General features: G+C 51.2%; 4 protein-coding genes and 1 pseudogene across 4 annotated transcripts; 2 read left to right on the top strand and 3 right to left on the bottom strand.

Annotated features, from left to right (window-relative positions):
- Positions 1-6,546: 6,546 nt before the first annotated feature.
- On the top strand, positions 6,547-7,161 carry LOC121062735 (olfactory receptor 14C36-like). The gene has a single exon (XM_040542904.1). It carries the CDS (start codon positions 6,547-6,549, stop codon positions 7,159-7,161), a length of 615 nt encoding a protein of 204 aa, XP_040398838.1.
- Positions 7,162-10,409: 3,248 nt separating this feature from the next.
- LOC121062736 (olfactory receptor 14C36-like) lies at positions 10,410-11,369 on the bottom strand. The gene has a single exon (XM_040542905.1). The coding sequence runs from the start codon at positions 11,367-11,369 to the stop codon at positions 10,410-10,412; it is 960 nt and encodes a 319-aa protein (XP_040398839.1).
- A 4,343-nt stretch (positions 11,370-15,712) lies between these two features.
- Positions 15,713-32,431, bottom strand: LOC121062737 (annotated as a pseudogene).
- Positions 32,432-42,229: 9,798 nt separating this feature from the next.
- LOC121062738 (olfactory receptor 1G1-like) lies at positions 42,230-51,925 on the bottom strand. The gene is made up of 3 exons (XM_040542906.1): positions 51,542-51,925; positions 51,032-51,271; positions 42,230-42,337 (listed from the first exon to the last, which is right to left on the bottom strand). The coding sequence occupies exons 1-3, from the start codon at positions 51,923-51,925 to the stop codon at positions 42,230-42,232; spliced, it is 732 nt and encodes a 243-aa protein (XP_040398840.1).
- A 16,566-nt stretch (positions 51,926-68,491) lies between these two features.
- On the top strand, positions 68,492-69,512 carry LOC121062740 (olfactory receptor 14C36-like). Its single transcript, XM_040542907.1, has one exon. It carries the CDS (start codon positions 68,568-68,570, stop codon positions 69,510-69,512), a length of 945 nt encoding a protein of 314 aa, XP_040398841.1. The 5' UTR covers positions 68,492-68,567.
- Positions 69,513-69,962: the final 450 nt, after the last annotated feature.

The raw sequence follows: 69,962 nt of genomic DNA on the forward strand, positions 1-69,962 counted from the left end.
GACATATCCTTCTCCTCATGTCCACTCTTCACCGTCCAAGCATCACTTTGTGGCAGTTTTGACTCTCTCCTGTTGTTTCCCAGCCAGAGGGGAATCTGGAGAAGAATGGAGACTGCACATGTCCAGACAGTCTGCCGGAAAGGTGACTTCCAATTTGGTCTGTTTAATCAGGGCAGGTGGAAATACCTGAAAGACTGGGGAGATGAAGTGAAGTGCATAAGAGACAGAATTCTGGTAATGCAGGTACAGGGGAAGATGAGGAAGATTCTTCTCCTGTGATACACATCCTGAAAAAATAATATTCTGATGTCATGGGAAAACAGAAACATTGTATTAGAAGTGTTCCATCATTTCACCTGATTGTAGTGTGCTGATGAAGAAAAGATGGAGTCTATAGCTGCTGAAAGGTCCATCAATTTCCTCAGCACATCCTGGAAAACATCCATGACATCCTTTTCCTAATGGCACCTTGAGCTCCTGTTTCCTCCTGCTGATGATGAGGCGGTTCAATACTTTAATCACTTTGACAGTCACAGGAAAGGGACACTGCCGGGTGCAAACATTCCCAGTGGTTTCTGTGAGAGATACTCCTGCCTTCAGCTTGCCACAGGTCTCCTGAAATGAGAGACCTGTTAATGTTCTGAGAGAGAGCCCAGATTTGTACAGAAGAGGAGTTCAGGCACAATGAGGGCCTGCTGCATCACAGGTGCCTTCGCTCCCATCTTTTGAAAAAAGCCCAGCCCCAGGACAAGACTCAAACCCTACCTTCCTGGAAGGCCTCCCAAGAGCAGAGGAATGTTGGTGCAGGAGGACGGCAGTGACTTCTCCAGCACTTCACTTCATATATAGCATGGCCTTTGTCACCATGTGGAGATGTTCCTGGTGGATTTGCCAGGAACTGCTGGAAAAGAAGTGGGCAGAAGGGAGGTGACTGTTTCTCAGGACAAGAAGGGAAATCTCTCGTCTCTCTCCTGAGCTGTGCCATCTCCATGCTGCTGACCTCACAGGCCTTCAAATGACACGGGTTGATGTCACAGGGGGATGCACTGCATCACCAGGATATCTTCACTGGAGCAGCAGCAGTGCCGGCACTTCCCTGCAAGGTCTAGGCACTGCTGGACACTGCTTGTGTGCTCATCCCTGGGATGTTCAAACCAGCCAGTTCCTATTGTTATGTCTCCTGAATGTGTTTCAGGTTTTGCTTAAGGTTAGTGTTTGGTTACCCATTTAAGAATGCCACCCAGAGGTCTTCCACGAGGCAGGATAGCTATGAGTGGCAGGGAGTGTGGGAGGATATGGGCAGGTACCTACAACAGTGAGCACCTCCAGTGCTTTGGCATTTAACCCCTGAATGAGTGCAGAATCCTAGAAAACTGGTGGAATTCTTGGAAAATATTTTCATCACCCTGGTAATTCCAAAGAGACAGAAATCACTGCAGTGAGTTGGGGCTTGGCCTATGATTACTGAGATGCAATCAACACAACTCCAGCCCCTGTGATGGTACCCACAGCTGGGCCAGAGAACCAACCCACGCCAGTATCAGTCACCCCTGTACACAAGATGGAATAGGAGATTTTAAAGTCAGCTCATTTGGTAATGAAAGAAACTCCTACTCTGACAAGGAATGAGGAAGAAGAAGATGAAGCAGGGTACTCTGAAGTAGGACCATCATGGGAACAGGAGGACAAAGAAGCAGGTATCATAAAAGCAGCAGTAACCACCTGATCCCTGTCCCTGGGGGAGCTGTGAGATAAGCAGAAAGATTTCAGCCATCATTTAGGCCAGTACATTGGGCTGCATATAGTGGGTACACACCATGTGCCACCCTGTGGTTTTACCTGCATGACCATGGAGAGGACATGAGAAAATGGGATGGGAAATCCACCTCCATGTTAGAGGCAAGAAAAGATAAAATGCGAAGAAAAACAGTGGGAAAAGGGGTTCTCCCAGGAAAATTGCTGCTCCAGTTTCCACTGGGCAGTTCCCCAGACAGAGTAATGAATGCTATGACCAGGACTAGAGGGGCCCTGCCTCCAGCCAGGGGGAGGAAAGGGACAATTGGCTTTATTGGCCTCTGTGGATTTGATGGCCTGGTACATTAGACCACAGGAGGACAAGGCTGTAGTGGACACCAGTGCCCAGTGTACCATGATGCCATCAAGCTAGAAAGGGGCAGAACCCATTAGAAATTCTGGAGTGACAGGGGGATCCCAACAGCTAACTGAGTTGGAGGCCAAAGTCAGCTTAACTGGGAATGACTGGCAGAAGCACCCCTTTGGGACTGGCCTGGAGGATCTGGGCATACTTGACGCAGAGTACCTTAGGAGCAGATATTTGAGGAACTAAAAAGGTACCAGTGAGCTTTTGGCATAGATGTCTTGGAGATGGAGGACTCAAAACAGTTCTCCACCTTGCCCGATCTCGCACAGGACCCATCTGTTTTGGGGATGCTGAGGTTGAAGAACAAGTGCCAATCACTACTAAAGCAGGGCACCACTGGCAATATCGCACTAACCTAGACTCTGATTCCCATCCATAAGCTGATTGATTGACTGGAGAGCCAAGGAGGGATCAGCAAACCTTGCTCACACTTTAATAGTTCCATATCGCCAGTGCAAAACTCCAATGAAGAGTGTAGACTAACAGCGGAGAATTTCGTCTTGAGTGAAGTCCCACCAACTTCAGTAGATGATCTATACTCTCCTCTCTCTCCTTACAGTCTTAGCTCTAAGAACATTTAAATGATCCCTTAGAGTGTCTGAGTGACCTTTTTCTGGGCATTATAAGGAAACAGCATCTTCTGGCTAAAACACACTCTCTGCACTCTTGGATGCAGGCCCTAAGGTCCTATGAACTGTTAAGGGTGGAGTTTGCAAAATAACCACAGATTTTATCCCCACGCACCACCTGTTGTATCCCTGCAGAGTCCAGCTTCAAGGCACAAAGGGCAGGGAGACCTTGCTGGTGAGAGCTGAGGCCATTAGAGCCAAGGGTCATGTAGAGAAGAAAGGAATACATTTAGCGCTCCCTATGACGCATGACTCCTTTTGCTCTGCTGACTACCTCTACAGGCTGCCCTGAACATCCTGAGTAGGGACAGGTTCATTTCTCCTACACGTGGCATCTGCTGACATTTCAGTTGGCCTGAGGAATGCCCCACCAGACTCCCAGAGGATCAATCTCAAATTTCACCAGGTATTTCCATCTGAACAGCTGCTGCCTGTCCTCCATCTCCACTAAGGAGCTATCATGGCTCAGTAATTGGCATTAAGGTGCCTATTTTTGTAGACCCCTGAACTCAGACCAGAGGAATCCCAGCACCTATGGTGCTCTGGCAGGCATGGAATGGAAGTGAGCTTCCTTCCAGCCCCAGGACTAAACCCCAGCATGAGATGCCTTGACTGACTCTGCTGAATCCTGAACTTAAGCAAGGGGTAAAGGAGATCACACCCTGTCCCTGTCTGGGTGTCCTGGCTGAAAACGGGACAAGTAAAGGTGATTCCTACGCTGAAAAATTTATTTTTCTGCTCAGAGAAATGACCCTGGTGTGAAGAAGTGTGTGCCTAGGGGAGGGAGGGAACCCCAGGGATTCCTTCAGGCTGTTTCCCAGCAGGTTCCCCTGCAGCCCCAAGTCCATGGGCAGGGAGCCTGGTGGGGGACAGAGCAAGGGAGGCCTTGGGCTGGGCCTCTGCTGCTGAGCTGGGCCGGGCTCCTGGGCCCAAGGGGAGCTCCTGGCAAGCAGGCAGCACTGCAGAGAGCCAGCTCTGCCCAGGAGCAGCTCCTCTGCCCAGCGCAGCAGGGCTGGGGGCACTGCCTGCACAGACAGAGTGGGTAAAGGCAGGCAGAAGTGGCAGGATGCACAGAGCTCACTGGGGGAGAACACTTGCCAGCCCTGAGCCCGGTAAGTGTCTGGCTGGAGGGCAATGCAGCCGCAGCTCCTGGAGGAAGGAGAAGCCGGGGGTGCAGGCAGGGGTGCCCAGGGCTGTGGTGCAGAGCAGGGTCCCTGCTGTGCCCCAGGGGCTGTGTGCCGGGGCAGGGCCTCTGCCGCCTGCCAGGCTCAGCACTCAGCCTGCCCGGGGAGCTGCCCAGGGCGCTGCGGGGAGAAGCTGCAGGTGGAAGGAGCCCCCCCAGCAGGGCAGGGTCCTGCTGCTGGCGGGAGGCTGCTGCCTGGGGCAGCCTGCTCACAGCTCCACAGCACAACCAGGATGTATTCAAGGGGATATTGCAAGAGAAGGGATCGGAGAAGGGTTTTCGGCTTCCCTCTCAGATTTCCTGAGCCTTCTGAGCGTTCAGTTTTCTCTTCTTGGTCCCAGTGGGAATAGCAATAGATCCGATATTTCCAAGGAGATTCTGACAGTCCTAAGCCAAGAAGAGACTGACATTCCTAAGCCATCACGAGGAGGGTTACATGGACCCTCAGCAAGTCCCTTTCCCGTGGGAGGCTGCTGCCTGCGGCAGGCTGCTCACAGGTCCACAGCACCACCAGGATGTTTCTGAGGGGACTTTGAAAGAGGAGGGTCAGGGCAGGGGTTCACTGCTTCAGGCTCAGCTTTCCTGAGTTTCTGCTTTCATTTTTTTGTTGTTTGGCTCAGTGGGAATAGAAATAGACTCTGCTATTTCCAAGAGAAATCTGACTCTCCTAAGCCTTCACAAGTAGCATTACAAGGACTGCACAAGTCCCCTTCCTATCCCTCTGCCCCTAGAAAGCTCCACCACCACACATGCAGTGTCAGCAGGGTCTATGTGACCTGGTCTCTAGGACGTGCCCTCAGCGAGCTGCCCCTGGGCAGAGCCCTGCTGCCAGGAGGTGTCTGCAGGGCAGAGCTGAGCACCCGGCGGGTGGGATGGGGGCTGTGACCTGCAGGCAGGAGGCGTGGGGACAGAGACCCAGCTGCAGGCAGGGACAGCTGCAGGCAGCAGAGCCATGGGCAGGGCGTGAGTGGGAACTGCTCCCTGAAACTCCATGGCAGGTGGGATTTGGGCACTTCCCTGCCATCCCTGTACTGCGGATGCCTCCCCTGGAGCCAGTCCCTACTCTCCTTTTTCTCACACCATAGACTTCCAGCCCTAATGTCACTGGGGCTTTTGCTGGGCTGCAGGCTGCCTTGCACAAGGGCACAGCTCTTCCCTAGCAGCCCTGTGTTATCTAGCAGCCCCATGGAGAAGAAACTTCATCCTAAGGCCATAGAAATGCTGCTGGATGGCTGTATATTGGCAGCTGTTATGATCCCTCTCTGTCCCTGGAGAAGAGCAGAGAGCTGAGATCCTCCTCAGGTGCAATGAGATGTGTGAGGGGCTTGGGGATCTGCACTTTGAACCTCGATTCAGGTGCCGTCAGCAGCATCCAGGTTCTTTTCAGGGGAACACCTGAGTGTGACCATCCTCCAGAGGTGCCTGCACAGGGCAGCTGAGACCAGGACTGACGGACACACCAGCTGTCCTCACTCTGCCCTGAGGGACAGTCCCTTTGCCTCCCAGGAGCCCAAGGTTTCACTTGGTGGGCAATAAAAGTGCCAAGGATTTGTGCCTTAAATACACTCCTCAGTTGTAGGGGGACAAGTATAAAGTAACAGACCAAAGCATTATGCACAAAGCCCTGCTCTGCAGTTGGGTGAATTTTGAGAAAGTGTACTCCAAAACTCCTTGTTACATCAAACACAGTTCATCTGAGACCACCCCAGGTTCCATTTACTTATTGCTATAGGTCAGCATTGTCTCCTGCAGAGTCTCTTGCCCCTACTAGCACCCTCAGGCAGCACCATTTTGACATCAAGCAGAGGACCAGTCTTCCCAAAAGGACTGCACAGGAAATCTCAGGGAGTTCAACCATCCAGTACGTCTCCTAAGGATTATAGGGGCAAATGGAATAAAACACAGCAAACAAACCCCCTGAAGCTTTGCCTCTGCATTCACATGAACTTTTTGTAACAGCACTGCAAATCTCATGGAACTTGAGTTTTCCCTGTGTTCCTCTTTCCCTCCCGATTCACAGCAGGAAGTACTCCACAACAGTCCCTACTCCCAGTGCCACTCAGCTAGCATCATCTTGAGCTCAAGAGAGCTGCATAAAGGTTCTCCTGCAAAGAGAGGCTCAGGCTGGGGGTGATCTAAGACTTCCAATAGGTATTCCTCAGAGAAGACTGTTCTGACTTTGTTCTGCCTTCTCCTCTTTAACAGGCAACAATGTCCATTGTCAGCAAATGTACAACAGCAGCTCCATCACCGAGTTCCTCCTCCTGGCATTTGCAGACACGCGGGAGCTGCAGCTCCTGCACTTCGCGCTCTTCCTGGGCATCTACCTGGCTGCCCTCCTGGGCAACGGCCTCATCCTCACCGCTGTAGCCTGCGACCACCGCCTCCACACCCCCATGTACTTCTTCCTCCTCAACCTCGCCCTGATTGAGCTGGGCTGCATCTCCACCACTCTCCCCAAAGCCATGGCCAATTCCCTCTGGGACACCAGGGCCATTTCCTACTCAGGATGTGCTGCCCAGGTCTTTTTCTTTCTCTTCTTCATGTCATCAGAAATTTCTGTCCTTACTATCATGTCCTATGACTGCTACATTGCCATCTGCAAGCCCCTGCACTATGGGATCCTCCTGGGCAGCAGAGCTTGTGCCCAGATGGCAGCAGCTGCCTGGGGCAGTGGGGTTCTCTATGCTCTGCTGCACACTGCCAATATGTTTTCCCTGCCGCTCTGTGGAGGAAATACCCTGGACCAGTTCTTCTGTGAAATTCCCCAGATCCTCAAGCTCTCCTGCTCAGACTCCTACCTCAGGGAACTTTTGGTACTTGTAGTTTGTGTCTCTTTAGCATCTGTCTGTTTTCTTTTCATCATGCTGTCCTATATGCAGATCTTCAGGGTCGTGCTGAGGATGTCCTATGAGCAGGGACAGCACAAAGCCTTTTCCACGTGCCTGCCTCATCTGGTGATGGTCTCCCTGTTTCTCATTACTGGCTTTTTTGCATACCTGAAGCCCCCCTCCCTCTCCTCCCGATCCCTGGACTTCGTGTTGTCATTTCTCTACTCGGTGGTGCCCCCAACATCGAACCCCCTCATCTATAACATGAGAAACAAGGAGCTCAAGTGTGCTATTAGGAGAGTGATTACATGTTGTTTTCTTAAGATTGATACATTTTTCCTCTTTCTCCACAAATGACTTCCTGTGTATTCCATTGCAAACCTAGTACTGCTTGTTTCATTATCATGATCTTTGATTGATTTTCAGTGTTATTTCCATTTATTACTTTCTTAGGAAAAAAGGGATTTTATTCATCCCATGTCTCCTGAGGTATTAAACTGCTCAGTATACTCTAGACATTTTTTGACTACCTGTACTTCAGCACTCTGTCTTAGCATCTGCGTAATAAAAACGATCTTCCCAATGCACTGCCTGAAATCTTGCCTCTTCTTTCAAAGCTGGTGTCAGCAATAGGTCTGAGCATTGTGGTGGTTTCACACTGATGGGCTGCTCAACTCCACCACTCTTTCACCCCTGCCCCTGAAAGAAACAGACAGAGAAAATAGAGTGGAAAAGGGCTCCAGAGTTGTTTTAAGGGACAGGCAGAGCTCTCACCAATTGCAGTCACGGGCAAAGCAGACTCAGTGTAGGGAGATTAAGATAATTTATTGAGCATTACTAACAGACTGAAGCAGTGAGAACCTAAAAGCAAACTAAAAACCCATTCCCCTCCATCCACCCTCTTCCACCTCTTCCCCCCAGCAGCACAAGTGAACAGGGGAATGGGGGCTGCGGTCTATGACGCTTCATCTCCGCTGCTCCTTCATGGTCACTCTCTGCCCCTGCTCCAGCATAGAGACCCACCCAAAGGATGCAGTCCTTCCCAAACTCATCCTGCCTGGACTTCCCACAGGCAGCAGCTCTTCAAGAACTGCTCCAATATGGGTCTGTATCACAGCATCCATCTGTCAGGAGCAAACTGCTCCAACACGGGTTCCCCACAGGCAGCAGCTCCCCCCAGATCCCCTGCTCCTGTGTGGGCTCCTCTCCACAAGCTGCAGCTCCAGCCCAGGTCCTGCTCCTTCGGGGGCTCTCCCTGGGCTGCAGCCTCCTTCAGGCCACATCCACCTGCTCCACCAGGGGCTCCTGCATGGGCTGCAGCGTGGAGAACTGCTCTGCCATTGGACCCATGGGCTGCAGGGGGACAGCCTGCTCCATCATGGGCTGGTCCAGAGTCTGCAGGGGAATTTCTTGTGCCTGGAGCACTTTCTGCACTGACCTTGGTGTCTGCACAGCTGTTTCTCACTCCTCTCTCTCCCAGCTGCTGTTGCCCAACAGGTCTGTCCCTTTTTAAATTTGCTCTCACAGAGGCAAAACCAGCATCGCTCATTGGCCTGGCTCCGACCAGCAGCTGCTCTGGCCTGAAGCGGGCTGGGCATTGGTCAGCAGGTGGAGAGCAGTTACATTGTGCTTCACTTGCTTTGTGCATTCTACTATCATCATCATCATCATAATCATCATCATCATCATCATCATCTTTACTATTATTATTTCCCTTCACTTTCTGTCCTGTTAAACTGTCTTTGTCTCAATCTACAAGATTTTAGAATCATAATATCACAGAACAGCTTGGGTTGGAAGGGACCTCAAAGATCATCTAGTTCCAACCCCCCTGCCATAGACAAGGTCACCACCCACTAGATCAGGTTGCTCAGGGCCTCATCTAACCTGGTCTTGAACACCTCCAGGGATGGGGCATCTACAACCTCTCTAGGCAACCTGTTCCGCTGCCTCACCACCCACTGAGTGAAGAATTTCCTCCTAACCTGTAATCTAAATCTCCCCTCTCTTCTTTAAAACCATTCCCCCTTGTCCTGTCATTATCCAACTGAGCAAAGAGTTGCTCTCCATCTTTGTTATGTCTACTTCAAGTACTGAAAGGTTGTAATGAGGTCACTCTGGAGCCTTCTCTTCTGTAGACCAAACATCCTCAGCTCTCTCAGCCTTTCTTCACAGGAGACGTGCTCCATCCCCTTGATCATCTTTGTGGCCCTCCTCTGGACCCACTTTAACTGATCAACATCCTTGTACTGGGGGCTCCAGACCTGGATGCAGTACTCCAAGTGGGGCCTCACCAGGGTGGAGTAGAGGGGGACAATCACCTCCCTCAACCTGCTGGCCCCTCCTCTGTTGATGCAGCCCAGGATGCAGTTGGCCTTCTGGGCTTCAAACGTGCACTGCCAGTTCATGTCAAGCTTTTTATCCATCAGAACCTTCAAGTCCTTCTCCGCAGGGCTGCTCTCAATGAGTTCTTCACCCAGTCTCTCCTCTTGTCTGGGATTGCCCTGACTGAGGTGCAGCACCTTGCACTTAGACTTGTTGAACCTCATGCAGTTCACATGGGCCCACTTGTCTAGCTTGCCCAGGTCCCTTTGGATGGCATCCCTTCCTTCTGGTGTATCGCTGCACCACTCAGCTTAGTGTCATCTGCAAACTTGCTGAGGTTGCACTCAATCTCACTGTCTGAGCTCCACTCGACCCCTGAGGTACACCACTTCTCACTAGCCTCCACTTGGACATAGAGCCATTGACCACCACTCTCTGGGTTTACGTGGCAAGGTTTTCATACCGGGGGACCATAGGGGTGGCTTTTGCGAGAAGACTCCAGAAGCTGCCCCATGTTAGATAAGGGCCGCACCACTGGCCAGAGCCGAGCCAATAAGTGATGTTGTTTGCTCCTCTGTGAGAGCATATTTAAAACAGGGAAAATTAGTGCTGGGAACAGCAGCTGGGAGAGATAAAGAAGTGAGAAACAGCCCTGCAGACACCAAGGTCAGAGCAGAAGGAGGGAGAGGAGGTGCTCCAGGCACCAGAGCTGAAGTTCCCCTGCGGGCTGTGGTGAGGACCATGGTGAAGCAGGGTGTCCCCCTGCAGCCCATGGTGTACCACAGCGGAGCAGGCTTCCACACTGCAGCCCGTGGAGGACACCACAGTGGAGCAGGTGGACCTGCAGTGACGGAGGCTGTGGTCTGTCGAGAACCACCACTGAAGCAGATTCCCCTTTCACTGCTGCTAAAGCCCCTTGCCGGGTCAATGGCTGCAGCACATACCTGGAATGACTAGGGAATGTTTCAGCCCAGAAAGACAACCGTATCCTAGGCTGCATGGGTGAGGGAGCTGGCAGTGTGGCTAGCAGGGTGAGGGAGCTGATTCTCCTCCTCTACTTTCCTTTTGTGAGACCCCACCTGGGGTAGAGACATATTAGAATGAGTCCAGAGGAGGGCCACAAAGATCAGCAAAGGCCTGGAGGAACTTTAAAGACAGCCTGAATGTAGGACAACAATGAATATAAGCTATATTTTTAATAACATGATACATGCAATTGATACTGAAGGTAACAACGGCAATTAATGATAATGAAACACAGTACAGGCCTGCAAGTGAAGTCATTTGTGGAGAATGAAGGCAAATGTATCACTATTGAGAAACATCCATGCAATCATTTTCCTAACAGTACCCTTGAGCTCCTGGTTCCTCATGCTGTAGATAAGGGGGTTCACTGCTGGGGGCACCACTGAATACAGAACTGTCACCACGAGGTCCAGGGAAGGGAAAGTGATGGAGGGGGGCTTCAGGTAGGCAAACATGCCAGTGCTAACAACCAGAGAGACCACGGCAAGGTGAGGGAGGCACGTGGAAAAGGCTTTGTGCCGTCCCTGCTCAGAGGGCATCCTCAGCACAGCCCTGAAGATCTGCACATACGACAGCATGATGAAAAGAAAACATCCCAAAAAAACAAAAATACTAAATGTGAGAAGCCCAATTTCCCTAAGGTAGGAGTCAGAGCAAGAGAGCTTGAGGATCTGGGGAATTTCACAGAAGAACTGCTCCACAGCATTGCCTCCACAGAGTGGCAGTGAAAATGCATTGGCAGTGTGCAGCAGAGCATTGAGGACCCCACTGCCCCAGGCAGCTGCTGCCATCTGGGCACAAGCTCTGCTGCCCAGGAGGCTCCCGTAGTGCAGGGGCTTGCAGATGGCAACATAGCGGTCATAGGACATGATAGTGAGAAGATAAAACTCTGCTGATATCAAGAAAACAAACAGAAAGACCTGTGCAGCACATCCTGAGTAGGAAATGGCCCTGGTGTCCCAGAGGGAATTGTCCATGGCTTTGGGGAGAGTGGTGGAGATGCAGCCCAGATCAATCAGGGCGAGGTTGAGGAGGAAGAAGTACATGGGGGTGTGGAGGCGGTGGTCGCAGGCTACGGCAGTGAGGACGAGGCCGTTGCCCAGGAGAGCAGCCAGGTAGATGCCCAGGAAGAGCCCGAAGTGCAGGAGCTGCAGCTCCCGCGTGTCTGCGAATGCCAGCAGGAGGAACTCGGTGATGGAGCTGCTGTTGGACATCTGATCCTCCTGCAGTCCAAGGAAAACAAACAAACAAACAAACAAACAATCAAAAAACAGTGATAAAACAAAAAAGTGATAATTAGGAGAGACATCTCTGAGAAAAACCTGTTCCAATTCTCATTTAAAACCCCCACAGTGATTTTCCCCTTTCTGAGATCTTTCTTCTGCTCCCTTGCTTGAGGTCTGGTTGGTGCTGCTGGTGGAGGGTGACACCGGGAGCACAGGACTCTGCTGTGGTCTTTGCAAAAGGCAGGCATCCCCCACAGGTCTAGGTGAATAAGAACCAGGAGTGATCTCTACTCAAATCTATCTCTGATATATGTGCACTTCCCAACATTACCACTGTCAACACTTGACTGCCAGAATTTGTGGTTTACTTTCTTGGAGCTACCTGTGTCACACTCAGGAGCATTTTTTAGGGAAGAAAACCCTGGCATTTTTAAGGTATTCCAGCTGAGATCTTCTGAGTCCCTGGAGGCAAAGGGACTGTCCTTAGTTCAGTGAGGACAGCCAGTCTGTCCATCTACCCTCGTCTCAGCAATAGTCTTCAAGGGTGCAGTACACTGGCCCACGTACAGGTGTCCAATTATTTTGGCCTCAGAAACTCCCTGGAAGAAGATTCAGATTTTCCTGCCCCACAGACTACAGTGCCCTGAGCCCCACAGGTTAGAAGGGGAACTTTGGACACATCTGCATGGTGGGACCCAGTGCTTGAGCTGTAGCTGAAAGCCCCATCTGCAGAGAGCCAAAAAACAAGAACAGAAGCAGCAGGTGCTGGAAGAAAGAGAAACAGCGCAGGTCTTCTGCCAGGGTTGTCTCCCCTGGCCAGGGAGGGACTGACAAGAACTCAGGAGAGTCTGCTCTGCCGGAGGTCCTGCTGATGAGGTTAAGAGTCAAATCCTGAATCCTGAGGGCTTGAGGGTGGAAAAGGAGGTACCAGACTCTATTAGCACTGTCCTGCCATTCCCTGCCCATGGCTGTGCTGCCTGCAGCTGTCCCTGCCTGCAGCTGGGTCTCTGTCCCCACGCCTCCCACTTGCAGGTCACAGCCCCCATCCCACCCGCCAGGTGCTCAGCTCTGCCCTGCAGACACCTCCTGGCAGCAGGGCTCTGCCCAGGGGCAGCTCGCTGGGGGCACGTCCTAGAGACCAGGTCACACAGACCCTGCTGACACTGCATGTGTGGTGGTGGGGCTTTCTATGGGCTGTGGGGCAGGAAACGGACTTGGTGTGGTCCTTGTAGTGCTGCTTGTGCAGGCTTAGGAGTCTCAGGCTCTTCTTGGAAATAAAAGCTTCTATGTCTATTCCCACTAAGCCAAAGAAGAAAAAATGAAAGCAGAGGCTAAGGAAATCTGTGACTGAAGCAGCTAACCCCTGCCCTGTCTATGCCCTTGCAAAGTCCCATTGGAAACACCCCAAGGGTGCTGTGGAGCTATGAGCAGGCTGCCCCAGGCAGCAGCCTCCCGCCAGCAGCAGGATCCTGCCCTGCCAGGGGACTCCTTCCACCCGCAGCTTCTCCCCGCAGCGCCCTGGGCAGCTCCCCGGGCAGGCTGAGTGCTGAGCCTGGCAGGCGGCAGAGGCCCTGCCGCGGCACACAGCCCCTGGGGCACAGCAGGGACCCTGCTCTGCACCACAGCCCTGGGCACCCCTGCCTGCACCCCCGGCTTCTCCTTCCTCCAGGAGCTGCGGCTGCATTGCCCTCCAGCCAGACACTTACCGGGCTCAGGGCTGGCAAGTGTTCTCCCCCAGTGAGCTCTGTGCATCCTGCCACTTCTGCCTGCCTTTAAGCACTCTGTCTGTGCAGGCAGTGCCCCCAGCCCTGCTGCGCTGGGCAGAGGAGCTGCTCCTGGGCAGAGCTGGCTCTCTGCAGCGCTGCCCGCTTGCCAGGAGCTCCCCTTGGGCCCAGGAGCCCAGCCCAACTCAGCAGCAGAGGCCCAGCCCAAGGCCTCCCTTGCTCTGCCCCCACCAGGCTCCCTGCCCATGGCCCTGGGGCTGCAGGGGAACCTGCTGGGAAACAGCCTGAAGGAATCCCTGGGGTTCCATCCCTCAGCTGGCACACATACTTCTTCACACCAGGGTCATTTCTCCCAGCAGAAAGTGAATTAGTTGTAACAATAACTTCTTTATGTCCCAGTATCAGTTTGGACACGAAGTCATGGTGGGGGACATTTCTTCCTCCTTGTGGCCAGTTCCAAATTTCCAAGATGAATTTTTTTTTTTCATCCTCTTTCCTACTACCAAAGACCAAAGAAAGCTCCAGCAAGGTTGAAACCACTCTTCAAGTAGGCATCCAAATCTAGCAGCATATTTGCTGCCTGTCAGCCAACCAGACAGAAGTCACCTCACCAGCATCTTCCAAGATGGGGCGGTTGCTGGCCTTACACTTCTTGGCTAAACACAACCAAGACACAGCCTCCTGCTGTCCAGTCATGGACTCAAGCAGAAGGGACAGGACAACCCATATTCGGGCCTTCTTTCTGTCTGGGTCCTCCTGGGTATGTAGGCAGAGGGGATCCCACAGTCAGCATGCCAACCAGGTGCCTTCTGCTGGCCTACCAGGGCCACTGTCAGAGGTCAGCCGAACAGTGCAGATCCCAGGGAGAAGTCAAGGGTGACCTGTCAGCTACTTCAGACAGAAGTGACCTCACAGTCCCTTTCTCTGACACGTTCCTGCTGCTGCCCTATCAACTGCAGAGACAGAAGTGACCTCACAGTCACTGCCCCAGTCACATTCCTCCTGCTGGGGCAGGAGATCCTGAGGCAGAGCTGAGCTCATCAGAGCATTCCCACCCATCTCCTCCTTGTGTTTGACGAGCTGATCAGATCCATGGCCCCTCACATTCATCTTTGAATGCCATGTGACTGCACAGCAACCTCACGGTTCCTGCCCTGCCCCAAGGGGCCAAGTGCCTAAAGTTAAGGTTTAGGAAAGGGTTTGAAAGTGAGGAGGTTAATGCACAGGAATGGGGGCTTTGGGTGTTAGGTGTTTATATATGGCATTAGGGACTAGTGCTCACCTTTCTGGGTTAGAGACTAAGCAAAATCTAATGGAAGCGTTTGGTGTTCTTCTTGTGGTGTCAGGTCTGTGTTTTTTTAGGTATGGGCAGCCCCAGCCCCAGCTCCAACCCCAGCCCCAGCTGGCGGTGCTGCTCTGCAGAGCGAGGGGGCTGTGTTGCATAGGGCACGGGGTCACTCTGCAGGGCTGTGCTGGGCAGGCTGCGAGGCAGACCCAGCTCATGGGGTAACTGCTGTTGCCCCAGTGCTGCCAGGAATCACTCACCAGACTCCTTTGTTGGGCCCGCAGTGTGCCCTGGGGCTGCAGAGCTCTACTCAGCCTGTTTGCACCAGATGGAGCGCTTGGGCTCTGGTCAGTCCACCTCGGACAGGCTCATGCTCTGCAGGCTCCATTCGCTGCTGTCTCCCAGGCACACACTGCCCCTGCCGATCTCCTGGGCTCTCCTGGCAGCTCCTGATTCCCTCCACAAAAACATTCACCTGCCATCAGCCTCATCTTGTGCTGTAGTGCAGCAGGCATTGGGGCTCTTGGAGTTGGGGACCATTCACTGTCTCCGTGGGTAACGGCCACCAGCGAGGAACCTCTGAACCAGCCACAGATCACTAAAAGTCCATGCCGGGACTCTGTTCTCATCACACCAAGCCCATGTGGAAAACAGTAAAGCACGGAGCCTCTTTGGAGTTTCTTCCTTGGGCTTGTTCTTGACAGCAACTTTGCAGGAAGGCCTCAGCCTTCAGGCAGTGCCCAGAGGGGATCCCCTCTTTGGAGGGAAGTGCTGCAGTGGAGGCCAGCTGTGCCACTGCCGTGCCCACTGCCTGTCCCTGCCTGCAGTCCCAGCACAGCCCCACAGCAGCACTGGCACCAAGCTACAGGAGCAGCCGGGCCTGACCCCACCAGCAGGGCTCAGCAGGAGAGGGTGGCAGTGGCAAGAGAGCAGCTCTGCATGCACCAAGCGCTGGTGCTCCCTGGCCGTGCTGCTGGGATGGGACTCTTTTCCTCTGCACCCCTGCACATGGCACTGCCCCTGCAGAGCCAGACCAGGTCTCAGAGGAAGGATATCAGACAAAGAAGGCAGTGCAGGCTCCTTTATTTTGTTCAAATTCACAGAGAGAAAGGCTCCCTGTGCGCAGTCTCTAAACATATTTACTGAAGTGGAATCGGGATGGATAATATAGTTTTCATGGGCAACATTAACAGAAGTAAAACTAAGGAAAACCTGTAATATAATTGCACATAAATACACACACACACACACAAAGAAAACGAATATAGGCTGTCCCTGTAATAGTTGACATTATGAGTCATCTGCAAAAGAATACTGGCAATTTATTCTTCTGAAACACATCTAGTCACCAATTTCCACAGGGCGTCCTTGAGCTCCTGGTTTCTCATGCTGTAGATGAAGGGGTTCACTGTTGGAGGCACCACCGAGTACAGAAATGACACCACCAAGTCCAGGGTTTGGGAGGAGATGGAGGGGGGCTTCAAATAGGCAAACATGATAGTGCTGACAAAGAGGGAGACCATGGCCAGGTGAGGGAGGCAAGTGGAAAAGACTTTGTGCCAGCCTTGCTCAGAGGGGATCCTTAGCACTGCCCTGAAGATCTGCACATAGGAGAAAACAATGAAAACAAAGAAAGACTAAAGAAGCACTAACTACAATAAGCCCAACCTCCCTGAGGAATGACTTCATTCAAAAGAAATACATGGGGGTGTGGAGGTGGTGGCCGCAGGCTACAGCGGTGATGATGAGGCTGTTGCCCAGGAGGGCAGCCAGGTAGATGCCCAGGAAGAGCCCGAAGTGCAGGAGCTGCAGCTCCCGCGTGTCTGCAAATGGCAGGAGGTGGAACTCGCTCACAGAGCTGCTGTTGGACATTTGCTGCCCTTCATCAAGGAGACTGCCAAAGAATAAAAAATAAATTGACTGATAGGGGAAATTTCTGTGAGCAATACTCATTTCATTCCTCATTGAAGCCTTCACATTGCCTTTCTTTCCAGGAGGACCTTTGTGTGTCTCCCTGGCTGGAGCCCTGCTTTGTGCAGGCTGAGTGTCCTGTACATCCCCAACGGGCCACCTGTGTTACGCTGCAGTGGTACCTGTTGTTGTGGGTGCAAACCTCAGCCAGAGGTCACATCCAGGAGGGCTGCTCTGTCCATCCCCTTTTGCCCAGCTGCTGGGTGCTTGCAGCACTCAGTTGGGGGATAGCTGTGCTCAGTGGTTGTGCTGAAATATCACCTGGGCTGTGCTGGGAGAAGAGGGCACCAGCTCCAACTGCAGATGGAAATGTCTCCCTTTTAGCACAAATGTGCAGAATTCAGTGACAAAGGTGCTGATTCCAAAGGGCAGATCAAGGGAACTTGGATGTTGCAAAGACCTTCAGTTATGCTTTGCAGGAGCTCTGGCTGCATAGGAGGCAATATGGACTTGAGGACAAAGGACAGGGAGCCTCACAGATTCTCCTTGCCATGACAGAAGCTGTGCTGAGGAGGAGAGGAGAGCAGGCCCTACTGCAAGGAAGGCGCCTCCACTGCAGGGGTTGGCAGGGAGGGAGCAGCTCCCTCTCACTGCCTGCCCAAGTCCCTGCTGCCTGCAGCTGTCCCTGCCAGCAGCTGTTTCTCTGTCCTCATGTCTCCTCCTGTCCATGCTCACAGACCCCATCCCGCCTGCTGTGTGCCCAGCTCTGCTCTGCAGACACCTCCCATCGATAGGGACAGCTCTGGGGACCTCTCCCTCTCTGTAGGTCCTAAGAAACAGCTCAGAAAAACCCTGGTGCAGTCTGTAAGCAGAGAGAAGGGAAGGGATATTCTGAGGTTCCTCACTAACCTGTTTATGCCTCTGTCCAATGCAATAGGAAGCTCCATCATTTGTGCAAACCCAACCACTCTGTTAACATAGAGCCTACCCAAGAATTAGAGCAGGAAAATGCAGGCAGAGACTGCAGAACATGTCTTCTCTTTGCAGGCAGCCCCTGCCCTGCCCTTCCTTGGACCAAGCCCCCTGGGCAATGTCCTGGGGGTGCTGTGGATCTGCGAGCAGGCTGCCCCAGGCAGCAGCCTCCCGCCAGCAGCAGGATCCTGCCCTGCCGGGGGGGCTCCTTCCACCCGCAGCTTCTCCCCGCAGCGCCCTGGGCAGCTCCCCGGGCAGGCTGAGTGCTGAGCCTGGCAGGCGGCAGAGGCCCTGCCGTGGCACACAGCCCCTGGGGTACAGCAGGGACCCTGCTCTGCACCACAGCCCTGGGCACCCCTGCAGGTGCCCTGCAGCACCTTCTCCTCCACACTGCACAATCCATGAGAGACATGCTGGCAGCTCCTGGCCAGGCAGAGACATCCCAGATCAAGAAGCCCCTTCCAGGAAGCTCCCATGCAGTGTCCTGCAGCCAGAGACTTACCGTGTGCAGAGCTATGAAGATTTCTCCAGCACTGAGCTCTCCTCTGCCCGCACCCTCCAGGCTGCCTGGAATCACTTTCTGACTGGGTTCCTGCGGTCAGAGCTTCCAGCCCTGCTGCGCTGTGCAGAGGAGCTGCTCCTGGGCAGAGCTGTCTCTCTGCACCAGGGCCCTCTTGCCAGGAGCTCTCTCTGTCCCAGGAGCCTGGCCCAGCTCAGCAGCAGAGGCCCAGCCCAAGGCATTGTGATCACCCCTATGGTGGCTTTGGTGATGAGCCCATGAACCTCAGGCACTGAGAGCAAATTGAAGAAATCTCTCAAGAAGTCCAAGTCAGATGCAAGTTTCCTAGAGTGTCCCCCTGAGGGCCAGGACTGACACAGCCTCCCTTGGAGCTTGTTAGAGCAGAACATTGGCGGCAGTGAGGACAAGGAGACAAAGGCAATGTGAAGGTGACACTGATGTATAGACAAAGTGGATGTGTTTCACCAAGCACAAGGGCCGAGCCTTGACCCCCAACCCCTGGGAAGGGAGATTCTTTCCCTTCACACCTTGCTCAGGGCTCTTCCTGGGGCAGTAGGAGATGGGGATGTGCATTGCCAAGAGCAGGAGAATGGTATGGTCCCTGCCTGGTTCATGGGTGGGGGCGAGGAGGCCATGAGGCCCTGGTGCTTTAACGATAAGCTGTCTCCTCATAGGCCTCAGTGGCAGAGACAACAGCCATAGCCATGGACACACAGACCTTAGTCCTGTTGGGACTTTCAGCCTTGCCACAGACCTTGCTCCTCTCCACACCAGACTTTCCTAGGAACTCCCACACCTGCACATCTTTCCCTGCTGGCTCCAGACATCCACTCTTCTTTCCCACCTTGCTCTCACAAAAGGATCCTCCTGTCTCTGTTGATAAGGACTCCATTCTCCCTGAGGTTTCCTTGAAATGCAATGCCAGGGGCTAATCCAGACTCCCTCAGGGGGACCTGTTACACCACACCATTGTTCTTGGAGTGATATTTCATTCTCTTCATGCCCAGTCTCTACCTCCAGGTCTCCACTTTGTGGTATTATTTCTGTCTCATGCTGTCTCCCACTGCAGAGGGAAGCTACAGTATATCAAAACCAAACTTTGGGCAGTCTCAGGCTACTCCTGTACTTGGAGCCTCCATGCCACTAGGCCAGAGAACCCCATGGTCCTCATCCTCTCTACACAGGCCAGGTGCTTTAGGCCCTGAACCCCACCTTGGCAGAACTTCTCTGGGCACTGTCCTGCACCCCTCCAAAATGAGGAGCTATGCACTGGGACATCCCTGTGTGGGTGGTGTCATACTGGATCTGAGCTGAGTATGATAACTCAGATTTTCTTGGTGGCCATGTTCCTCATAAGGCAGCTCTGTAGGAAGCTGGCCTGGTTCCTGGTGAGCAGGCACTGCCGCTCGTATGGCATCCCTCCTGGTGCCCAGGCCCTCCTCCTCCTGGGCACTGCTTACTCAGCAGGGTCCCAGTCTGCCCTGATGCATGGGGTTACTCTTCCTCTGGTGCATGACTAGGCTCTTCTCCTTGTAAATGTCAAGAGCTTTCTGTAGGTGAAATTCTGCTGTTTCTCAAGGTTCCCCTGGACAGATGCTCTATTGTGTCAGCTGTTAATGTCTGTAGGCAGATGGCTCACCCTGATTGTGCTGTCTCTCAAAAGATAGCAGTATAAGGAGTTGCTGGACAGTTTGGACAATGCAGCAGTTACTAGTTGAATGGAATTACAGGACAGAGTAAAAGAAGAGTAGGGAAAGGAAGGCTGCCAGATTCTATGCCAGAAGCCTTTTCTGTGCTTCTTTGCATGCATGCTGTCATTTTGTGCAGAATTGGCCCAAAGCCATGCACAGGTCTTTTTGTTTGTTTCTTTGTCCAGAGCAGAGTATTTCCTTCTCACTGTCATGTTGTACGACCGCTACGTTGCCATCTGTGAGACCCTGCACTACGGGAGCCTCCTGGGCAGCACAACTTGTGCCAAGAAGGACCTAGACAGGTTGGAGATTTGGTCAGGGAGAAATTTAATGAAATATAATGAGGGCAAGTGTAGAGTCCTGCATCTGGGCAAGAACAACTCCAGACACCAATAGAATTTGGGGACTGCCCTGCTGGAGAGCAGCAAAGGGGAGAGGGACCTGGGGGTCCTGGTGGACAGCAGGATGACCATGAGCTAGCACTGTGCCCTTGTGGCCAAGAAGGCCAATGGCCTCCTGGGGTGTATCAGAATGGCTGTAGTTAGTAGGTCAAGAGAGGTTCTCCTCCCCCTCTACTCTGCCCTAGTGAGACCACATCTAGAATATTGCATCCAGTTCGGGGCCCCTCAGTTCAAGAAGGACAGGGAACTGCTTGAGAGTCCAGCACAGAGCCACGAGGATGATTAAGGGAGTGGAGCATCTCCCTTACGGGGAAAGGCTCAGGGAGCTGGGTCTCTTTAGCTTGGAGAAGAGGAGACTGAGGGGTGACCTTATTAATGTTGATAAATATGTAAAGGGTGAGTGTCAGGAGGATGGAGCCAGGCTCTTCTCAGTGACATCTAATGATAGGACAAGGGGCAATGGGTGTAAAGCTGGAACATAGGGTGTTCCGCTTAAACATGAGAAGAAACTTTTTCAAGGTGAGGGTGGCAGAGCACTGGAACAGGCTGCCCAGGGGCTTGTGGAGTCTCCTTCTCTGGAGACATTCAAAACCCACCTGGACACATGCCTGTGTGACCTGATCTAGGCGTTCCTGCTCCATCAGAGGGACTGGGGTAGATGATCTTTCAAGGTCCCTTCCTAACATTCTGTGATTCTGTGTGTGATTCTGTGAGGATGGCAGCAGCTGCCTGGGGCAGTGGCTTTCCCAGTGCTGTCATGCACACGGCCAGTACATTTTCCCTGCCCCTCTGCTAAGGCAATGCTGTGGACCAGTTCTTCTGTGAAATCCCCCACATCCTCAAGCTTTCCTGCTCAGACCCAGACTACCACAGGGAACATGCGGTTATTGGTTTTAGCCTTTGTGTATTCTTCTGTTGTTTTGTTTTCATTGTGGTGTCCTATGTGCAGATCTTCAGGGCTGTGCTGAGGATGCCCTATGAGCGGGGCCAGCTCAAAGCCTTTTCCACGTGCCTCCCTCACCTGGCCGTGGTCTCCCTGATGGTCAGCACCATCATGTTTACCTACCTGAAGCCCCCCTCCATCTCTTCCCCATCCCTGGACCACGTGGTGGCAGTTCTGTACTCAGTGGTTCCTCCAGCATTGAACCCCTTCATCTACAGCATGAGGAATAAGGGACTGAAGCATGCCCTGTGGAAACTGATATCTTGAGGTGTTTCAGAAGAAATTATTTCTCAGTCATCTTCTGCAAATGACTCATAATGTCACTTATTACAGGAAGAGCCAATATTCTCTACAATAATCTCTTTATTTTTTTCTTTTTGTTTGTTTGTTTGTCTTTGAGTATGTATTGTTAGTACCAGTATTTTTTAGTTTTAATTCAGCTGTTGCCCAATAAAATATCATTATTTGTCCCATTTCCAGTTCAGTATGTACATGTTGAGTGTATGTACTGAGATTCTGTACCTGAGGAGCCATGCTCTCTGTGAATTTAAACAAAACAAAGGAGCCTGCACTGCCTTCTTTGTCTGACGTCCTTCCTCTGAGACCTGGTCTGGCTCTGCAGGGACAGTGCCCGTGTGCAGGGGTGCAGAGGAAAAGAGTCCCATCCCAGCAGCACAGCCAAGGAGCACCAGCACTTAGATCTGCAGGGGAAGTGTGAGCCCAGGAAACAGCAGTGAATGGAGCCCGCAGAGCGTGAGCCTATCCCAGGTGGCCTGACCAGAGCTCAAGTGCTCGATCTGGTGTGAACAGGCAGAGGAGAGCTCTGTAGCCCCAGGGCACACTGCGGGCCCAACAAAGGAGTCTGGTGAGTGATTCCTTGCAGCACTGGGGCAACAGCAGTTACCCCATGAGCTGGGTCTGCCTCGCAGCCTGCCCAACACGGCCCTGCAGAGTGCCCCTGTGCCCCGGGTACCACAGCCCCCTCGCTCTGCAGAGCAGCACCGCCAGCTGCGGCTGGGGCTGCAGCTGGGGCTGGGAGGGCGCCTCCCCTGAGTGTCTTCTAGGCCAGCTTCTGGCACATGGCTTCTGGACATCAGCGTGACCTTCACTGTGTGGAAGGAGCTGAGAGACCGCCAACAGGCACGGGGCTTGAACACAGCCTGCAAGGTCCCTCCTGCCCTAGCACCTCCCAGGACTGGCACAGAACTGGCTCCCATGCATCAGAGAGGCTGGGAGTCCAGCAGCAGTGCCATGGGCTTGAAGGATCACAGCCAGCTCACTTCTACCTGGGCAGGTCCTTGCCCAAGAAGGGGATGTTTTGTAGGTATGGTATTACGAGGGCAGTGGTGCCTCAGAAGCTCTAAGTCCAGTAGGACACGAACGGCTGTTAAATGGCCTGTGAGTTGACTTCTTTCTGAAGTAGCCAACAGGTCATCCCTTGACTTCCGGCTGGGATCTGTGCCTTTAGGCTCACATCTGCTGGTGTCCATGATAGGCCAGCAGATGCACCTGCTTTGCACGTAGGTTGTAAGATCTTCTCTTCCTAAGTACCTGGCAGGCCCCATAGAGGAAGAGGTCTTGGATAGCTGTTGTCATGTCAGAGGTTTCAGCTTTGCCTAATTCATCCTTCAGGGCTGCTTTCAGTTTTCTGCACAGAGGGGGCCACTGCCTCCCAGATGCCCGGGGGAACATAAAGCCTGCATGAGAGCCTGGAAGAAGTTACCCTGGGTCCATAGGAACCATTCTGGAACCAAAACTTGTAGGCAGGAAGCACACTTTTGTGGTGTTGCAGAGCTGCTGGGCACATTGTGCAGGGTGCTCCTACAGACCTTGGTGTCTTTCTCCATGCTGGCTTAGGAGCTGTTTCTTTCTCAGGAATGGAGGAGCCAGCAGAGGTGAGACAAGCCATCAGAAAAAAAAAAAGTTCATGAAAGCCATCAGAAAGCTGCCCCTAAGAAGATGACTGGTATGGGGAAGTCAGGAAAGCCTGGCCAGCAGAGATGAGAGATTTGGGGGAGGGAAGAGGAGCTTGGATAGCAGAGGATAACGATTTTGAAGAGGTAAGAATGTTCAGGTAATGTTGATCCCACCATAAAGCTGACTTAAAGCAGTCATGTTGTTGGTAATAGAAGATGAAATATACATTTATCCAATGAATATTGCTTAATATGTTACATTTGTGATGTACTGTGCCTGGGCTGCACTTGGAAGATACAAAATATATATGCAAAGATAGCATGGGAGAATGCACAGATTCATAATGAGGAGTAAGGAGGAGGCTACACTTGGAAGATACAAAATGTATGCACAAAGATAGCATGAGAAAATGTACAGATGTATGATGAGGAGTAAAGAGGAGGACTAAACGAATGCCAAACTTGCAAGACATCTAGATAACAGGGGCCCCTCAGACCCCCGGAACTGGATCAAACCAACCTTACGGTTTGGACTGAGACCAAGGGCTCAGAGAGCATGCATAAGAAGAAAAGGTAAAAAGTTCAACTCTGATGAAGACATCTTACTTCATCCCGACGACCACCAGGACGACCACCAGAGAGTGATACGCAAGCGCAGGAGGACTGATAAGATAATTAGCATACGAAGCGGGGCTAGGTGGAGTTCGGAAATGAATATGCATAGATGTGTTGTAAAACTTAATGCATATGTAATATTTTAGGAGATAAAAGAACTGAGTGAACAAATCAGACAAAGTTAGATTTGGGCAGGCATGCCCCTAACTTCCAGCGCCTAATAAAGCACCTTCATATAATCACTTAGTGGATTATGTGTCTTCATGAATGCTAACAATGTGAGGCCCTTAACCTATTTTATTCTGTAACATTAATCCCGAAACCTAAATGCTACTCCACACCCTGACAGGAATCCACTACTATAATGTTTGACCACAGTATCCCTCGAAGCCAAACTTAGTCCATAGCCTTTTTTCATTACCCTTACACTCTTGCTCGCCCTGATCCCTGCCCTTAACACTAGCTTTAAAATGCTCTATTTAACCCTAGTCTTCTTGCAGACCTAAACAAAACCCTAAACCACAGAGCTTGACCATACCCTAACAACAGACCTGACACCACAAGCAAAACACCAAACCATCCCACTAAACCTTTGCTTACTCTCGAACCCAGAAAAGTGACCTCTAGTCGTTAATGCCATAAATGAACAGCTAACACCCAAAGCCCCCATTCCTGTGCATTAACCTCCTCACCTTCAATCCCTCTCCTAACCCTTAACTTTAGGTGCTTGGCCCCTTGGGGCAGGGCAGGAACCGTGAGGTTGCTGTGCAGTCACATGGCATTCAAAGATGAATGTGAGGGGCCATGGATCTGATCAGCTCGTCAAACACAAGGAGGAGATGGGTGGGAATGCTCTGATGAGCTCAGCTCTGCCTCAGGATCTCCTGCCCCAGCAGGAGGAATGTGACTGGGGCAGTGACTGTGAGGTCACTTCTGTCTCTGCAGTTGATAGGGCAGCAGCAGGAACGTGTCACGGAAAGGGACTGTGAGGTCGCTTCTGTCTGAAGTAGCTGACAGGTCACCCTTGACTTCTCCCTGGGATCTGCACTTTTGGGCTGACATCTGCCAGTGGCCCTGGTAGGCCAGCAGAAAGCACCTGATTGGCATGCTGACTGTGGGATCCCCTCTGCCTACATACCCAGGAGTGCTCTGTACTCGGTGGTGCCTCCAACAGTGAACCCCTTCATCTACAGCATGAGAAACCAGGAGCTCAAGGACGCCCTGTGGAAATTGGTGACTAGATGTGTTTCAGAAGAATAAATTGCCAGTATTCTTTTGCAGATGACTCATAATGTCAATTATTACAGGGACAGCCTATATTCGTTTTCTTTGTGTGTGTGTGTGTGTATTTATGTGCAATTATATTACAGGTTTTCCTTAGTTTTACTTCTGTTAATGTTGCCCATGAAAACTATATTATCCATCCCGATTCCACTTCAGTAAATATGTTTAGAGACTGCGCACAGGGAGCCTTTCTCTCTGTGAATTTGAACAAAATAAAGGAGCCTGCACTGCCTTCTTTGTCTGATATCCTTCCTCTGAGACCTGGTCTGGCTCTGCAGGGGCAGTGCCATGTGCAGGGGTGCAGAGGAAAAGAGTCCCATCCCAGCAGCACGGCCAGGGAGCACCAGCGCTTGGTGCATGCAGAGCTGCTCTCTTGCCACTGCCACCCTCTCCTGCTGAGCCCTGCTGGTGGGGTCAGGCCCGGCTGCTCCTGTAGCTTGGTGCCAGTGCTGCTGTGGGGCTGTGCTGGGACTGCAGGCAGGGACAGGCAGTGGGCACGGCAGTGGCACAGCTGGCCTCCACTGCAGCACTTCCCTCCAAAGAGGGGATCCCCTCTGGGCACTGCCTGAAGGCTGAGGCCTTCCTGCAAAGTTGCTGTCAAGAACAAGCCCAAGGAAGAAACTCCAAAGAGGCTCCGTGCTTTACTGTTTTCCACAGGGTCTTGGTGTGATGAGAACAGAGTCCTGGCATTGACTTTTAGTGATCTGTGGCTGGTTCAGAGGTTCCTCGCTGGTGGCCGTTACCCACGGAGACAGTGAATGGTCCCCAACTCCAAGAGCCCCAATGCCTGCTGCACTACAGCACAAGATGAGGCTGATGGCAGGTGAATGTTTTTGTGGAGGGAATCAGGAGCTGCCAGGAGAGCCCAGGAGATCGGCAGGGGCAGTGTGTGCCTGGGAGACAGCAGCGAATGGAGCCTGCAGAGCATGAGCCTGTCCGAGGTGGACTGACCAGAGCCCAAGCGCTCCATCTGGTGCAAACAGGCTGAGTAGAGCTCTGCAGCCCCAGGGCACACTGCGGGCCCAACAAAGGAGTCTGGTGAGTGATTCCTGGCAGCACTGGGGCAACAGCAGTTACCCCATGAGCTGGGTCTGCCTCGCAGCCTGCCCAGCACAGCCCTGCAGAGTGACCCCGTGCCCTATGCAACACAGCCCCCTCGCTCTGCAGAGCAGCACCGCCAGCTGGGGCTGGGGTTGGAGCTGGGGCTGGGGCTGCCCATACCTAAAAAAACACAGACCTGACACCACAAGAAGAACACCAAACGCTTCCATTAGATTTTGCTTAGTCTCTAACCCAGAAAGGTGAGCACTAGTCCCTAATGCCATATATAAACACCTAACACCCAAAGCCCCCATTCCTGTGCATTAACCTCCTCACTTTCAAACCCTTTCCTAAACCTTAACTTTAGGCACTTGGCCCCTTGGGGCAGGGCAGGAACCGTGAGGTTGCTGTGCAGTCACATGGCATTCAAAGATGAATGTGAGGGGCCATGGATCTGATCAGCTCGTCAAACACAAGGAGGAGATGGGTGGGAATGCTCTGATGAGCTCAGCTCTGCCTCAGGATCTCCTGCCCCAGCAGGAGGAATGTGACTGGGGCAGTGACTGTGAGGTCACTTCTGTCTCTGCAGTTGATAGGGCAGCAGCAGGAACGTGTCAGAGAAAGGGACTGTGAGGTCACTTCTGTCTGAAGTAGCTGACAGGTCACCCTTGACTTCTCCCTGGGATCTGCACTGTTCGGCTGACCTCTGACAGTGGCCCTGGTAGGCCAGCAGAAGGCACCTGGTTGGCATGCTGACTGTGGGATCCCCTCTGCCTACATACCCAGGAGGACCCAGACAGAAAGAAGGCCCGAATATGGGTTGTCCTGTCCCTTCTGCTTGAGTCCATGACTGGACCGCAGGAGGGCGCAAGGCTTGGGTGTGTCTACACAAGATGCTGCAAGGCCAGCAGTAGGCCCATGGATTGGAAGATGCTGGTGAGGTGACTTCTGTCTGGTTGGCTGACAGGCAGCAAGAAGGCTGGTGGGTTGGAATGTGTTCTTTAGGAGAGGTTTCCACCCTGATGGAGCTTTCTTTGGTAATAGAAAAGTGCAGGAGAGAAAAAACTGCCAGAAACTGCTCCTTGGAATGTTGGCACTGGTCATGAGGAGGAAGAAATGTCCCTTAAAGGGTAGTGCTGTGATGGCAAGGGTCATCCAAAGAGTGTCTGTGATCAGACCATGGCTCTTTGTTTCAAGGAACAGCTGGTGAGGGTTGATGACACATTGGTGAAATGATGGAAATGCTGGGATGAGAGCAAGGTGGTGAACGGAGATGGGTGTCTGCAGTCTTTAAGGAAATAGGTCAAAGTACTGAAACCCCGGTAACCCTGAGGTTTTAGTCCCCTTGGCTAGAGTTTATGAGGAGACGTTATACTCATTACAATGGAGCCTCATTGCTTCTTTGCAACCCTGTGCAGAGGCTGGGAGGTGTCCTACCACTGTTCTTCTCATGGCATCACACTGCCCACCACATCCCACACACCCCAGGAAGAGCCCTGAGCCAGATGTGGGGGTGCAGGATCTCCCCTCCCACTGGCTGGGGTCAGGCCTTGGCCCTTCTGCTTCACTAAAACAAACCAAGACTTTTCTCAGCACACTGCCTTTGCCTATCTGTAATCATGGCCTCCAATTATCTGCCCTAACAAGGCCCTGGGGAGGCTTTTTTAGTAACAGCCCTCAGTGGGGCCCATTAATACTCCAAGTCACTTCAACTGTTCCTTCTGACTTTACTTTCTTAAGCAATTGCATCATTCTCCTCTCAGTACCTGTGCTTCATAGACTCATCACCAAAATACACCATGGAACTCATTAAAATGCAGAAACTTCTAAGGAGCCATATCTCCCATAGTTTTCTTCAAGACTTGTAGAGCTAATTGGAGAGCTTTCACTGTGTGGTTAAGGATGAATATTTCAAAGTGCATATAATAGGAATGTTTTATCATTTTAAAGGATTTTAAAGGAATTTTGCTGTTTCAGTTTGGATCTTCATTCTCCTATTGATACTGATTCTGGGTGACTTCATTGGAGACATGCACAGGGAGGAAATGCAGAGAGGTCTGACTGCATGGTCAGCCTTGCTCCTCACCACCCCAGCCCTGCCATTTCTCTCATTGGCACCTACACTTGCATTGTGTTTTCCTTACACCAGACTTCTTCACCAAATCTGCAGCTGGATTTTACAGCTCCTTTGCACCAGCTCTCACCTGCTTTTCTTAGAAACCTGGCTGCACTCAGGCACAGAAGGGTTTTTCCTGTTTCCAAACAAACAACAGGAAAACATGCTGCCATTTTCCAAAAGAAAACAAAGCAAGTTCCTCACCTTCTACGCCTCCAGTGAGGTTTACCTTCCCATGAGGATTACTGTATAATAAGTGTTTTATACTGAGAGATAGGAAATTATAAGTATTAAGATAAGTATTAATCCACATGATATTAATTCAATGATAAATCATGAGGAGTTCCCTAAGGACACAATTAAACAGACTGCTGATAGATGAGCAAGGTTGAACTCCCTGAAGCTCAAAGCAGCAACTGGGTTGGTGAGAGCGGTCTGAGTGATCAAAGAGTAAGGGAAGGGCAAACCAGGAGAACAATGGGAAGTGCATAGGACCAGACAGGCAGCTGGAAAGGGGACATTCAACATGGACTGTTTAATCAAGACAGGTGGATGTACCTGGAAGATGAGGGAGCACACCATGATAGACAAAGCAATGACAATGCAAGTACAGGTGAACACCAGTATTTCTTTTTCTGTGATGAATATAGATCCTGAAAATGCATATTTCTTCATGATAGAAACTACACTGTGTGACATTTTAGGGAAGGGATTGAATCATTTGTGTTAATGAGTACTTGCTTTATGGCTTAAGTACTGAAGAAAATACTGGGTATTGAGGCAGAGCTTTGCTGTCTGACCATAAGCAACCAGTGCCAAGGTCTTCAGAGTAGTTTACTCACATTTGAAATATTTCTTTGAAATCACATTTCATGGTTATGCTTTCAGTGAAATCATTAGGCCTCCAGAGGCTCTGGTGCCTTTATAGTAATTCCCTGGATTTGCAGCTGTCAGAAAGGACCTGCAGGAGACCAGAGCCCATTGGTGGATAAGGTGGAGACAGATGTTGTTCCCAGGGCACATCGGTGGACAGCAGTGGTCTTTCTCCTTGAAACTGCAGCCCAGCCCAGCACATGAAACCCCTTCAAGGCAAATTCCTTCTTCAGTGGTTTCTTGGGATAGACCTTAATTTGAAATGGCCATTGGGATCCCAAGACACTCTCCCTTCTTCCTAGTAGACACCTAAACATCCATTTACCATCCTAGGTCATCTGTGGAAAACTCAGGCTGAAAGACTCAGGAGCAGGACACTTCAAATGGCTGAGAAAGAACCCATCAGCTTGCCCCACTTTGGGAAACCATCCCTTTCCGGCTAGGGATATGATAGTGAAAAATGTGAAATGACCCGTCGGGTCAATGCACAGAGTAAGGGAAAGTCATAGGTATTGTGCTGGCGTGGCAGAAGGTAAAAAAGCACTGCATTGTGCCTCAGACTAATGAAGGAGACCTAATCCAGTTCATCCATGAGATAAAGCAGAGTGAAGGATGTTGCGTTGTGTCCTAACATGGAGAAGGATGTACATCACTGGTGAAGGAACCGTCTTTTTGTGCCATCACCAATGCAAATTATACAAGAACTACATCAAATAAAGGTAACCTGTCCCACCCTGGTCCTGTCACACCATGGGACAGGGGAGGGACCTTTTTCAGTTTCAGAGTCTTTTTCAGAGAGGCTTTGCCCTCTCCCTGCGCACCACAGGGAAGAGCCTGGCCCTGGACAATCCATGACCGCCTTGCAGGTCCTGGCAGGCTGCGGTGAGGGGACGAATGCCCTGGGCCCCCTTCCTGCTCTGCCCAGGACAGTAAGGGCCCAGAGCGGCCTCCTCTCCCCTGCTCCTGCAGCTCTGGGCTCCCTTTGTGCAGCCCTGGCTCTGCAGCACCAAGCCCTGCTGGGAGCCCTCCCCTGCGTGCTCCCAACGCTCCCTGACGCTGCTGTTGCCCTCTGCCAGGCACTGCCCAGCCCAGCCAGCCCCTGCCCACCTCTCCCCACCTCCCTGCCCTCTCTGCAGCCCAGCCCAGCAGCCCAGGCTGGGCTGGCCCCAGGGCAGTGCCCACTGCAGGCTGCTGCAGGGCTCTGGGCACGGCCACCACAGCCCCACCCCCTTGCAAGGCACCACAGCTGCTGAGGCAAAGGTGGCTCTGGGCCTCCCCAGTAGCCGCTGGGCTGGGGTCAGCCATGGCAAAGGAAATGGAGGGCCCCGAGCTGGCGGTGCTGCTGTGCAGAGCCAGGAGACTGTGGTGCCCGTGGAACTCCTGGGGGACTCCCCCCTGCTCATGCTTCTAAGGTTGGCAGCAGACCCAACTCCGTGGGGATCTCTGCTCCTGATACCCTTTCTATCTGCCCTGAAGGTTCAGCAGCACAGGGCAGTGCTTGGCAGGATGATGGGGTGTCTCTATATTCACAAAGGGCAGGTGAGTGCTGCACCAGACCTGGACCATGAGGCTTCAAAGAGGGTGTCCTCAATTCTCTACAATCTTATGGGCCTTCACCTGCTGGCTCTTTACCACCTCACCGGGCATTGCAGAGTCTTCCTTATCCCCTGGACACCTCAGATTTTCCTTTTCCTTTACCAGACTCTTCTTGGTCACTCCTTTTATGAGGTCCTAATCACTACCCAATGAGCACATTGTCCCTGGGTTCCCCTGCCATCTGGCAGCTCCAGATTCCTCTCCAGGCAGGCATCAGCCATCTGCCTCACTGCAGGGGGCACATTCCAATGTAGATGAATCCAAGACCAGTTGTTGTCTGCTTGGGCATGTGCCACCACAAAGGGAGCTCTTGGTCCAGCCCTTGATTCCTCACAGACCATGCTGGGACTTTCAGCCTGTGTCCTTCAGTCCAGGAAAAATCCCAGAAAACAGAAGAGCAGGGAGCAACACCTTGGCTGTATGTCTTACAGCAGCTCTGGAAGAGGTGTTGAGGCTTCTGGGTTTGCCCTGAGCAGCCCCTCTTATTACTGTGGTGCGAGCAGGGAGGCCAGCTGTGATCCAGGGCTGCACAGTGCCTGCTGCTGCCTGCAGTCAGAGGGATGCAACTGCAGAGAGAACAGGAATGTCACCAAGGTACATGAGGGCTAACCCAAAAACAAGAGCACAAGAGAACAATGTGGAAGCCAGAAGAGAGCAGCAGTGAAAAGGCCACATCCTGCTGCTGGCCATGGCCATGGCTCCAGGGAAGCAGCAGCCCAACCTGAAGGCAGCTGAGGGGCAGAGCCCAGTGGGCAGTGAGGGGCAGCCCTGAGGGCCACTGGGGCTGCTCCTCCATGTGGCAGCTGGGCTCTTGGACCTGAGCCCCTCCCGTGTTCTGGGGCTGCTCCCCCAGCTCCAGAGTAGATGAGAAGAGATGGTAGCTGAGACCAGTGAAGTTCTGATGGATTCTTTATTGTCTTTATGTTGTCTATATAATTATATATATATAAAATATAATTTCTATATTGTCTTTATGTACACTGGAAACCTAGTTTTATAGGTAGATTAGAAGATTTAGTCAAATTAATTATGAGGAAGTATGCATATAAAGAATAATACCATTTAAATCAGTATCAAAATTTATGAAAAGAATAATGCAGAAAATAATGTGAAAATTGGCACGTCAGTTTCTCAAATATCTTGATAGCGTTATTCCTAATGGTTACATTATAATAATGTTACTAATGATAAAAATGATATGATACAAATCACAAGAATGTTAACAATACTGATGCTTAAGAAGTGCATATAGAAACAGTTTTCTCACTGCAGCCTTGAGCTCCTGGTTCCTCATGCTATAGATGAGGGGGTTCACTGCTGGAGGCACCACTGAGTACAGAAGTGACACCACCAGGTCCAGGGATGGGGAAGAAATGGGGGGGGGGCTTCAGGTAGGCAACCGTGGCAGTGCTGACCATCAGGGAGACCACGGCCAGGTGAGGGAGGCAGGTGGAAAAGGCTTTGTGCTGTCCCTGCTCAGAGGGCATCCTCAGCACTGCCCTGAAGATCTGCACATAGGACAACACAATGAAAACAAAACAACCAAAGACTAAAGAAACGTTAAACACAAGAGTCCCGACTTCCCTGAGGTAGGCATCTGAGCAAGAGAGCTTAAGGATCTCGGGGATTTCACAGAAGAACTGGTCCACAGCATTGCCTTGGCAGAGGGGCACTGAAAATGTATTGGCCGTGTGCAGGACAGCATTGAGAAAGCCACTGCCCCAGGCAGCTGCTGCCATCTGGGCACAAGCTCTGCTGCCCAGGAGGCTCCCGTAGTGCAGGGGCTTGCAGATGGCAACGTAGCGGTCGTAGGACATGATGGTGAGAAGGGAAAACTCTGTACCAGCCAAGGCGGCAAAGAAAAAGACCTGTGCAGCACATCCTTCATAGGAGATGGCCCTGGTGTCCCAGAGGGAATTGACCATGGCTTTGGGGAGAGTGGTGGAGATGGATCCCAGGTCGAGGAGGGCGAGGTTGAGGAGGAAGAAGTACATGGGGGTGTGGAGGCGGTGGTCGCAGGCTACGGCAGTGAGGATGAGGCCATTACCCAGGAGGGCAGCCAGGTAGATGCCCAGGAAGAGCCCGAAGTGCAGGAGCTGCAGCTCCCGCGTGTCTGCGAATGCCAGCAGGAGGAACTCACTCACGGAGCTGCTGTTGGGCATTTTCTGATATTGGACACAGTTGTCTGTTGAAGAGGCAGAAAAAAGAAGAGACTTCTCTGAGGAAAACCTACGGCGTGTCTTAGAGCACTCGCCTCCCAAGCCTCTCTCTTTGCAGGAGAACCTTTCTCCAGCTCTCTTGCTTAGGCTCTAGCTGGTCCTGTTTGAGAGTGGCAGGGACTGGGAGCAGGGACTGCTGTGGGCTCCAGAGGAGTCCTTCCTGCCGTGAAGCAGGCAGGAAGCAGGAACATGGGGGAAACTCAAGTTCAGTCCACTTATCAGATCCATGAACTTTGCAGTGTTGTTGCAAAGAACACCTCCAACCACAGTGTAGGGCAAGGCAGATTTTCTTTTGCTTAGGACAATGATCACACTCTTGTGTTTCCAAAGAAGTGGAGACAGCTTAAAGCAGAGAAGCCCCAGTCCAAGTGCAGCTGGACAACATCCTCACCTTGTTTCCAGGTGTCTGAGGAGGCTCTCAGCTCTTCCCTCCTAACCAGGGGTGCAGAGGCCTCCCTCCAGATGCCCACAGACAGCCACCCAGCAGCACGGACATGGCCTTAGCATGGAGGTGTCTTCTCCTTGGGGCACCTGGATAACACAAGGATGCCACGAGAGAGCTGCATCCTGCTGGAGAGCAGCCTGAAGACCAGGAGGATGCCCCATAGACAGAGCTGGATATCTGAAAGCTGGGGTGTCCCAGCATCCCATCTGCATCTCCTGCAGTGTCTGGAGGAGGCTTGGCCACTCTGCTCTTGGTTTACCAGGGGCAGCCATGCTATGGCACTCCAAGGGGCTTCTGCCAGACTTCCTCACCTCACAGTGCAATCCAGCAGGACTCTCAAAGCCTACTGCATTGCCCACTGCCCTCCCAGAAACAAGACCCAGAAGGAGACCCTTCCAGGACCTGCAGCTGCATGGCCCTGCAGCCAGAGACTTACCTTGTCAAGGGCTGTGCAGATTTCTCCTGCAGTCAGCTCTCAACATCCTCCCACTCCCAACTGCCTCCAAGCCCTCTCTCCTTCTCTCCTCTCTGCGTCTCTGCTGCGATCAGAGCCCCCAGCCCTGCTGCGCTGTGCAGAGGAGCTGTTCCTGGGCAGAGCTGTCTCCCTGCACCAGGGCCCTCTTGCCAGGAGCTCCCGTTGGGCCCAGGAGCCCGGCCCAGCTCAGCAGCAGAGGCCCAGCCTAAGGCATTTTAATCACTCCTCTGGTGGCTTTGGTGAAGAGCAGGTCAGGCTCTTCAGGCTCTGAACCTCAGGCTCTTCAGGCTCTTCAGGCTCTGAACCTCAGGCTCTGAGGGCCAATTGAAGAAATCTCTCAAGAAGTCCAAGTCAGATGCAAGTTTCCTGCAGTGTCCCCCTGAGGGCCAGCACTGACACAGCCTCCCTTGAAGCTCGTTAGAACAGAACATTGGAGGCAGTGAGGACAAGTAGACGAAGGCAATGTTAAAGTGACACTGATATGTAGGAAAGTACATGTGTTTCACTGCAGAAGGGTTCAGACAATGATGAATGAATTTTGATGGCACCAAGCAAAGTGTAGTGGTGATAGCACCAGACAAGCACAGCAGTGATGGAACCAGAGCTGGCCTCAGCAACAACAACCCAACACCACAGACCAGCTCTGTTGTCCTGAATGACTGTGATGACAGATGTAGCTCAAAGCCATGGAGTAACTACAATCACCAGAGGTTTTGGAGGGATGGCTTTCGCACAATATGACAGGACCCATCAGAGAGGAGGACATACTGTGTGTAATTTTCTGGGAGTTTATTAAACAGTGCGGCCTCTTCAGCACATCCCACCTCCTCCTTTAGCGATATTTCCAAGTCCCTGCCCTCTGGCCAGTCCACGATTACTTCCAAGGTTGTAAGACTGGGGTTTCCTACTGAGCCCGCTCTGAAATCAGTGTGACCCACTCACTCCATGCAGCATCAGGTGCACGATGTGTGGAGAGGACACTCCCTTTGAACATCCAGCCCAATGGCAGCAGTTGGGGTGCCAAGAGGAGATGTGCATCAGCACCAACCACTTCTGAAGCAGCTCAAACCCCTTCATATGCTGCCAAGATCTCTTCTTTGGTTGGGCTGTAGTGGTTGGAATAGTCCTCACTGTCCGTAACTCTAGAACCCGAGGGGTTAACCTCGAGTGTCCCCTGGTACTTTCTGCCAGAGGCTCCAAGTGGGGCCATTCTCCCTGGCTGCGGTGTACAGCACGTCTTTTACACCTTGTCCTGCTCAAACTAGCCCCAGGACCACTGCAGGAACTATCTCCCATTTTATTTTTTCAAAGGTCTGTTGTCGCTCAGGGCCCCATTTGAAATCATTCTTCTTCCAGGGTCACTAAACAGATTGGGCTAACAATCAGATGGAAATTTGGAATGTGCATTCTCCAAAACCCCAAGATGCCTAAGAAAGCTTGTGTTTCCTTTTTGTTAGTTGGTGGGGACATAGCTGTTACTTTGGTGATCACATCCATTGGGATCTGACAACATCCATCTTGCCATTTTATTCCTAAAAACTGGATCTCCTGTGCAGGTCCCTTGACCTTAGTTTGTTTTGGGGTAAAAACAGCTTTCAGAAGGATTTGAATTATTTTTGTCCTCTTCTCAAATGCTTCTTCTGCTGTGTTGCCCCACATGATGATGTCATCAATGTATTGCAGGTGTTCAGGAGCTTCCCCCGGTTCCAGGGCAGTCTGGATCAGTCCATGGCAAATGGTAGGGCTGTTTCCAGCCCTGGGCCAGTCAATTCCAGGTGGACTGGACACCCCTCCAACTGAAAGCAAACTGCAGCCTTCACTCTGCTGCCAAAGGGATGGAGTTAAAATACATTAGTGATATCAAGTGTGGCATAGCAATTGCCTGCCTTTGACTCCCGGTTCATATTGAAGTTCTAGCATGTCCGGCACTGCAGCGCTCAGCAGTGGTGTGACTTCATTCACATCATGATATTCCACTTAGTCTCCAGTCTCCGTTAGACCTTCACACTGGCCATATGGGACTATTAAAGGGTGAGCGAGTCTTGCTGATCACTCCTTGGCTCTCCAGGCGATGAACCAGCTCATGGATGGGAATCAGGGAGTCTTGGTTACTGCAATACTGCCTCAGGTGCACGGCTGTGATAGTGATCATCACCAGCTTTTCTTCAACCCTCAGCAATCCTACAACAGAAGGGTCTTCCAAGAGACTGGGTAAGGTAGACAACTGTTTAATGTCCTCTGTCTCCACAGCAGCTCTGCTAAAAGCCCACGGGTAAACTTTTGGATCTTTGAGGTAACTTCTCCTGAGGTAGTCTAAGTCAAGGATGCACATAGTCTCTGGGCCAGGCCCAAAGGAGTGCTTTTGCCATTCCTTCCCAGTTAGACTCACTTCAGTCTCCAGTACAGTTAACTGTTGGGATCCCAGTGTCACTCCAGAAATACAGATGGGTTCTGCCACTCTTTAGCTTGATAGCATCACAGTACACTGTGCTCCAGTGTCCACTAGCGCCGTATACTTTTATGAGTCTTATGTGTCAGGCTGTTGAATCCACACAGTCCAATAAACCCGACTGACCCCTTACTCCCCCTGGCTGGAGGCAGGACCCCTCTAGTCCTGCTCCTAGTATCCATTACTATGTCAGGAGGACTGCCTGCCGGAAACTGGAGCACCAGTGTCTCAGAAGAATCCCTTTCTGTGATTGGTTTTCCTTGCAATTCATGTATCCATGCCTCTAGGGTCGAGGCAGATTTTCCATCCCATTTTCTCAAGTCCTCTCCATGGTCACACAGGTAAAACCACAGGGTGGCACATGGTGTGTACCCACTATATTTCCTTTCTTAAGCAGAGGGACACTTACTCCTAGTAGCATAGGTATTGGTTTCTACAGGTAGGGAGGAAGATGTATTCTCTTTAACTTGGTGGAAATCTAGAGAAAGATTCTTGACAGCTGAGAGACAGGCCCATAGGGAAGAAGAGAGACTTTCTTCGTACTGCCAGAGTTGGCTAGCTGGTTAATCCACCGTGGGTTTCTCTTGGCCTTTCCATCCTATTTCTGCCAACGAATTGGCATATGATGGTTGTGCAATCTGTACAAATTTCAACCACATGGGTCAAGTGCACTTCATCTGGATCTTTGGATAGCTGTTGTCTAGGTTTCTATATATCACCTTCAGCACAGCCAAGTCCATCAGGTACAGGATAGCTCTGTCGATGGTCATCCAGTTGTCTGGTTGACATATAAGATCTTCCTTCAAGGGATACCTTTCATTCACACCTGACTGGAGTAAGTTCCCTGTACCTTTTTTTCAATCGCTTTGTCAATCACCCCTTCCCTAAAGGGGGATCCCAGGTGCTTGGTTCCCCTGCCCTCTAATTCCAGGCTATTGGCCTCTTTCTCCCAGCACTGGAGCAGCCAGATGACAGTGTGCTCGCCTAGATGACGGCTTGATGTCTGAAATCTTTTCACATATCTCATAGCTCACCCTGGGATAGGGATCCTGTGGCTAATCTCTTCTTCTTCGTCCTCCTGCTTCCATGATGGTCCAACTTCGGAGTAGCCTGCTTCATCTTCTTCTTCCTCCTTTCTTGTCTGGGTAGGCATTTCGTTCCATTTAGAAAACAAAAACAAAAACAACTGACTTTCATGTCCACTGTTGTCTCTTGCATATAGGAGCAACTGATAGTGGCACAGGTTGGTTTTCTGGCCCTGACACAGTGAAAACTTAACAACCAAAGTTATTAAGCAGGTATTCTTTATTACAGCCTCGAGTGTGTGGGGGATTGCTCCACCTAACACACACACCAAGGGTTACTGGCAGTGTGCTTGTATTAGTGGGATAAATACATATTCATTTCCTGTAAGTCTCTTGCATATTCATCAGGTCTCCAAAGAATCATTAACATAGGTTCCCACCCCTATTTGCATATGTACTGGAGTCCTTGGGTGGTCGTCGGGCATACTCTGGTGGTCTTTTGATGAAGGCCAGAACTCTTCCTCACTGCTAAACTTCTGACCTTTCCTTTTTTTGACAGACTTCATCAGTCAAGCCAGTTCTTGCTGGTTCCATTATCTATGCATACAGTTTTTTACTCCCTTATCTTTGGGGTCGTTAACATACAATTGTGCTAGCTAAGACCTACAGAATCAACATCCTTTATCTTGTTCCCTGTCTCAGCCCAGACATGGGGCCCATCAAAGGGTCTGGAGTGGTTGCAGATTGTATCACAGGTGCTGGAGTGTCTGCAGGGTCTGTTGTAGGAGGTGGAGCGTGTGCATGGCCTGTCACAGGGTTGGAGCGGCTGCTGGGTCTCTTACAAGAGTTGGAGTGTCTGTAGGGACTGTCACAGGTTTTGGAGTTTCTGTAGGGGCTGTCACAAGGGCTGTTGTAACTGTGGAGCCCATGTCAGGAGATGGAGCGGCTGCAGGACCTGTCACACAAGTTGGAGTGGCTGCATGGACTATCACAGGAGTTGGAGTGCTTGCAGGGCCTCTCACAGGGATTGGAGTAGCTTCAGGGACTGTCACAGTAAGTTGCAGTGGCTGCAGGGTGTGTGGTAGGTATTGGAGTGGCTGCAGGGCTCATCTCTGTGGCAGCAGGGCCTTTCAGAGGAGTTGGAGTAGCTGCAGGGCCCCTTGCAGGTGTTGGAGTGGCTGCAGGATCTCTCACAGGTTTTGGGTGGTGTTGATTGAGACTTGGTAAGCATAGGCCAAGACCAAGCATGTTCCAGCAATTTGTGTCTCTTTGGAATTCCCAGGGTGATGACACACCTTTTTCAAGCATTTCAACAGTTTTTTAGGATTCTGCACTTGCTCAGAGGTGAAGTTCCAAAGCATTGGAGGTGAACACTGCTGTACGTGCCTGCCCATATCCTCCCACACTTCCTGCTACTCCTAATTCTCTTGCCTCGGGACAGATCCCTTAATGGCATTCTTAAGCACTTGTTTAAACAAAAGCCGAAACACATTCATCTGACATCACAACAGGAACATGCTGGTTTGACCATCCCAAGTATATTCAAATCTTTGCAGAGCTATTGTAACTAACCTGGAGGAGAAGGGGGAGGTGAAGGAGAAAGGGGGAGTGAAGAAGTGGTGCCCATTGTTGTTCCCTTCCCCCCACTGCCCTCCCCGATTGACTTCCTGAGGAGAAAAAGTCGAGTGTAATTCTTAATAGCTTCCTATATATGATTCACAAGGTATGGAGGTGATGGCAATGCCCAGTACAAGTACGAGATAGTCTCATGACCAATAATTTTATCCTATTGTAAGTCAGTGTTATCCAATACAGCAAAAGAATAACCTTAAACCCACACCCAGAAATGATAAAAAACATGACAGGGAACAGATACATTTAATAATGTGCTGTACACCACAATTCTGTAAACAAGCACAACAGGCCCAAGATCAAAAAAATCAACATTTTGATCAGCAACTCTTAAATTGATATAATGCTTATAACAATTTTCTTTTAACATGCTCTGTCATCTCAAACTTTGTGCCACATGCTAGGCACCAGAAAGACTGACATCGTTTAATCCGGCAGGCAGCTCAGAACTAAAGTGCTGTTCACCCCCTCCCCACACACAGTGGGATGGAGTAGAGAATTAGGAAGGGAAAAAAAAGTAAAGCTCATGGGTTGAGATAAAGACAGTTTAGTAGGACACAAAAGGAAGACAAAGAATAATAATGATAATTATAACAACATATTATTTTTATGGATTTATTTATTCTTATATACATTATTGTTTGTAGTAGTAGTAGTTGTACTGTTAACAACTTACATGGAGAAGGCTGAGGTACTAAACAAGTTCTTTGCCTCAGTCTTCACTGCCAGTCAGGCTTCCCAAGTCTCTGGTTTCCTTGAACCTGAAGATGGAGGCTGGGGGAGCAAAGTCCCACCAACTGTAAGTGAAGAGCAGGTTCAAGACCACCTGATGAAACTAAACATGTACAAGTCTATGAGGCATGATGACATGCATCCCAGGGTACTGAAAGAATTGGCTGATGTAGTTGCCAAGCCTCTCTCCATCATATTTGAAAAGTCCCGGCAATCAGGTGAAGTCCCTAGTGACTGGAAAAAGGAAAACATCACTTCCCTTTTGATTAAGGGTAGAAGGGAGGACCCATGGAACTACAGAATGGTGAGCCTCTCCTCTGTGCCTGTCAAGATCATGGAAAAGATCCTCCTGGAATCAATGTCAAGGCACTTGCAAGACAAAGAGGTGACCTCAGACAGCCAGCATGGCTTCACCAAAGGGTAAATTGTGCCTGACCGTGGCTTTCTAAAACGGAGTGATCACATCAGACAACAAAGGGAAGACTGACCAATATCATCTACTTGAATTTCTGTAAGACCTTTGACATGGTCTCACATGACATTGTGGTCTGCAAATTGAAGAGATACGCATTTGATGGGTGGACAATTGAGTCGATAAGGAGTTGGCTTGAAGGTCACACCCAGAGAGCGGTGGTCAACGGATCTATGTCCAAGTGGAGGCTGGTGATGAGTGGTATACCTCAGGGGTCTGCCCTTGGACCGGTACAATTTAATATCTTTATCAGTGACATATACAGTGGGGTGGAGGGCACTCTCAGCAAGTTTGCAGATGACACCAAGCTGAGTGGTGTAGTTGATGCAACAGAGGAAGGGATGCCATCCAAAAGGTCCTGGACAAGCTTGAAATGTGGGCCCCTGTGAACCTAAGGAGGTTCAACAAGTCCAAGTGCAAGGTGCTGCACCTGGGCTGGGGAAATCCCAGACATGAGGATAGGCTGGGAGAAGAACTCATTGAGAGCAGCCCTGCAGAGAAGGATTTGGGGGTTCTGCTGGTTGAAAAGCTCAAAATGAGCCAGCAGTGCGTGCTTGTAGCCCAGAAGGCCAACTGTATCCTGGGCTGCATCAAGAGAGGAGTGGGCAGCAGGTGGAGGCAGGTGATTGCCCCCCTCTACTCTGCCCTTGTGAGGCCCCACTTGGAGTCCTGCATCCAGGTCTGGAGCCCCAGCACAAGAAGGATGTGGATCTGTTAGAACAGGTACAGAGGAGGGACACAAAGATGATCAAGGGGCTGGAGCACCTCTCCTATGAAGAAAGGCTGAGAGAGCTGGGGCTGTTCAGCCTGGAGAAGAGAAGGCTCCTGGGTGACCTCATCGCAGCCTTTCAGTACTTAAAGGGGGCTTATAAAAAAGATGGAGAGTGACTCTTTGCTCAAGGACCTCATAATCCCTGCCCTGCCCCAAGGGGACAAACAGCTGAAGTTAGGGGTAGGAGTGGGGTTGAAGATGAGATGTGCTGTGTGTGTGGTGGAGGGCTTTGGGGGTTAGGTGTTCAATTTAACGTTCAGAGATTAGAGGTCGACTTCTTGGGCTAATGGAATGGCAAGGGCTTTGAGGGAGGGATTGGTGTTCTGCTCAAGATGCCTGCTCAAGGTGTAGGATAAGGGCAAGCTTCGTGGGTTAGAGTTTTGTTTAGTTCTCGGTTGAGGGCTAGGGTTAAGGCTGGCATTTTAATTCTTAACTAGGCATAATCATCCTTCTGCTCGTGCTTCTAGTAGAAAATGGGTTTGACATCTGCCTTTTCTGAGTCCCAAGGAATGTCATTGATCAATTTATCCTTTCCCAGCTCTTTGAGACAAGTCTTATGACTACATCAGCAGCTCAACCAGCACCTTTCCCACCCTTCCCACATCACCTCTATTCAACCTGAGGATTGACCAGGAGAATGATGAAGGTTTGGGAAAGGGCTTGGTTAAAATCTCTGAGGAGGGCTGTGTTGTGGTTTAACCCGGCTGGCAGCTAAGCACCACACAGCCATTCGCTCCCCCTCCTCCCTCCCTCTCTGGGATAGGGGAGAGAATCAGGAAAATGAAGCCTGTGGGTTGAGATAGAGACAGTTTATTAGGACAGAAAAGAAAGGAAAATAATAATAATTATAATAATACTGATAATAATGTATACAAAACAAATGATGGACAATGCAATTGCTTACCACCCACTGACCGATGCCCAGCCTATCTCTGAGCAGCCAGCCCCCCCACCCCGGCTAGCCACCCCTATATATTGTTCAGCATGATGTCAGATGGTATGGAATACTCCTTTGGCCAGTTTGGGTCAGCTGTCCTGGGTCTGTCCCCTCCCAGCTCCTGCTACACCCCCAGCCTGCCCGCTGGCAGGACAGAGCGAGAAGCTGAAAAGTCCTTGGCTTGGTGTAAGCACTGCTCTGCAACAATTAAAACATCAGTGTGATATCAACATTATTCTCATCCTAAATCCCAAACACAGCACTATAGCAGCAACTAGGAGATAAAATTTACTCTATCCTAGCCAAAACCAGGACAGGCTGTTAAGGGCTTCACACTGACAATGATGGCAGTATCATAGAAAACAGTGACACTAGTGAGGAGAGAGGAGCAGGTGGATAAGGCCTTGGGCATGCCAACACAGGATGCACACACATGAAAACCACATGAGAAGGAAGAGGAAAATTTCATCCAAAATGCAGATTATGAAGGCAAAGACCATGAGAATCACCGTGGCACTGCAGGAGCAAGGGGAAAAATCACAGATGAAAAATCACCCCCTTCCAGCAAGGGGAAAAATCACAGAAGGGGTCTACAATATTTGGACCACAGAACTGTAGCTGGGAAAAGAATTAAATGGTTTCTGTGCATGAGAGAAATCCCTTGTGTTAAGGTACAGCTGCCTTCTGGAGTCAGACCTTCCCCCTTCTGGAAGTCAGACCTTCCACTTTCAAGCCTTGCAGAGAACAGGGATGGCATACAGCCCAGGGCTGACTGTAGGACATGGCTCCCAGCAGGAAGCACTCAATTCATGCAGAAGGTGCAGCTGATAGTGCTCCCACCTCTTTGAGCAAAGGAGGTGCTGTCCCCAGTCAGGAAGCTGGCCAGCGTCTGGCGCAGGGTGGTGGAGGTCTGCAAGGAGAACAAATCTCCCCCAGGAAGAAGGTCACGGGCATCTGCAGGTGTTTGCTTGTAGGCACCAGCACAATGATGAGGGTGTTCCACATCCCAGTCACCGTGCTGGTCATGTGAAAGATGAGGAATATACTTATCTAAGGGTTGAAGACCTTTCATATTCACAGTAGGGGAAAGTCAATCAGTGCTGTCTTATTGTCCCATTTGCCTTTCTTCATGGAATACGTTTTAGAACATTCTGGTCTCCTCTCTCTTGTTGGGACACGAATCACCAAGATGTTTCTTCTCAGTTTGTAAAAGAAATAGTGAACAAAGAGGTGAAATTATCTCTGCCTGTCATGGCTGAGGTGTCTTCCCACACTGTGGAAAAGGAATAGGGTTTTAAGGGAGGGTGTCATTTGTACTCCTGGTAGACATCCTCACTCTAATAGCAGAAATTACACTTCTAAAATCCATCTCCCCTTTGTTCAGAGAGGAGCAGTTGGTGATGACTTCAGTCTGCCTCAAACACCACACCCCAGGAGAGACCCTGCTGCCTTCAGGAGTTGTCAGCTCTGAGGCCCTGGGGACACCTCAAGGGAGCCCAATGGCACAGAGCAAGCGATGCCATGGTCAGGTGCTGTGCTGCTGAGCTGGGCCGGGCTCCTGGGCCCAACGGGAGCTCCTGACAAGCGGGCAGCGCTGCAGATAGACAGCTCTGCCCAGGAGCAGCTCCCCTGCACAGCGTAGCAGGGCTCTGACTGCAGGTGGCACGGGGAGAGGAGAGAAGGAGAGAGGGCTTGGAGGCAGCGAGGAGTGCAACAACAGAGGGCAGCGTGTGGCAGGACAGATCTGCAGACTCTTGAGACAGTGAGTCTCTGGTAGCAGGGTGATGCAGATGGGGTTGCCAGAGGGGTCTTCTACAGCTGGCACATCTGATGGGTGATAGCATCTGTCAGGATGGTTCTCTCTGTTTCTCCAGCGAGGAGTAGAAGATGCTTAGGGAATGGCATTTTTAAGGGGACATTTCAAAAAGAAGACTGAGGTTTGGTTTATCTGAAGGAAAAAGCTTTTTTGGATTCTGTTCTTTCAGATTCCTGCAGTGGAGGGGAATCTTACTGAATCTGAGCACATAGACTGTGTGATGGTGTCTGTGAGCATGGACAGGGAGGAGACTGGTGGACACAGAACCAGCTCCCAGCAGGGACATGGGCAGGCAGCAGGGACATGGGCAGGCGGTGAGAGGGAGCAGCTGCCAGAAATGCTGTGTGAGGGAGGGCTCAGGCACCTCCCTGCCATCCCCGGCAGGGCAGGCCCCTTCCCTGGGACACCCCCTGCTCTCCTCTCCCCCCAGCAGAGCCTCTGCCCTCAAGCCCCCGGTGTCCCCAGCAGGAGCTGCCTCCTCTGCAGACAGAGCTGCAGCAGAGGAGGGTCTGCTGAGTGTCCGTCTGTCCCTCCCTGGCCTTGCCTCCCCTGGCAGCAGCACGCTGGCATTCCTCCTGGCTTCTCCACCTGGCCGTGCTGCTGCTGTTCTTGTTTCCAGGCTGGCTGGGGATGGGGGTTTCACATGGACATGGAGTGAGCCCTCGGTGTGCTTGGGGGAAGGGGAGTACGAGGACAGTGTGAGGCATCTGGATCCACCTATGGTCTTTACCACTTGCTGTAGGGTGGGACTGACATCTTCCTTACCCACAGCAGAGTCCTATGCTCGCAGGGATACCCTAAGGCAGCATCAAGCAGAGCACATGAAAGGCACTGCTAAATGTCTGCCTGGAAGTATCCAAGAGCTTTGAGGGGCTTAAAATGAGAAGTGGAACTTGTTTTTCTCAGATAACACTGTGGTAAATTATCACTGTATTTCTGTTCCTTGGGTTGGACCCCATGAACCAAACAGGCAAATGTCCAACAGCAGCTCTGTGAGCGAGTTCCTCCTCCTGGCATTTGCAGACACACGGGAGCTGCAGCTCCTGCACTTCGGGCTCTTCCTGGGCATCTACCTGGCTGCCCTCCTGGGCAACGGCCTCATCCTCACCGCCGCAGCCTGCGACCACCGCCTCCACACCCCCATGTACTTCTTCCTCCTCAACCTCGCCCTGATTGACCTGGGCTGCATCTCCACCACTCTCCCCAAAGCCATGGCCAATGCCCTCTGGGACACCGGGGCCATCTCCTTTTGGGGATGTGTTTTTCACTGCAACAGCAGAGTATTCTTTTCTCACCATCATGGCCTAAGACCGCTACATTCAGGTGCCTACGTTACAGAAGTTGGGTCACTTGTCTTTACCATTTTTTTGGCCTTTGGTTGTTTTGTTTTCATTGTGGTGTCCTATGTGCAGATCTGCAGATCAGCAGTCCATGCTGAGGATGCCCTCTGAGCAGGGCGAGCACAAAGCCTTTTCCACGTGCCTCCCTCACCTGGCTGTGGTCTCCCTCTTTCTCAGCACTGCTATATTTGCATACCTGAACCCTCCCCCTACATCTCTTCCCCAGCCCTGGACATGGTGATTGCATTTCTGTACTCGGTGGTGCCTCCAGCACTGAACCCCCTCATCTACAGCATGAGGAGCAAGGAAGTCAAGGATGTCTTGATGAAACTTATGCCTAGGTGTGTTTAAGAATCAATGAATTGCCCGTCTGCTTTTGCATGTAACACATAATGTCAATTATAACAGAAAAACAAATCTGTAAATTTTTGTTGCTGTTGATGTTAACTAATATTACGGGATGTTCTTAGTTATACTTTAGCCCATGTTGCCCAGTAAAATATCTTTATTTGTCCCTTTTATATTTCTGTCTGTGTTGTGTTTACAGCTCAGAGATTCTGTACACGAGGAGCCAGGCTCTCTGTGAACATAAAGGAGCCTGCATTGCCTTCTTTGACTGACATCCTTCCTCTGAGACCTGGTCTGGCTCTGCAGGGGCAGTGCCATGTGCAGGGGTGAAGAGGAAAAGAGTCCCATCCCAACAGCATGGCCAGGGAGCACCAGCGCTTGGTGCATGCAGAGCTGCTCTCTTGCCACTGCCACCCTCTCCTGCTAAGCCCTGCTGGTGGAGTCAGGCCCGGCTGCTCCTGTAGCTTGGTGCCAGTGCTGCTGTGGGGCTGTGCTGGGACTGCAGGCAGGGACAGGCAGTGGGCACGGCAGTGGCACAGCTGGCCTCCACTGCAGCACTTCCCTCCAAAGAGGGGATCCCCTCTGGGCACTGCCTGAAGGCTGAGGCCTTCCTGCAAAGTTGCTGTCAAGAACAAGCCCAAGGAAGAAACTCCAAAGAGGCTCCGTGCTTTACTGTTTTCCACATGGGCTTGGTGTGATGAGAACAGAGTCCCGGCATTGACTTTTAGTGATCTGTGGCTGGTTCGGAGGTTCTCTGCTGGTGGCCAGTACCCACGGAGACAGTGAATGGTCCCCAATTCCCAGAGCCCCAGTTCCTGGCATTCTACAGCGCTGATGGGCTGATGGCAGGTTAATGTTTTTTGCAGAGGGAATCAGGAGCTGCCAGCAGAGTCCAGGGGATCGGCCGGGGCAGCAGGAGTCCACGAGACAGCAGTGAATATAGCCCACAGAGCGTGAGCCTGTGGAAGGTGGACTGACCAGAGCTCAAGTGCTCAATCTGGTGTGAGCAGGCTGAGTAGAGCTCTGCAGCCCCAGGGCATGCAGCAGCCTCAGCAAAGGAGTCTGGTGAGCGATTCCTTGCAGCCCTGGGGCAATGGCAGTGACCCCATGAACTGGGTCTGCCACCCAGCACGGCCCTGCAGAGTGCCCCTGTGCCCTGGGTACCACAATCCCCTTGCTCTGCAGAGCAGCACTGCCAGCTGGGGCTGGGGCTGGGGCTGGGAGGGCGTTTCCCCTGAGTGTCTTCTGGGCTAGCTTCAGGCACATGGCTTCTGGATGTGAGCGTGATCTTTGCTGTGTGGAAGGAGCTGAGAGACCGCCAACAGGCACGGGGCTTGAACATTGCCTGCAAGGTCCCTCCTGCCCTAGCACCTCCCAGGACTGGCACGGAACTGGCTCCCATGCATCAGAGGGTATGGGAGTCCAGCAGCAGTGCCATGGGCTTGAAGGGTTGCAACCAGCTCATATCTACTGGGCAAGATTCTGGCCCCAAAATGGGGTGTTTTGTAGGTATGGTATTATGAGGTAAGTGTTGCCTCAGAAATTCCTGATCTGTTCCTAAGGCAATGTTTCTAAAGCGGATTGTGAGTTGAGCTCTTTCTGAAGCAGCTGACACTTCATCCCTTGACTCCTGGCTGGGATCACTGCCTTTACGCTCACATCTGCCAGGGTCCATGATAGCCCAGCAGAAGGCACCTGCTTTGCAAACAGTTTGTGAGATCCACTCTTCCTAAGTATTGGGTAGGCCCCATAGGGGGAGAGGTCTTGTATAGGGGTTGTCATGTCAGAGGTGTTAGCTTTTGCCTTAAGTTATCCTTCAGGACTGCTTTCTATTTCCAAACAGAGGGGGACGCCGACTCCAAGATGCCTGGGGGAAACTGAAGCATACATGAGGACCTGGGAAAAGTTACTCTGGAAACACAGGAGCCATTCTGGAACCAAAACTGGTAGGCAGGACACTCACTTTTGTGGTGTTGCAGAGCTGCTGGGCACATTCTGCAGGGTGCTCCATGCTGGCTTAGGAGCTGCTTCTTTCTCAGGAACAGAGTAGCCAACAGAGGTGAGACAGATACTCTGAGATCATGAATGTCATGAGAATCCTACTCCCAAAAAGATAACTGATATGGGGAGGTCAGGAGAAGGCTGGAAAGGAGAGATGTGAGATTTGGGGTAGGGAAGAGGAGCTTGGCCAGCAGAAATTAATGATTTTGAAAAGGTAAGAGGGTTCAGGTAATGTAGATCCTGCTGTAAAACAGTCTCAAAACAGTCATGTGAAGCCCTTCCCCTATTTTAACGTGTAATCTTTATCCCTAAACCTAAGTGCTACTGCAGACCCTGACAGGAATCCACTACTGTAAAGCCTAACCTCATACTATCCCTTGAAGCAAAACTCGACCCAAAGCACCCTTCCCTTACCTTTACTCTCTTGCTCATCCTGATCCCTGCCATTAACACTAGCATTAAAATGCTCTATTTAACCCTAGAGTTCTTGGCAGAAAAACCCTAAACAAAACCCTAAAGCAAAGAGCTTTCACAAAACCTAACCACAGACCTGACAAGCAAAGCAGAACACCAAATCCTCCTATTCAATATTTTCTTTATCTAAAATCCAGAAAGCTGAGCCCTAATCCCATACAGGAATAATTAACATCCTAAGCCCCTGTTCCTGTGCATTAACCTCCTCACATTCAGCACCTCTCCTAAGCCTTAACTTTAGGCCCTTGACCCCTTGGGGCAGGGCAGGAACCGTGAGGTTGCTGTGCAGTCACATGGCATTCAAAGATGAATGTGAGGGGCCATGGATCTGATCAGCTCGTCAAACACAAGGAGGAGATGGGTGGGAATGCTCTGATGAGCTCAGCTCTGCCTCAGGATCTCCTGCCCCAGCAGGAGGAATGTGACTGGGGCAGTGACTGTGAGGTCACTTCTGTCTCTGCAGTTGATAGGGCAGCAGCAGGAACGTGTCACGGAAAGGGACTGTGAGGTCGCTTCTGTCTGAAGTAGCTGACAGGTCACACTTGACTTCTCCCTGGGATCTGCACTGTTCGGCTGATATCTGCCCTGGTAGGCCAGCAGAAGGCACCTGGTTGGCATGCTGTGGGATACCCTCTGCCTACATACCCAGGAGGACCCAGACAGAAAGAAGGCCCGCATATGGGTTGTCCTGTCCCTTCTGCTTGAGTCCATGACTGGACAGCAAGAGGCACGTGGCTTGGGTGTGTCCTTGAAGTCACATTTCATGGTTATGCTTTCAATAAAATCATTAGGCCTCCAGAGGCTCTGGTGCCTTTAAAGTAATTCCCTGGAATGGAAGCTGTGTGAAAGGACCTGCAGGAGACCAGAGCCCATTGGTGGATCAGGTGGAGACAGACGGAGTTCCCAGGGCACATCCACTGCCAGCAGTGGTCTTTGACCCTGCAACTGCAGCCCAACCCAGCACATGAAACCCCTTCAAAGACAAATCCCTTCTTCAGTAGGTTCTTGGGGTTGATCTGAAGTTGAAATGGCCACTGGGATTCCAAGATACTCTCCCTTGTTCCTAGTAGACACCTAAACATCCATTTACCATCCTGGGTCAACTCTGGAAAACTCAGGCTGAAAGACTCAAGAGCAGGACACTTCAAATGGCTAAGGCACAACCCATCAGTTTGCCCCACTTTGGGAAATCCTCCCTTTCAAACTGGGAATATGAAAGTGAAAAATGTGAAATGACCTATCAGGTCAATGCACAGAGTAAGGGAAAGTCATACGTAGTGTGCTGGAAAAGGCAAAAAGCATTACATTGTGCCTAAGACTAATCAAGGAGACCTAATCCAGTTCATCTAAGATAAAGCAGAGTGAAGGACGTTATGTCCTAACACGAAGAAGGATGTAAATCACTGGAGAAGGAACTGTCTTTCTATGCCACCACCAATATGGATTACAGAAGTACTACAACACCTAAAGGCAACACATCTCACCCTGGCTCTGTCATCCTGTGGGGCAGGGGAGACGGAGCTGACAGCCAAGGGACGCATTTGGGTGTGGAAGTTGGGGCCCAGCAGAGACAAGGTCAGGAAGTTTCCTGGCAATGTCCCTGACCTGGACCCCAGGTAGGCAACAGACTTCCCTATGGTTAGGGTCTGGCGGACATATGTGGCTCCCCGTTCCCCTTAGAAGGCTTTGCCCTCTCCCTGCGCACCACAGGGAAGAGTCTGGCCCTGGACAATCCATGACTGCCTTGCAGGTCCTGGCAGGCTGCGGTGAGGGCACGAATGCCCTGGGCCCCCTTCCTGCTCTGCCCAGGACAGCAAGGGCCCAGAGCAGCCTCCTCTCCCCTGCTCCTGCAGCTCTGGGCTCCTTTCACACAGCCCTGGCTCTGCAGCACCAAGCCCTGCTGGGAGCCCTCCCCTGCGTGCTCCCAACACTCCCTGACGCTGCTGTTGCCCTCTGCCGCACACTGCCCAGCCCAGCCCCTGCCCACCTCTCCCCACCTCCCTGCCCTCTCCCCAGCCCAGCCCAGCCCAGCAGCCCAGGCTGGGCTGGCCCCAGGGCACTGCCCACCGCAGGCTGCTGCAGGGCTCTGGGCACGGCCACCACAGCCCCACCCCCTCGCCAGGCACCGCAGCTGCTGGGACAAAGGCCCCTCCGGGCCTCCTCAGCAGCCCCTGGGCTGGGGCCAGCCACGGCTTAGGAAATGGAGGTCCGTGAAGCTGCAGGAGCCCTGGTCTCTTGCCTGGGAGATCCCCAGCACAGAGTGCCTGTGCCCCACAGGTCCAGCCCCGCTCCCCAAGCCAGTACAGGAGACCTGGCTCAGCACCAGGCAGTGCTTGGCAGGACCATGGGGTGTCTCTAAGGGCACAAAGGGCAGGCAAGTGCAGTACCAGAGGTGGCACACAAGATTTCAAATACGGTCTCTTCTATTATTTTTCAGTCTTATGTGCCTTTGCCTACTCGCTCTTCACAACCTCTCCTGGCATTGCAGAGCCCTCCTTAGACCAAGGAGTCTACAGATTCGCCTTTTCCTTTACCAGACTCTTTGGGTGGTCACTCATTTTATGAGGTTCTAATCACTACCCATTGAGCACGTTGTCCCTGCAGATCCCCTGACATCTCCTGGCAGATCCAGACTCCTCTCCAGACTGGCGTCGACCATCATACCCAAAGCAGGTGCACATTCCCATACAGATGAGTCCAAGACCAGTTGTTTTGTGATTTGGTAAGTGCCGTCATAAAGGGAGATCTTGGTCCAGCCCTGGTCTCCTCACAGACCACCCTGTGAACCTAATGAACCTAAGGACAGGAAGCCTGTGTCCTTCACTCCATGAAGAACCCCAGAAAACAAAAGAGCAGGGAGAAACCCCTTGGCTGTATTCCTGACAGCAGCTTTGGAAGAGGCAACCAGGCTTCAGGGTTTGCCCTGAGCAGTCCTTTTTGTTTCTGTGGTGGTATCAGGGAAGTCAGCTGTGACCCAGGGCTGCACAGTGCCTGCTGCTGCCTGCAGCCACGTGGACACCTCTGTAGAGACAGCAAGACTGTAATCAGGGCACACGAGACCTCAGGGCTTACCCAAATACAAGAACAGAAGAAAACAATTAGGAAGCAAAAAGAAAGCAGCAGTGAAAAGGCCAAGTCCTGCTGCTGGCCATGGCCATGGCTCCAGGGAAGCAGCAGCCCCGACCCAAAGGCAGCAGAGAGGCAGAGCCCAGCGGGCAGTGAGGGGCAGTCCCGAGGGCCACTGGGGCTGCTCCTCCATGTGGCAGCTGGGCTCTTGGTCCTGAGCCCCTCCTGTGTTCTGGGGCTGCTCCCCCAGCTCTAGAGAAGGTGTGAACAGATTGGACCTTAGACCAGTGAGGTTCTGATGGCATCTTTATTGTCTTTATCTGCATAGGAAGCCTGGTTGTGTAGGTACAGAAGATGATGAGCTTAGAATAAATTAATGAATTTACAGGCAGAACACTAAGAAAAACAGGATTAAAGTCAAAATCATTCAGTTGAGAAAATAATTTAAAAAAAAAAAAAAAGAAAAATATTGACAAAACATTTTCTGAGATACTGTGGGAATCCTTTAAGGAATGTATGGACATTATTGATATGGAAAATTTTCAAAGAGTTTCCTCACTGTACCCTTCAGCTCCTGGTTCCTCATGCTGTAGATGAGGGGGTTCACTGCTGGATGCACCACTGAGTACAGAAATGACACCACCAGGTCCAGGGATCGGGAGGAGATGCTGGTGGGCTTTAGATGGGCAAACATGATTGTGCTGAGAAAGAGGGAGACCACGTCCAGGTGAGGGAGGCACGTGGAAACGGCTTTGTGCTGGCCCTGCACAGAGGGCATCCTGAGCACCAACCTGAAGATCTGCACATAGGACACCACAATGAAAACAAAACAAAAGAATACACAAAGGCTAAAACCAATAACCGCATGTTCCCTGTGGTAGTCTGGGTCTGAGCAGGAAAGCTTGAGGATGTGGGGGATTTCACAGAAGAACTGCTCCACAGCATTGCCTTGGCAGAGGGGCAGGGAAAATATATTGGCCGTGTGCAGGACAGCATTGAGAAAGCCACTGCCCCAGGCAGCTGCTGCCATCTGGGCACAAGCTCTGCTGCCCAGGAGGGTCCCGTAGTGCAGGGGCTTGCAGATGGCAACGTAGCGGTCGTAGGCCATGACGGCGATGAGGGAATACTCTGCATCAAAGAACAAGACTAAAAAAAGGACTCGAGCTGCACATCCTTGATAGGAGATGTCCTTGGTGTCCCAGAGGGAATTGACCATGGCTTTGGGGAGAGTGGTGGAGATGCAGCCCAGGTCGATGAGGGTGAGGTTGAGGAGGAAGAAGTACATGGGGGTGTGGAGGCGGTGGTCGCAGGCTATGGCTGTGAGGATGAGGCCATTGCCCAGGAGGGCAGCCGGGTAGATGCCCAGGAAGAGCCCGAAGTGCAGGAGCTGCAGCTCCCGCGTGTCTGCGAATGCCAGGAGGAGGAACTCAGTGATGGAGCTGCTGTTGGACATTTGCTAGTTCTAGGCATGGGGTCCTGACCACAGAGGAAAAAGGCAGTAAGGAAGTACAACAGGATTATCTGATAAGCACTAATTCAGTTTTGGAATATTCGTCATATACGCTGCAGGTCCCTTTCTTGAGTTGTGACTGATGCTGCCTGAGGCTGTCCCTGGGAGCTGGATACTCTACTGTGGGCAATGTTGCAGTCAGTCCTCACCTATAATAATAAGGAAAGGGGAATGTGGTAATCACAGATAAAATTCACTCCTCATATCAGGTGATTATCCACATTGCCTTTCCAAATTCACCCAACTGCAGAGCAGGGCTGTCTGGATTTCTTTTCTGTATACTGTCATTCCTGCTGCACTCCAGGGGAAACCTTGTGGCTCCACAGGGACAAAAGGACTGTCCCTTTAGTGCAGAGTCTTCCTTCAGAGGGGACAGCCAGTCTGTTGATAAAGGCTGCTCTCTTCAGCTGGCATGTCTATGAGCTGCGGGATAATTACACTCACATGTTCACCTGAAAAGAACCAGGGCACTGCTGAATCCATGCTCAAAGTGCACATCTCCAGACCCTTCACCCTGTCCCCATACTCCCCTTCCCCCAAGCACACCGAGGGCTCACTCCATGTCCATGTGAAACCCCCATCCCCAGCCAGCCTGGAAACAAGAACAGCAGCAGCACGGCCAGGTGGAGAAGCCAGGAGGAATGCCAGTGTGCTGCTGCCAGGGGAGGCAAGGCCAGGGAGGGACAGATGGACACTCAGCAGACCCTCCTCTGCTGCAGCTCTGTCTGCAGAGGAGGCAGCTCCTGCTGGGGACACCGGGGGCTTGAGGGCAGAGGCTCTGCTGGGGGGAGAGGAGAGCAGGGGGTGTCCCAGGGAAGGGGCCTGCCCTGCCGGGGATGGCAGGGAGGTGCCTGAGCCCTCCCTCGCACAGCATTTCTGGCAGCTGCTCCCTCTCACCACCTGCCCATGTCCCTGCTGCCTGCCCATGTCCCTGCTGGGAGCGGGTTCTCTGTCCCCACATCTCCTCCCTGTCCACGCTCACAGACCCCACCCCTTAAGCTGTGTGCTGAGCTCTGCCCTGCAGAGGACTCCTGAGTACAGGGCCCTGTCCATGGGCATCGCAGGGATTGCAGCTCCTAAAGATCAGCTCAGTTAAAACCTGAGGAGACCACAAACATGATGTTGGTGCAGTCTTTAAGCTGAGGTGCCTGAAGGGACTGCATCGAGTTCATCGTTGACATATTGATCTCTCAGTGCAATACTGGAGGAATCTCAGTCTCCTCTACAATCCAGAAAATCCATTGCCATGAAACCTGCTTCCCCTCCTCTGCAGGAATCTGAAAGCACACAACCAAAAAAAGCCTTCCTCTTCAGATTAACCAAGCCTCGGTCTTCCTCTGGAAATGCCCCCTCATAAATGCCATTCTCTAAAGCATCTTCTAGTCCACATTACAGGTGGAGTGAGACCTATCCTGACAGATGCTGTCAGCCATCGGATGTGCCAGCTGTAGAAGACCCCTTTGGCAACTACACTAAGATGATGGCTGAAATCTTTTTCCATATCTCGTAGCTTACACTGGGAAAGGGATCACTTGGTTTCTGATGTTTATATGATCTCTTCTTCTTTGTTCTCCTGCTTTCATGATGGCCCTTCTTTGGTGAAACCTGCCTCATCTTCTTCTTACTCCTTTCTTATCTGGGTAGGAGTTTCTTTCCTTTCTAAAGAAAAACTGACTTTCACATACATTGTTTTCTCTTGCATGTAGAGGCAACCGATACTGGCACGGGCTGGTTCTCTGGTGCAGCCATGGGGTCCATCGTAGGGGCTGGAGTGGCTGCAGGGCCCATCACAGGAGTTGTTCTGGCTGCAGGGCCTTTCAGAGGAGTTGGAGTGGCTGCAGGGCCTATTGCAGGTTTTGGAGTGGCTATAGGGCCTGTCACAGGGGTTGGTGTAACTTTGAGCTCACCTCTGGAGCTGGAGTGCCTGCAAGGACTGTTGCAGGGTTTGAAGTGGCTGCTGGGCCCTTCACAAGGGCTGGAGTGGCTTATTGGCCTGTCACAGGGACTGGCGTGTGCCTGCAGGAAAAGTCACAGGGGCTGGGGAGGTGTTGACTGTGGCTTGTTAAGCACAGGTCAAGCCCCAGCACATTGCAGTGATTTGTGTCTTTGGAATTGCCAGGGTGATGACACACCTTTTTCAAGCATTTCACAGGTTTTTTAGAATTCTGCACTTGCTCTGGGGTAAAGTTCCAAAGCACTGGAAGTGCCCACTGCTCTAGGTACCTGCCCGTAACCTCCCACACTCCCTGCCACTCCTAACTCTCCTGCCTCTGGACAGATCTCTGGATGGCATGCTTAAGTGGTTGTTTAAATTACAAAACCTGAAACATGTTCACCAGGTATAACAATAGGAACAGGCTGGTTTGATCATCCCAAGGATATTCAAAGCTTTGAAGAGCTATCGTAATTAGCCTGGAAGAGAAGGGGGAGGTGAAGGAGAAAGGGACAGTGAAGAAGTGGGGAAGAAAGGATTCCGCTCCCCCCCCCCCCCCCTTCCCCTGCTGCCCTGCATAGATTTACTCTCTGAGGAGAAAAGGCAAAGAGTATAAAAGAGTGTAATACTTAATAGTTTCTAAGAGATGAAGAGATGGTTCCCGAAGTGTGGAGGCGGCCATAATTTTATCCTATCATAAGTCAGTGTTATCCAGTACAGCAAAAGAGTAACCTTAAACCAGCCCCCAGAATTGATAAACAGTGTGACATTGAAGACAGACAGTTAGTAATGTGCTATACAATACAATTCTGAAAAAAAGCACAACAGACCCAAGATCAAAAAAATCACCATTGTGATCAGCAACTGTTAAACTGATCTAACGCTTATAACAATTTACTTTTAAAATGCTCTGGTCAGGTCTGTCATCTCAAACTTTGTGCTCCATGCTAGGCACCAAAAAGATTTTCTGTCGTTTGACCCAGCAGGCAGTTCAGCACTACAAACCTATTCATCCAATGGGACAGAGGAAAGAACTGGAAGGAAAAAAAAAAAAAGCACACAAAATTAATATTATTATTATTATTATTACTACTACTACTATAGACACCAATAGACTAAGGATACTTTTGTGTGCATATCAAAAGACAGAAAAGGTGGTGGTGATTAATTGGAAAGTGTCAGACCTGAGCATGACATAGATGGTATGGAATAAGCAGTGGATATTGTCCTAGTTTTGGCCGTGATAGAGTTAATTTTTCTTCCTAGTAGCTGGTATGGTACTGTGTTTCAAACTTACAGAATCACAGAATAGCTTGGGTAGGAAAGGACCTTAAAGATCAAATAATTCCAACTCACCTGCCATGGGCAGAGACACCTTCTGCTAGACCAGGTTGCTGAAAGCCCCATCCAACCTGGCCTTGAACACCTCCAGGGATGGGGCATCCACAACTTCTCTTCCTGATTCAGTGCCTCACCACCCTCTGAGTAAAGAACTTCTTTCTAATATCTAATCTAAATCTACCCTCTTTCAGTTTAAAACCATTACCCCTAGTTCTATCACTACACTATTTGATGAAGAGTCCCTCCCCAGCTTTCCTGTAGTCCCCTTTAGGTACTGGAAGGCCACTGTAAGGTCTCCCCAGAGCTTCCTCTTCTCCAGGCCGAACAACCCCAACTCCCTCAGCCTGTCTTCAAAGGAGAGGTGCTCCAGCCCTTTGATCATCCTCATGGCCCTCCTCTGGACTCATTCTAATAGATCCATGTCCTTCTTGTGCTGGGGACTTGAGAGCTAAAAGCAGTACTTGAGGTGTGGCCTCACCAGGGCCGAGAACAAAGGGACAATCACTTTCCTAGTCCTGCTGACCACAGTATTCCTGGTACAAGCCAGTATGCTGTTGGCTTTCTTGGCTACCTGAGCACACTGCTGGCTCATATTCAGCTGACTATCCACCAATATCCCTAGGGCCCTTTCTGCCGGACAGCTGTCCAGCCACTCTCCCCCAAGCATGGATGGGGCTGTTGTGCCCCAAGTGCAAGACTCAGCCCATGGGTCCAGCCTATACAGATCCCTCTGCCGAGCCCTCCTACCCTCGAGCAGATGAACACTCGCTCTGAACTTGTTGTCATCTGCAAACTTACTGAGGGTGCACTCAATCTCCTCGTCCAGATCATTGATGAAGATATTGAAGAGAACTGGCCCCAGTACTGGGCCCTGGGAGACACCACTAGTGACCAGCCTCCAACTGCATTTAGCTCCACTTACCATGACTCTTTGGACCTGGCCACCCAGCCAGTTTTTAACCCAATGAAGCATACATCCATCCAGGCCTTGAGTAGCCAGTTTCTCTTGGCGAATGCTGTGGGAAACAGTCTCAAAAGACTTATTGAAGTCTAGGTAGGCCATATCCACAGACTTTACCTCATCTATTCATGCTGACTACTTTCCCTCATGCTGACTGGGCCTGATCTCCTGGTTGTCCTGTAAATGTTGTGTGATGGTGCTCAAGATAATCTGCTTCCCCTTCATGAGCTTCCCTGGCACCAAGGTCAGACTGACAGGCCTGCAGTTCAAAGATCCTCCTTCTGGCCCTTCTTGTAGATGGCCGTCACATTTGCTAGTCACCAGTTGACTGGGACCTCCCCTTATAGGCAGGACTGCTGATCAGTGATGGAAAGCCGCTCAGTGAGTGCTTCGGCCAGCTCCCTCAGTACCCTTGGGTGGGTCCCATCTGGCCCCTGTAGACTTGCATATATCTTCGTGGAGTAGCATGTCTCTAAATATTTCCTCATGGATTATGAGAGCTTCATTCCACTCACTGTCCCTATCTACCAGTTCAGGAGTCTGAGTACCAGGGGAACAACTGTTCTTGCTGCTGGAGACTGAGGCAAAGGAAGCAATAAAAACCTCAGCATTTTCCTCATCACTTTTACCTATGTTTCCCCCCACAACCAATAGAGGATGAAGATTCCCATTTATCCTCTTTTTTTTTATTTTATGAATTTAAAAATATATATTATTTTTTATTTATCTTTAATAAATAAATCGGGCTCCAGTTGGTCTTTCGACCTTCTAATTTTGTCCCTGCACAGCCTCACAACATTTAGGGTACGGTTCCAAACAAAATGACAGCATGCATGAGAAGGAAGCAGAGAAAAGGTAGAATCCAGTGGAATTCCATCCCCTATCATTCTGTGATACTGTGCTGCAGTTTTATTCCACTAAATCCTGTATTGTCCAAATAGTCCTGCAATTGTTGGTGCAGTTATCTTATAATAGACAGCACAGTCAAGGTGAGCCATCCGCCTGCAGATATTAACAGCTGACAGAATGGAGCGTCGGTCAGGGAGAACCTTGAGAAATCCCAGGAGTTCTCCTGCAGAAACCTCTTGACATTTACAAGGAGAAGAGCCTAGTCCTGTACCAGAGGAAGAGTAACCCCACACATCAGGGCAGACGGGGACAATGCTGAGTGAGCAGTGCCCAGGAGGAGGAGGGCCTGGGCACCACGAGCGATGCCATAGAGCAGTGGTGCCTGCTCACCAGGAACCAGGCTGGCTTCATAGACAGCTGTATATATGAGATATTTGGGTCCATGGCTATGGCTGTTGTCTCTGCCACTAAAGCCTATGAGGAGACAGCTAATCACTAAAGCACCAGAGCCTAATTGACACCTTGCCCACCTTTGAACCAGGCAGGGGTCATACAATTTTCCTGCACTTGGCAATGCACATCCCCATCTCCTACTGCCCCAGGAAGAGCCCTGAGCAATGTGTGACAGAAACAGATCCCCCTTCCAGGGTGCCAGGGGACAAGGCCTGGTCCTTTTCTTTGGTGAAACACATCCAGTTTTCCTACACATCAGTGTCACCTTCACGTTGCCTTTGTCTACTTGTCCTCATTGCCTCCAATGTTCTGCTCTAACGAGCTCCAAGGGAGGCTATGTCAGTCCTGGCCCTCAGGGGACGCTCCAGGAAACTTGCATCTGACTTGGACTTCTTGAGAGATTTCTTCAATTGTCTCTCAGTGCCTGAGGTTCGTGGGCTCATCACCAAAGCCACCAGAGGGGTGATTACAATGCCTTGGGCTGGGCCTCTGCTGCTGAGCTGGGCCGGGCTCCTGGGCCCAACGGGAGCTCCTGGCAAGAGGGCCCTGGTGCAGAGAGACAGCTCTGCCCAGGAGCAGCTCCTCTGCACAGCGCAGCAGGGCTGGGGGCTCTGACCGCAGGTAACACATGGAGAGGAGAGAAGGTTGAAAGCAGTTGGGAGTGGGAGGATGCTGAGAGCTGACTGCAGGAGAAATCTGCACAGCCCTTGACAAGGTAAGTTTCTGGCTGCAGGGCCATGCAGCTGCAGGTCCTGGAAAGGTCTCCTTCTGGGTCTTGTTTCTGGGAGGGCAGTGGGCAATGCAGTAGGCTTTGAGAGTCCTGCTGGATTGCATTGTGAGGTGAGGAAGTCTGGCAGAAGCCCCTTGGAGTGCCCTAAGCCAGGTGCCCCCGGTCAGCCCAGAACACCCTGCCCTGGCTGGCCATGCCAGGCTCTCTGTCAGCTGCCCCGTAGCTCCTGCAGCCATGGAAGTATCCCTTGGCTGTGCCCTGTTGGTGTCAGGGTGCTGCAGGGCAGTGCTGAGCACAGCTGTGTGGGATGGGGTCTGTGAGCACAGGCAGGGGGAAAGAAGAGGTGGGCACAGAGCTGCAGCTCCCAGCAGGGACAGCTGCAGGCAGCAGAGAGAGGGGCAGGCAGCCAGAAGGAGCTGTTGCCAGAAACGCCATGGCAGGGGGGATTCGGGCACCTCGCGGCCATGCCCTGCAGTGCAGATGACTTCCCCTGGAGCAGCCCCTCCCTGACCTCCTCTCCCCCCTGCAGCCCATGGGATGTGAGGCAAGCATGGCGAGCACAGCAGGCAGAGCCCAGATGAAGAGAAGCTCCCAACCTCAGTCTGCCTCAGAGCTTCACCCAGAGACAAGGTGAGGATGCTGTCTAGCTGCACTTGGACTGGGGCTTCTCTGCTCTCAGCTGTCTCCAGTTTCTTCTCATGGAAACACCTGAGTGGGATGGTCCTGCAGCTCATAGAGGGGTGACAAAGGGCAGCTGTGAACAGGACTGCTGGGCAGAGCTGCTCTGCTCGGTCTTCGCCACGGGACAGTCCGTTTGACTCCTGGCACCCACAGGATTTCACCAGGAGTGCACAGGAAATCTCAGGGAGTTCAACCATCCAATACATCTCCTAAGGATTATAGGGGCAACTGGAATAAAACAAAGGAAACAAAATCCCTGCAGCTCTGTCTCTGCATTCACATGAGTTTTTTTGCAACAACACTGCAAAGCTCATGGATCTGACCCATGGTCTGAACGTGATTTTCCCCCATGTTTCTGCCTTCCTTCTGTGGCACAGCAGGAAGGACTCCTCTCGAGCCCACAGCAGCCCCCGCTCCCAGGGACACTCAGCCACCACCTGCCGCAGCTCAAGCAGGAGAGCTGCAGAAAGGTTCCCCTGCAAAGAGAGAGGCTCAGGCTGGGTTTGCTCTGAGAGTTGCAATAGGTTTTGACTCTGAGAAGTCTGTTCTAACTTTCTTCTCCCTTCTCTTCTTCAGCAGACAACTGTGTCCAAAGTCAGCAAATGTCCAACAGCAGCTCTGTGAGTGAGTTCTTCCTCCTGCCATTCGCAGACATGCGGGAGCTGCAGCTCCTGCACTTCGGGCTCTTCCTGGGCATCTACCCAGCTGCCCTCCTGGGCAACGGCCTCATCCTCACAGCCGTAGCCCGCGACCACCACCTCCACACCCCCATGTACTTCTTCCTCCTCAACCTCGCCCTGATTGAGCTGGGCTGCATCTCCACCACTCTCCCCAAAGCCATGGCCAGTTCCCTCAGGGACACCAGGACCATCTACAATAAAGAATAAAAAATAAAAAATAAAAAAAATAAAAAGCTCAGGTCTGCTTTTACTTATGCTTTTTTGATGCAGAGTATTCCGTTCTCACTGTCATGGCTTATGACCACTATGTTGCCATCTGCAAGCCCTTGCACTACGGGAGCCTCCTGGGCAGCAGAGCTTGTGCCCAGATGGCAGCAGCTGCCTGGGGCAGTGGCTTTCTCAATGCTGTCCTGCACACGGCCAGCACATTTTCCCTGCCCCTCTGCCAAGGCAATGCTGTGGACCAGTTGTTCTGTGAAATCTCCCAGATCCTCAAGCTCTCCTGCTCAGATGCCTACCTCAGGGATGCTGGGGTTATTACTTTTAGCCTTTTCTTAATTTTTAGTTGTTTTGTTCTCATTGTGGTGTCCTACCTGCAGATCTTCAGGACTGTGCTGAGGATGCCCTCTGAGCAGGGCCGGCACAAAGCCTTTTCCACGTGCCTCCTTCACCTGGCTGTGGTCTCCCTGTTTGTCAGCATGGGAATGTTTGCCTATCTGAAACCCCCTTCCCTCTCCTCCCCAGCTCTAAATCTTTTGGTGTCATTTCTGTACTCATTTGTGCCCCCAGCAGTGAACCCCCTCATCTACAGCATGAGGAACCAGGAGCTCAGACATGCAGTGAGGATGGTATTTGAATACATCCTTCTTCAGCATTAATAATCTGCCTAGAATGCTAACAGGACTCATGGGTTGTCTAAAAAAACCTCTTAATACAATTTCTTATAATTATATTTCTTTGTTATTGTTTCTTAATGTTAATGATTTTGATTTAATGTTAGTCATAGCCTGTTAATTATTTTTTTCTATTGTTTTTAACACAATCATATCATGTACCTTTAGAATCAATATTTTGTTTAAATAGAGACAATAAGGATGCCAGCGGAAATTCATTGGTGTCAGCTACCATCTCTTCCCATCTACTCTGGAGCTGGGGGAGCAGCCCCAGCACGCAGGAGGGACTCAGGGCCAAGAGCCCAGCTGCCACATGGAGGAGCAGCCCCAGTGGCCCCTCACTGCCCACGGGGCTCTGCCTCTCTGCTGCCTTCAGATCAGGGCTGGTGCATCCCTGAAGCCATGGTCATAGCCAGCAGCAGGATGTGGCCTTTTCACTGTTGCTCTTTTTTGGCTTCTGCATTGTTCTCTTGTGCTCTTTATTTGAATAAGCCCTCAGATCTCGTATACCTTGGTGATAGTCCTGTGGTCTCTACAGCAGCATCTCTGCTACATCTCTGCACACCTCTTCCAAAGCTGCTGTCAGGAATACACCCAAGGAGTTGCTCCCTGAAAAGGCCTCTTGCATTTTCTCAACAATCTTGGGAATCTGCAGATTTCCCAGCTGACTGGAAGCTGGCGAACACTATTCCACCTTTCAAGAAGGGCAAACAAGAAGACTCTGGTCATTGCAGGCCTGTCTCTCTTACTTTAGTGCCTGGTAAAATTATGGATAAAATTATCCTGGGAGTTATTGAAAAACACCTGAAGGACAACATGGTCATTGGTCAGAGACAACATGGGTTCATGAGGAGAAGGTCCTGCTTAACAAACTTAATTTCCTTTTATGACAAGGTCTCCCATTTAGTTGACCAAGGGAAGACAGCTGAAGTTAGGTAATCTTTTTGACTTTCTGTAAAGCTTTCTATACTGTTTCGCACAGTAAATTTCTGGACAAAATGACCTGCCTAGAGCTGGATAATAACAGAATGCTGTGAGTGAAGATTAGTTGACGGCTTGGGCTCAAAGGGTTTTAGTAGGCTGGAGACTAGGCAGTAGTGGGATTCCCCAGGGCTCCATTTTGGGGCCAGTTCTCCTTCATGAATGTGTTGGATGTGGGACTAGAAGGTGTTTTGACTAAGTTAGCAGATGATACTAAACTTGGAGGAGCCATCAATTCAGTCCAGGCTGGAGAAGCCTTGCAGAGAGTTCTTGACAAATTAGAGATCTGGGCAAACCCTGAAAGGGAAACAAACTTCTGGTATGTAAGGAATTCAGGTAGCTATTATTTCACATCAGTAGAGTACATTTAACTAAGTCTACGGACACAGTATGAACCTGGCATCACCAGGATCTGATCTGTAGTGGTGACTGAACAACAGTGAGTGGCATTGTGGAGGGTCTGGGTGGTGCTGATGGGGAAGGGGGGATGTGCTGACCAAGGATGATGCCAGATCAGAGCCTGCCCTGGGAGATAACAGAAGCCATCCTGCCCTGCAACACAGAACCACCAATCTGAAGGAACATAACATATATATGTGTTATGAACTGATTGGACTATATCAGGCAAAACAAGGATTGTAGGAGTATAAAAACCCAGGGAAAGTTTTGAGCAGGGTCCCTTCTTGAAAGCACCCAGCTTGAGTTGATCATAGAATCATAGAATGGCTTGGGTTGGAAGGGACCTTAAAGATCATCTAGTTCCAACCCCACTGCCATGAGCAGGGATGGCAACCACTAGAGCAGGCTGGCCAAGGCACCATCCAGCCTGGCCTTAAACAACTCCAGGGATGGGGCATCCACAACTTTTCTGAGCAACCTGTTCCAGTGCCTCACTGTCCTTGCAGTGAAGAATACATTTACACTAATGCACACAGTACAGGCAACAAACAGGAGGAGCTGGAGTAGGAAACTATGATGTAGTTGCCATCACGGAAACCTGATGGGATGATTCCCATGACTGGAGTGTGGCTCTTGATGGTTACAAACTGTTCAGAAGGGATAGGTGAGGAAGGAGGGGAGGTGGAGTTGCCCTCTATGTTAGGAAGTGGGTGGATTGTGAAGAGCAGTGCCTGAGAAACAGCCATGACCAGGTTGAGAGCTTGTAGGTGAAAATCAAGGATCGGTCTGGTAAAGGACATCTAGTGGTAGGGGTCTGCTACAGGCCATTGATCAAGGGAGTCTGTTGACGAGGCCTTCTTGCTTCAGCTGCAAGAACTGTCACGCTCACAAGCTCTTGTCCTGATGGGGGATTTCAACCACCCGGATATCTGCTGTGTTTAGCGGCACGGCAGGTTCCAGGCAATCCCAGAGACTCCTGGAGTCTGTTGAGGATAACTTCCTGGTCCAGGTAATAGATGGACCAACCCAAGGTGAAGCCTTACTAGACCTGGTGCTCACCAGTATGGAAGAGGGCATTAGAGAGGTTAAGACTGGAGGCTGCCTGGGCTGTAGCGACCATGCCCTGGTGGAGTTTGTGATCTGGAGGAATATGGGTCTGGCAAAAAGCAGAGTCAGGACCCTGAACTTCAGGAAAGCAAACTTCCGGCTGCTCAAGGAATTACTGGCTGGGATCCCCTGGGAAACTGTCCTTAAGGGCATAGGAATGGGACAGAGCTAGCAGCTCTTTAAGGACACCCTTCTGAGAGTGCAAGAGCTTTCCATCCCCCAGCAGAAGAAATCGAGCAGAGGAGGTGGGCGACCGGCATGGCTGAGCAAGGACCTGCAGCTTAAACTGAGGGAAAAGAGGGAAATGCACAGGAAGTGGAAGTAAGGTTGTGTAGCCTGGGAGGAATACAGGGTATTGTCTGGATGTGTAGAGACGGGATCGGGAAAGCAAAGGCACAGATGGAGCTGAACTTGGCAAGGGATGTGAAGCATAGCAAGAACGGGTTCTACAGATACATAGGCAGGAGGAGACAGGCCAAGGAGTGTGTTCCCTCTCTGATAAACAGGATGGGAGAACTGGCTTCCTCAGAACTGGAAAAAGCTGAGGTACTCAATAAGTGCTTTGCCTCAGTCTTCACTCGTGATCAAGTTTCCTATGTCTGTCAGGACCCTGCAACTCGAGGACAGGGTGAGAGTAGCAGATTCTGTCCCATTGTGACAGTGGAACAAGTCCGGGACCGCCTAAGGAAATTGGATGTGTACGAGTCCATGGGGCCAGATGGTATACATCCCAGGGTGCTGAGACAGATGGCTGATATGGTTGTCCCCTCCATCTCCTACCCATCTCTGGATCTGGTGGTGGCAGTTCTGTACTCGGTGGTGTCCCCAACATTGAACCCCTTCATCTACAGCATGAGGAACCAAGAGCTCGAGGATATCATTTGAAAAGTGTTTTTTGATTGTTTTTCAGTATTCATAGAGTTCCTTTCTCTCTTCCGAAATGATTCCCAATATATCATGTTCCAGGTTTGTGTTGTGTTATTTTATAATTATGTATGCACTTATTGTTATTTATTGCTGCTTGTGCTTCTGCTGTTCCTAGAAAAATACTTGGATTCCTCCCGCTGCTAGTGAGGAATGACTTTGCATTGTCTCACCTGAAGGCTATATAAAAGGTTATCTTAAAGCCTTTCTCTGTGTGGCCTCCCCCATAGCATCTCTGTAACAAAACGCGATCTCCCCAGCATCCTGCCTGAAGGCTGGGCTCTTCCTCCAAAGATGGTGCCAGGAATAGGCCTAAATACTTCTCGTTTCTTCCTGGGTACAAGACCAAATAGCTCCTGGTTGTGTCTAGTGACAGTGGACTGTGGCAAAGAACTGTTATGGTTTAACCTGGCTGGCAGCTAAGCACCACACAGCCATTTGCTCCCCCTCCCCCTCCCTCTCTGGGATGGGGGAGAGAATCAGAAAAAAAATAAAGCCTGTGGGTTGGGATAAAGACATTTTGTTAGGACCGAAAAGAAAGGAAAATAATAACAATGATACTAGTACTACTAATAATGATGTCTACAAAACAAGTGATGCACAATGCAATTGCTCACCACCCACTGACCAATGCCCAGCCTATCCCCGAGCAGCCGGTCCCCCCACCCCGGCCAGCCCCCCCATATTAATTGTTCAGCATGACGTCAGATGGTATGGAATACCCCTTTGGACAGTTTGGGTCAGCTGTCCTGGGTCTGTCCCCTCCCAGCTCCTGCTGCATCCCCAGCCTGCCCGCTGGCAGGACAGTGTGAGAAGCTGAAAAGTCCTTGGCTTGGTATAAGCACTGCTCTGCAACAATTAAAACATCAGTGCATTATCAACATTATTGTCATCCTAAATTCCAAAAACAGCACCCTGCCAGCTACTAGGAGGAAAATTAACTCTCTCCTAGCCAAAACCAGGATAGAGAAACAGGGCCCCTAGCCTGGAATTAGAGGGTAGGAAAGGAGACATGGTGAGTACACACTATGTGTCACCCTGTGGTTTTACCTGGGTGACCATGGAGAGGACACGAGAAAGTGGGATGGAAAATCTACCTCAACCCTAGAGGCATGGGTACGTGAGTGGCAAGGAAAAACAATCACTAAAAAGGGTTCTTAGAGAACTGCTGCTCCAATTTCCAGTGGGCAGTCTTCCATACACAGTAATGAATACTATGAGCAGGACTAGAGGGGCCCTGCCTTCAGCCAGGGGGAGGAAGGGGACAGTTGGGTTTATTGGACTGTGTGGATTCGATGGCCTTGCACTTCAGACCCACAGAAGTGTCAGGCTCCAGTGGACACCACTGCACAGTGTACCCTAATGCCATCAATCTACGGAAAGGCAGAACCCATTTGTATTTCTGGAGTGACAGGGGGATCCCAACACTGAACTGTACTGGAGGCTGAAGTGAGTCTAAGTGGGAAGGAGTGGCAAAAGCAACCCATTGGGACTGGCCTGGGGACTCTGTGCATCCTTGGAAGAGACTGCTTCAGGAGAGGATAGATATTTCAAGGACCTAAAAGGATATTGGTGGGCTGTTGGCATAGCTGCCTTGGAGATGGAGGACATTAAACAGTTGTCTTCCTAGCCCAGTCTCTCACAAGACCCTTCTGTTGTGGGGGTTGATGAGGGATGAAAGACAGCTGGTGCCAATCACTACAACAACCGTGCACCTGAGTCAGTATTGCACTAACCGAGTCCACTAACAGAGGACTATTGTAGCCTGAATGAAGTCGTGCAATGCTGAGTGCTGCCATGCCAGACACGGTAGAACTGCCATATAAACTGGAGTCAAAGGCAGCCAAGTGTTATGCCACAATTGATATTGCTAATGCATTTTTCTTCAATCCTTTGCCAGCAGAGTAAAGGCCACAGCTTGCTTTCAACCTGGAATCGACGACCCCAGGGGTGGAAATACAGCCCTACCATTTGCCATGGACTGATCCAGACTACACTGGAACAGTGGGAAGCTCCTGATCACGTGCAATACCATGATGACACCATTGTGTGGGGTAACACAGCAGAGGAAGTATTTGAGAAAGGGAAGAAAATACTCCAAATTCCTCTGAAAGCTGATTTTGCACTAAAAGAAATCAAGGTCAAAGGATGTGCACAGGAGATCCTGATGAAGGCTGGCCAGGGTCAGGGGGACCAATGCTCAGGGACAGCTTGAGCATCGGTCAGGAGTTCTCAGCAATTGCATTGTGCATCACTTGATTTGTAGATATTGTTATTATTAATATTAATATTATATCTTCCTTTTCTGTGTTTTTAAATTTTAAATCATTCATCATTATCCGGGCCTTTGTGCTTGGTGAAACACATCCACTTTGTCCACGTATCAGTGTCACCTTCACATTTCCTTTGTCTCCTTGTCCTCACTGCCGCCAATGTTCTGCTCTAACGAGCTCCAAGGGAGGCTATGTCAGTCCTGGCCCTCAGGGGACGCTCCAGGAAACTTGCATCTGACTTGGACTTCTTGAGAGATTTCTTCCATTTGCTCTCGGTGTCTGAGGTTCGTGGGCTCATCATCAAAGCCCCCAGAGGGGTGATTACAGTGCTTTGGGCTGGGCCTCTGCTGCTGAGCTGGGCTGGGCTCCTGGGACAGAGAGAGCTCCTGGCAAGAGGGCCCTGGTGCAGAGAGACAGCTCTGCCCAGGAGCAGCTCCCCTGCACAGCGCAGCAGGGCTGGGGGCTCTGACTGCAGGTGGCACGGGGAGAGGAGAGAAGGAGAGAGGGCTTGGAGGCAGCGAGGAGTGCAACAACAGAGGGCAGCGTGTGGCAGGACACATCTGCAGACTCTTGACACCGTGAGTCTCTGGCAGCAGGGCAATGCAGGTGTAGTTGCCAAAGGGGTCTTCTACAGCTGGCACATCCGATGGCTGACAGCATCTGTCAGGATAGGTCTCACTCCACCTGTAATGTGGACTAGAAGATGCTTTAGAGAATGGCATTTATGAGGGGGCATTTCCAGAGGAAGACCGAGGCTTGGTTAATCTGAAGAGGAAGGCTTTTTTTGGTTGTGTGCTTTCAGATTCCTGCAGAGGAGGGGAAGCAGGTTTCATGGCAATGGATTTTCTGGATTGTAGAGGAGACTGAGATTCCTCCAGTATTGCACTGAGAGATCAATATGTCAACGATGAACTCGATGCAGTCCCTTCAGGCACCTCAGCTTAAAGACTGCACCAACATCATGTTTGTGGTCTCCTCAGGTTTTAACTGAGCTGATCTTTAGGAGCTGCAATCCCTGCGATGCCCATGGACAGGGCCCTGTACTCAGGAGTCCTCTGCAGGGCAGAGCTCAGCACACAGCTTAAGGGGTGGGGTCTGTGAGCGTGGACAGGGAGGAGATGTGGGGACAGAGAACCCGCTCCCAGCAGGGACATGGGCAGGCAGCAGGGACATGGGCAGGTAGTGAGAGGGAGCTGCTGCCAGAAATGCTGTGCGAGGGAGGACTCAGGCTCCTCTCTGCCACCCCCTCCAGGGCAGGCCCCTTCCCTGGGACACCCCCTGCTCTCCTCTCCCCCTAGCAGAGCCTCTGCCCTCAAGCCCCCGGTGTCCCCAGCAGGAGCTGCCTCCCTGTAGCCAGAGCTGCAGCAGAGGAGGGTCTGCTGAGTGTCCGTCTGTCCCTCCCTGGCCTTGCCTCCCCTGGCAGCAGCACGCTGGCATTCCTCCTGGCTTCTCCACCTGGCCGTGCTGCTGCTGTTCTTGTTTCCAGGCTGGCTGGGGATGGGGGTTTCACATGGACATGGAGTGAGCCCTCAGTGTGCTTTGCTGGAAGGGAACAGGGTGAGGGGGTCTACAGATGTGCACTTTGAGCCTGGATTCCTTTGCTCCCAGCAGTGTCCAGGTTTCTTAGGCACTGGAACAGGCACCACAGGGAAGTTGTCATAGCACTGAGGCTGCCAGAATTCAAGAAACATGACGGCAACCCCTCAGGCATATGGACCAATTTTGGGGTGTTCATGTACAGATTCAGGGGTGGGATTTGATGATTTTTGTGGGTCCGTTCAAAGCTGGGATATTCTATGACTCTATGACTGTGAACCTCTGAGTGCAATTGTCCTGTAGCTCAAAGAGATGCCAGCACAGGTCAAATGAGCCCAAATGTTGCTGTCCACTCTAAAGGACACTCTGCACTGAAGAGACCATCGTCTTGTGTCTAAGGATCCACAAGTTTTCACTTGAAATGCCCAGGATTTATGCCTTAGAAAAAGGAGTGGGGTGGACAGCTAGACAGAAAATACAAAAATAAATCCCTGCAGTCCTGCTCTGCAGTTGGGTGAATTGTGAGCAACAATATTGAAAAGCTCCTTATTATCAGGTGATTGAATCTGAGACTACCCCATGTTCCTCTTTACCTCTGGCTGTGGGACAGGACTGACTCCTTCCTTGCCCAGAGCAGAGTACCCCGCTCCCAGGGACACCCTCAGTCAATTAGAGCACATGAAAGGGACCTGCCAAATGTCTGTCTGAACGGGGAAACGTGCTTTGAACGGGAGATGGGGGGGTGGGTTATGTGAAAAATGGAACAAGTTTTTCTCAGGTATGTCTTCTTACTTATTTATGCTTTTTTCCTCCTTGGGCAGGACCCTATGCCCAGAAAGAGCAAATGCCCAACAGCAGCTCTGTGAGCGAGTTCCTACTCCTGGCATTCGCAGACACGCGGGAGCTGCAGCTCCTGCACTTCGGGCTCTTCCTGGGCATCTACCTGGCTGCCCTCCTGGGCAACGGCCTCATCCTCACCGCTGTAGCCCGCAACCACTGCCTCCACACCCCCATGTACTTCTTCCTCCTCAACCTCGCCCTCATCGACCTGGGATCCATCTCCACCACTCTCCCCAAAGCCATGGCCAATTCCCTCTGGGACACCAGGGCCATTTCCTACTCAGGGTGTGCTGCACAGGTCTTCTTTTTATTCTTCTTGTTTGGTTCAGAGTATTCCCTTCTCACCATCATGGCCTACGACCGCTACGTTGCCATCTGCAAGCCCCTGCACTATGGGACCCTCCTGGGCAGCAGAGCTTGTGCCCAGATGGCAGCAGCTGCGTGGGGCAGTGGCTTTCTCAATGCTGTCCTGCACACGGCCAATACATTTTCAGTGCCCCTCTGCCAAGGCAATGCTGTGGACCAGTTCTTCTGTGAAATCCCCCAGATCCTCAAGCTCTCCTGCTCAGATGACTACCTCAGGGAAGTTGGGCTTCTTCTGCTTAGTGCCTGTTTAGGTGTTGGCTGCTTTGTTTTCATTGTGGTGTCCTATGTGCAGATCTTCAGGGCCGTGCTGAGGATGCCCTCTGAGCAGGGCTGGCACAAAGCCTTTTCTACATGCCTCCCTCACCTGGCTGTTGTCTCCCTGATGGTCAGCACTGCAACATTTGCTTACCTGAAGCCTCCCTCGATCTCTTCCCATTACCTGGACTTGGTGGTGTCATTTCTGTACTCAGTGGTGCCTCCCACAGTGAACCCCCTCATCTACAGCATGAGGAACCAGGAACTCAAGGATGCCTTGAGGAAACTCTGGATATGTGCCTCTTCATCATTTATAATGGGCCCATAACTGTAACAGGATTCATTAAAAAAATAATCTATTAGGACCATCTTTTGTTATTTTCCTTTTATACTGTTTTCTGAAGTATGTGATTTTGATTATTAATCATATTCTTAGTTTCCTGTTAGTTGTTGTTATTATTATTATTATTATTATTATTAACCTAAACATCTTATGAATCTCAATTAAGAATCCAGCAGAAATTAACTGGTTTCAGCTGCCCCAGCACGAGGAGGGCCTGAGGTCCAAGAGCGCAGCTGCTGCATGGAGAAGTAGCCCCGGTGGCCCTCAGGGCTGCCCCTCCCTGCCTGCTGGGCTCTCCCTCTCTGCTGCCTTTGGGTCGGGGCTGCTGCTTCTCTGGAGCCATGGCCATGGCCATGGCCAGCAGCAGGACGTGGCCTTTTCGCTGCTGCTCTCTTTTTGCTTTCACTTTGTTCCTTTGTGCTCTTGTATTTGGGT

Source organism: Cygnus olor, chromosome 34, assembly GCF_009769625.2.
Source record: "Cygnus olor isolate bCygOlo1 chromosome 34, bCygOlo1.pri.v2, whole genome shotgun sequence".
Taxonomy (NCBI): Eukaryota; Metazoa; Chordata; class Aves; order Anseriformes; family Anatidae; genus Cygnus; species Cygnus olor.

What these genes read in the sequence shown, in the direction of transcription:
- LOC121062738 (XM_040542906.1), bottom strand. Translation starts at nt 51,925, where the DNA reads ATGTCCAACAGCAGCTCCATCACTGAGTTCCTCCTCCTGGCATTCGCA. An exon ending in TTGCCATCTGCAAGCCCCTG is followed by an intron (nt 51,272 to 51,541) that starts CACTACGGGACC and finishes TCCTATGTGCAG; the next exon opens with ATCTTCAGGTTGGTGCTCAG. An exon ending in ACCAGGAGCTGAAGGGTACA is followed by an intron (nt 42,338 to 51,031) that starts GTGAGGAAACTC and finishes TTCTCCTTGCAG; the next exon opens with ACCTCCACCACCCTGCGCCA.
- LOC121062735 (XM_040542904.1), top strand. Translation starts at nt 6,547, where the DNA reads ATGTCCTATGACTGCTACATTGCCATCTGCAAGCCCCTGCACTATGGG.
- LOC121062740 (XM_040542907.1), top strand. Translation starts at nt 68,568, where the DNA reads ATGCCCAACAGCAGCTCTGTGAGCGAGTTCCTACTCCTGGCATTCGCA.
- LOC121062736 (XM_040542905.1), bottom strand. Translation starts at nt 11,369, where the DNA reads ATGTCCAACAGCAGCTCCATCACCGAGTTCCTCCTGCTGGCATTCGCA.